At 28.5% G+C, this 72,089-nt stretch overlaps 5 protein-coding genes across 8 annotated transcripts; 2 read left to right on the top strand and 3 right to left on the bottom strand.

The window, feature by feature from the left end:
* Positions 1-2,068: 2,068 nt before the first annotated feature.
* On the bottom strand, positions 2,069-37,162 carry LOC112679331 (PDZ domain-containing protein 2-like). 3 transcript variants are annotated; one of them, XM_025549095.1, is made up of 7 exons: positions 36,827-37,162; positions 17,192-17,354; positions 12,114-12,544; positions 9,778-10,202; positions 7,348-7,949; positions 5,626-5,758; positions 2,069-2,948 (listed from the first exon to the last, which is right to left on the bottom strand). In XM_025549095.1, exons 1-7 carry the CDS (start codon positions 36,878-36,880, stop codon positions 2,888-2,890), a joined length of 1,869 nt encoding a protein of 622 aa, XP_025404880.1. In that variant the 5' UTR covers positions 36,881-37,162; the 3' UTR covers positions 2,069-2,887. The 3 variants fall into 3 exon arrangements, with proteins under 3 accessions (XP_025404880.1, XP_025404881.1, XP_025404882.1); XM_025549096.1 differs by having other exon boundaries at positions 36,857-37,161; XM_025549097.1 differs by lacking the exon at positions 36,827-37,162 and adding an exon at positions 26,285-26,515.
* Positions 37,163-40,025: 2,863 nt separating this feature from the next.
* LOC112679329 (aminoacyl tRNA synthase complex-interacting multifunctional protein 1) lies at positions 40,026-42,834 on the bottom strand. The gene is made up of 5 exons (XM_025549093.1): positions 42,634-42,834; positions 42,172-42,309; positions 40,984-41,125; positions 40,630-40,778; positions 40,026-40,497 (listed from the first exon to the last, which is right to left on the bottom strand). Exons 1-5 carry the CDS (start codon positions 42,694-42,696, stop codon positions 40,138-40,140), a joined length of 852 nt encoding a protein of 283 aa, XP_025404878.1. The 5' UTR covers positions 42,697-42,834; the 3' UTR covers positions 40,026-40,137.
* A 283-nt stretch (positions 42,835-43,117) lies between these two features.
* LOC112679372 (lysine--tRNA ligase) lies at positions 43,118-47,869 on the top strand. Of its 2 annotated transcripts, none has more exons than XM_025549149.1 (9): positions 43,118-43,317; positions 44,040-44,181; positions 44,271-44,436; positions 45,309-45,835; positions 45,913-46,075; positions 46,135-46,400; positions 46,483-46,695; positions 47,310-47,453; positions 47,721-47,869. In XM_025549149.1, the coding sequence occupies exons 1-9, from the start codon at positions 43,286-43,288 to the stop codon at positions 47,805-47,807; spliced, it is 1,740 nt and encodes a 579-aa protein (XP_025404934.1). In that variant the 5' UTR covers positions 43,118-43,285; the 3' UTR covers positions 47,808-47,869. The 2 variants fall into 2 exon arrangements, with proteins under 2 accessions (XP_025404934.1, XP_025404933.1); XM_025549148.1 differs by lacking the exon at positions 43,118-43,317 and adding an exon at positions 43,358-43,595.
* An 837-nt stretch (positions 47,870-48,706) lies between these two features.
* On the top strand, positions 48,707-57,642 carry LOC112679382 (intraflagellar transport protein 80 homolog). Its single transcript, XM_025549169.1, has 15 exons — positions 48,707-48,990; positions 49,609-49,775; positions 49,853-49,963; positions 50,728-50,906; positions 51,701-51,790; positions 52,364-52,501; positions 52,736-52,860; positions 52,919-53,167; positions 53,355-53,518; positions 53,594-53,782; positions 53,909-54,056; positions 54,404-54,698; positions 56,086-56,225; positions 56,802-56,922; positions 56,987-57,642. Exons 1-15 carry the CDS (start codon positions 48,899-48,901, stop codon positions 57,041-57,043), a joined length of 2,265 nt encoding a protein of 754 aa, XP_025404954.1. The 5' UTR covers positions 48,707-48,898; the 3' UTR covers positions 57,044-57,642.
* Positions 57,643-66,232: 8,590 nt separating this feature from the next.
* LOC112679394 (gastric triacylglycerol lipase-like) lies at positions 66,233-69,881 on the bottom strand. The gene is made up of 6 exons (XM_025549185.1): positions 69,758-69,881; positions 69,227-69,356; positions 67,525-67,768; positions 66,649-66,798; positions 66,387-66,468; positions 66,233-66,306 (listed from the first exon to the last, which is right to left on the bottom strand). The coding sequence occupies exons 1-6, from the start codon at positions 69,879-69,881 to the stop codon at positions 66,233-66,235; spliced, it is 804 nt and encodes a 267-aa protein (XP_025404970.1).
* Positions 69,882-72,089: the final 2,208 nt, after the last annotated feature.

Raw genomic sequence — 72,089 nt, forward strand, 5'->3', positions numbered from 1 at the left:
TATTTAGAATTTTTTTTGGGAACCGACCTTGACAGTACACCACGTCAACAACAATAACAGCAAAGAAAAAGCTGTTTTTTTTTTTTAAAAAAAAATTTGCATTCCTAAAAACCCAGCAAATATATCGTTATGTGGCCGTCCGTTTTCCTAACCGATGCGCTTCTGCCGTCGATTTCCAATACAACTCTCAGCGACCGCGTTGTAGAACGATAAACGCAATACAACGTGGAAGTGATGCAGTGAAAACGTATTGTTCGTTTGCGGACAAAGATCAACAAACAAACGTTGACGTTTTTTCGCCACTGTTGTTTGTGACCTCGTAAAAAACAACGTTTACGTTGTCAGGGGGGCTCCAGGGGGGGTCCTTGGGGTCGCGGTCCCCTCCCAAGCCTGTACCGTATTTATAAAAAAAAATGTATATTGTTAGTAAAAAATGCATATTATAATATTTACTATCATACGACACACACAAGTATGTAAATGGTGCCATAAAGGTATGACGGTTGAAAGGAGTTTCTCCATACTTCGGTGACTAAAAACCTGGCTTCGTTCAATGATGACTGAAGATAGACTATCAGCATTATGTCTAATTAATGTATATCATAAAGTAGATATTCTAGATCAAATAAATTATATTATTGATATTTTTGCCAATTTTAAAAATAGACGACTTGAATTTGTGTTGTAAAAATTGTTGTTTTCTTTTGGTTATAAGATTTTTTTAAAATTATAGCTTGCCTCCTGAAATCCCTCCCAACCAAGGCTCTGGAGCCGCCCCTGAACGTTGTGCTCGTATCGTATGCACATTGAACGTCAACTAAAATCGATCGTTGTATACCATATGTACGTTAAAGTGCACCTCAATTTAATGTCATGATTAAAGGATACGAAAAAAGGTCGCATCCAGACGCGGATCCATCTATAATGTTGGAGGGGGGGTAATTTTTTCAAAATGGCAGTAATATAATATACGATAAAAAATAAAATAGAAATAGAAGTTAATCATTTAGGTATTAAAAATTAGAACTTCATTAGTTAATGTTATGGTTCGGGACTAAATGTACACAAATTTTAGGAAATATTTATACAAATACGCATTTAAAACAACCGAATTATGCGCAAAAATATGTAACTGAATATTTGTTTGATGACAATTAAAAAATTTGATTTATTCATTGAAATTTAAACATTTTTTTAATTAATATTTTTACTAATTACACTACATACATTATATTACGGTGCATGTTCGATTTAATTTTCTTCATCTTCTCTTACAATGAAAACTAACTGAATATATATTTTCCTTTCACATTCTCTAAACAATTTACGATAACCGATAGTATACGCAGGAACAATTAGGTACTTCCCATTTTGCCCTGTCACAAATCGTTCTATGATTACGTATACTGATTGATGCGAAAAAAAAATAATGTTAACCTTTAAAATAAATGTACTCAACATCAAACAAAAACTGCGTAAATATGCTATAAATAACAATTTAAAAAAAATTCGTCAAATTTAACGTGTGCGAGAATCAGATCGTTGTGGTCGTGCGTAAACGTCACCACCGCACGTATGTGAACCAGGGACGTCGCGAGGGGGTGGGCAATAAGGGCAGTTGCCCAAGGCTCCATGCCTTAAATTATAATTAAGGCCCCGCGGTTCTGATTTAATTGAACTTAAAATATTTTATCAATATAAAATATAAGACCCAACATTTATTTTGCCCATGGCCTTGGAAACTCTAACACCGTCACTGGTGTGAACAATACTAAGTAAGCAATAGTAGTAATAGTAGCAATAGTAGTAATGGTTCGTAATTACTCGTGAGCAAACCGAACGCGACTCGAGCGTATAAAAATATATTACGGTATCTAAGCGCACAAGCTGCTCTTTATTTTTTTCTGCTAAGGACGGACGACAAGACTTCGTTACGGAGATCGAAATCGTCATCAGACATTGTTTGGTGATTTCGTTTACGGTTCAAGTACACGAACCGAGGTAGCAGTTACGGATGGAATGGATGGTGGAAGGGTGCACGGTCAATGTAATCAATGTAAACAATGCGTTTCGACGGTTTAACGGAATACTATTCGTTTCGGCGGGACGACGTGGGCAGCTCGATACAGGTGAAATGCATATTAATTGTTGTCGCTAATGCGTATTGTTGGCCGTCCGGCGGTTTCGAAACCGTGTAATGTAATCGGTGAAACAGCCTTCTGATGCAGTTCATGCAACAAATTAATATTGTTGACATCAACGGAACACGATCAATATCAATACATTTCAATGCCTTGTTACCATTAACACACGAATATTTTATTCAACAATATACGGAACAAAAACAATGAATAATCGTAAATAAAGTACCGCGTTACGGTGATTTTCAAAAGATTTACAATAATAACATATGAGATGTTTAACATCACAAAAACAATATTATATCATCGTTACGCACTATTATTGTAGAACAAATAATTTTTACTCGATAAACAATTGTTGACAATTTACAGACACGTGATCATTTAACAATTGTGTAATAAGTATGTGTAGAGGAACTGAACAATAACCGAATTAATAACGCAATATCCATTAATTGGTATCGGTACATTTTTTTTTCTCCTAAGCATTAGGCATACATTATTATTATGGCTAGGTATAGGTACATATATATATATATAATAGGTATTCGATTATCACGAAACATGAGAAAATAGACTTATTTACATATGGCGTGGTTTAGGTGTATAAACGTATTTCGTTGCAACATCATTCGGTTTCGGTAATCCGTAAGAACATCACAATTTTTCTAAATGACGCCATAAGGACTAGACTGTGTAACAACGCGATTGGAACCTTAAAAACTAAACCAAAACATCTCTGACGATCATTCCGAACCCGCGTTGTCATCGTTCAACAGATTCGTACACGACTTGGCTTTGGTGGTTCTGAAAAACAACATTAAGCATCATGCGATTAAAATCAAATTAAAATTGACTTACGACGACTTGTTATTATATTATAACCTATACTTCGCATACTCGTAGGTATGAAGATTTATATTTATTTATTCCTAACGTTCGTAGCTGTATTTCTGTTTACGTACACCGAACCTATATATGGTCACAATATGATCAACTGAAAAAATACTTAATACCTGGGAGGTCCTGGGGAGTAGACTATATAATCCTCTTTTACAAACATACTGATGACTGATCCGTTCGAGAATAGAATACGAGGAATTGGTATAAGACACGGCAAAGGTGTTTTGAACATTGTCGGCATTGGACGTACATAAGACTACAAGAGATCAACCTCGCCCCGGGAGCACTTCAAACCAGCTTTAGACTATATAGTATTCTGAATATAATAGAGTAGCATATGGCATACCCCAACCTTTGGAAAACAAAAGAACAAAAAGTGTAACATGCGGGATTCTTAGAAGTAGAACTCAAAATCACAAATTAAACCACCCGAACGACAATAATTGTACACTCATAGGAACCCATAAATAATTTATGGGTACTTATGAGTGTACTCGAAAAGTTGATAAGACCATGAAATTATAAATCATACATTGAGTAACGGAAGTTTAAGATTTCATAAAAGTTCATTTTAACACTTACACTTTAAAGAACAATGACGGAAATACAGAATTTGTTGCTTATCACTAAAGGGTGGATTTTTAGGTTTATTCATATACATATTTTTTTTTCATGCAGTGCAGTGAGAATAAAAAATGCGAACGGTTCAACTATTATAGAGTTCGTAGAAATACATTTAATTTGCCTATTAAAAAGTATTTATAATTTTGGAAAATATTCATCCCATTTTTCATAATTTGGTATTATTGTATAATTATTCATAAAAATATATTTTATTAATTTCTCGAGTTGTACTTTTTTCATTGCAGGAAATTTTTTTATTTATATCAAAAAAATCATTAAGGTCATTAAATTTCTTGTTTATTATCAAATGTGTGTATATATATATATATATATATAGGTACTATATAGGTAATATTGGTCATGGTTCTCTCGGACCTTGTTTATAACATAGATAGTAAAGGCATTTTGGCGGGCGATAATATTTATTAATAATTGCACTTATTCAGTCAGAAAATAAAAAAAAACAAATTTCTAAATATTTAACTCCTAGCTTAGTTACTAATATGAAGAAGTGCATCGGTTGACGTGGAAAGGTCATTGAGTTTGATAAAAATATTTTAACAGATAGAAGAATAAATTTAACTCTTGAAAATATGGAGCAATATATTATTATAAACTTTTTTCACAAAGTGTCATACTCGTATCTTAAATTACAAGTATAAAATCTATTATATTTAAATTTTATTATATATTTTAATCAATATTTTTTTATAATTTACCAAATAATTGTGCACAACCCTGTCTATAACAGTTATTTATAGTTATTCATATATTTTACTATATATATTTATATATATGTATTTTATGTAAAATTTAATTTAGGCATACCTAAATATTCAATAAATATTTGTTATTTTAACGTGTGTACAAATCTAAAATTATTTAAAATAAAAATAAATCATATTTTTAGTACATTTTACATATACTAAAAATATTAAGAGAATATTTTAAGGTTTTTTTTATAGTATATTATATTATTATATTAGTATCATTTTTCTAAGAACTTAAAAATTTATTCACTACTTATCACTTATCAATGACATCGAACACAGAAACTGTTTATTGTTCACTTAAATATTTCTACACCACTCTAAATTAATCCCTACGATAAGAATGTCCATTATATTTTAATCAGTCTTTTAACCATATATAAGTCTTACGAGCAAAACAATAGTAATAAATTATCAACATCAATATATTCATTTTCCATGGGAAAATAACATTAGAACAAAACAAATCTTTGTGGTTTCAACTAGATATATAATCACCTCTTAAGTGGCTAAGTGACGACGCCATGCCAGTCGCTGTTTTCCGAACCACCTATAAATGACTTATCAAGGATTACTCAGTCACGCGGCTGTTAAACGAAGTTAGTTGCTCATAAAAATGGCAAAGAAATGAGATCAATCCGAGGAAAACAAATTATAGAAAATGAAACCGAACGAGTAACCTCTACTCACAGGCTAAACGACATGGTATTTACTATTTTCAATAGGATCTACTTTGGTCATATAGGTAAGCCATTATATTATTCATCCATTCACCAAGCTCCAAAATGTCAATGTCAAATGAACATCACGAGTCCATTAAATATATCGCTGTCAAATAATCGAACGAGATATAAATACGTCGAATAAATGAAACGAACAACGAGGGGAGAATTTCTCTACCTATCAAATCGACAAAAATAGAAAGTAAAAATTAAAAAAAAAAAAAATTTTTAAAGGACATTTTAGCTAATTCTTTAAAATACATAGAGTAACATCTTAACGCATGTACAACTTTAATAACAATGATCTCATAAAGTGTCTTAAATCCGTGTTGATTAAAAGCGTTGCAGTTCACAAAGTTTGATATTTTTTGTTGATATTTTTTATAATGTGAACTCATTGTATAATGTATTAATAATTTTTCTTTTTATCACAGTAAATATTTATAAATGAAAATATTTGTTTACCTATTTGACGACTTAGATCTCCGGCAGATGTGAAGTACAATAGAACCACTTTTAAACGATTTAAACAAGGATATGGCTTCTGAGTGAGTTAAATCGTGACAAACGTTGCCGTTTACTGCTAATATCTCGTCTCCTGTAATTGAAAATATTATAAATTAAGAACATTATAGAAAAAAGTTTTACTTACAGGTTTACAACTATCATTTAGTATTTGTTTTTTTAACCGTTCGTACATGTTTTTTGAACACAAGTTATGAATAACATTGGAGCGATAAAACTTCCTATCCATTAATGCGTTCACTTTTGACAGTGACTGATTCGATTGTTAAGTAGATATATACAATAACAATGGATAGATATTTAGAGACAAGTGTCTGCAGCTTTACAATAGCTCTGTAATCTAACAGTTCCAAAAATATGTTCGGTAATACACTTTTAATGATGGATTTTTTTTTTTTTATTAATACAAACACTAAAAGAAAGTATACATAATAGATGCCAATTCATTAAAGTATAGATCGAAATTGTTGAATAAAATAAAAATGGGATAAAATAAGAATTTTGAATTGATTTTAATGACGATATGAATCGGAGGAAATTCAAAAAATATACTTATATATTTCGAATAAACAAAAAATTACCACGAATTAAATTGAATAAATAAGACATATATGTATTATAAATACATTATTTTATATAACAATATTTAAGTTATTATTTATTATTTAGTTACTCGTTATTTTAATCAAATAAGATATTACACGCTTGGCCGTGTAGAAATAAGTTATAATAATATTTGAAAGAAAACTGTAGCAGGTATATAATCTTGTAATTAAACACTTTTTTGTCGAAATGTATTATTAAAGACAAAAAAAAGAAAAAAAAAGGAGATGGTAAATACTGGAAGTATAAATGACAATGTGAAGTCATTCTTCTAAAAGTAATGATACATTAAGATCCTACCATGACTAAATTGCTTGACATACATTTTGAAAAATTAATTTTCTGAAAAGGCAATCGAGAGTTAAGAGTTAGAAAACTAAAGAAAAACGAACATTCCACAACAAATGTAGTAAGTAAATATGTTTTTTATTTTTAAACTTTCCTAGTGTTAAATTAATAATAATTATAATAATATTAATAAAATAAACTATATGAGAGGTTTGAATTTATTTTAAATGGATTCGGTATTTAAAACGTCTTATAATTACTTATATATAAAAATTACTTATTATTATTATATTTCTTAGTATTTAAAATTATTTAACCGTTTCCCTGTCCGAGGGATGAACAGTAATTAGTAATTGTATGAAAACGAAAATGATAATGTTTGAAATGCAAATGCGACGAGTAGTGTAGTTACAGAGGGTTGTATTGACACTTTAAATATTTGACTTTGACGAAATTGTAAACAAAAAATAAAGGTTTTCTTTCGTCTCATGGAGTTCGAAAATTTATGAAACAGCTAATTCCAGTAACTTGTGATTAAATATTGTAATAGCGTATTATGTATAGAAAGAAGGTACTTAAAGTGTTAAAGTCAATAAACATGTTTTTAAAGAAGTTTTTGAGAACGCTTGTGTTCGTATTATTGTAAAAATAATCCTTTAAAAGCACGTGGGTAAGAGAGAAAAAAAATTTATCGGTTCCTAGTGGATTTTGAGTACGAGCTATTAAGATGAGCACCATGACTCTGTACTGATCAGGGACCGTATAGTTTACCTGGTTTCAGTCGGCCGTCTTCCGCTGCTTGCCCGTACTCCAGTACGCTCTTGATGAAAATGCCCATCGCTCCCTTCGGTGAATCCTTGCCGCCGACGATCGTGAATCCCAGACCCTTCTTGCCGGGGCCCTTTTCCAGCACGAACGTATGGAACGTGCAGAACGTCGACCGGGGCCGTCTCGGTAACGTGCAAAACGTCGTGCAATCCGTGTCTTCACCCGCGAACCTCGTCCCGTCGCAGCTGCCCTTCAGATACACCGTGGACACGTTGCTACTCTTGACAACGTCCGGTGGCTTTTGCGAGGGCTGCGGCGGCGGAGGCGGCGTGATGTACACCACCGTCTGCCCGTTCTTGTTGTACTTCTGCACGGGCGGAGACACGGCGGCGACGGTGGTACCAGAGTTGTGGTCGTGGTCCACCGACGTTTCCGGCATCTTCCAAGGCTTACCGTCGGCTCCGCGGTTCCGTTTGGTCACCGCCAGCAGCTTCACCGCGGTGCGTCCGTCGTTCAGCAACCGGTTGGCTTCGGTAGCATCCAGACCTGCCAGCCGACGGCCGTTCACATTCACGATCTCGTCGCCCACCTCCAGATCGCTGGTTCTAAACAAAAACGACCAAACGGTTACAGCGTTGCATTGAGTCATCCGAATCGCGATGTTGAAAAATGCAGCGAAAATCGGTTCCGAATACTATAGATCCCCCCCCCCCCCCCGATCGGACATTATACGTGAATTCTCTTCACACGAGTATATATGTACACAACAATATATGATAATATCCCAAGTCGTCAATTAACGATAACATGTTATATTACTCGCTACATATCTTATTATTCTAAAATATTCAACACGAAAAACTATTTAAAAACGCGTAATTACACACACATTATGTGTATGATCTTCGTATTTAATAATAACTAAACGAACTCGTTTCACGTTAGCATTTAGATACTGAGAATAGCGAGAAATGCATGGGTTACGGTTGTTTTCTTAGAACTTTCAACGTTTTTCACCGGTCCCGTGAATAATAACTTTTTAATAGGACGTTTGGCCAGCGACGCCTTGTTGGTTTTAAAATGTCTCAATAATTTACCAGATGCATAAATTTTATATGCTGAAAACAAAAAAACAGTAAAGGGAAATAATGCTAAATGTATTCCATTCTAATAAGCTGTTAAATAAAATCAATACCTAGAAATTATTACATTTTGTGTTTTATCACTGATGAGTTTCAGGTATAATAAATGAGACATTCAATACATATATGTTATATTATAATATGTATGTATGAAAATTCCTTTGCTAAGTTTTTCAGAACCCGACTTATTATTATTATTATTATTACGATTATATTATATTTGAATGTGTACAAATCGATAAGATTGACTCAACTACTGGTAGTAGTTAAGTAAACTAACTAAGCGGTACTACTTGTTTTTCAAATATTAGAAATGCATTGAAAGCATATGAATAATGTATCAAATTAAATCAGAACTTCTTTATTGCACTCAAAATTAAAATATTGTTGAAAAATCGTATAAAAATAATGAATATATATTTCATTTTTTACGAATTTATGTATTCTTGTGAAGAGGCAAAAAAAAACATATAGATTTTATAAGTTTATTATTTTTTAAGTAATTATATAATAAATATCATATTACAAATAATAAATAAACAGTCATCTTTCAAATCTGAAAAATATATTTTATTTATTTTTTAATTATTTCTATAAGTATGATTATGAATTATTTGTAAACCTAATTCCTCATGTCAAATATTAGATAAATAAAAGAAAAAAAATCTCTAAACAATGAATATATATATATATTATTGAATCCATTAAATAAATATTTTTTGTGTTTTTAATTTGTCAACCAGCTTAGATTTTTTTCTATTAAAACAAAAATAAATTGAAAGAAAATGTACTCATAAAGTGTTCGTGGTTATTTTGACTTATTTATAAAGAGAAAGTGCGTAGTACAGATGTACATGAAATAAAAAAGTACATTTTAATCAAGCTATAGATTGATAGGTATAGTTTTTAAAACTAATAGAAAATATATCGGTGGCATATTCCAGAAAGACTGACCCACTCTAAATATTTTTTTCACCTCGTGAATGTATGGTTTGGCACGGATTTGAAAGAAGAAAAAAGTTGTAATTATTAGCACTAGATTTTCGTTCCCAATTTGTTTTTTTTTTTAAATAACAAATATCATTATGTTAAATCGATCTTATAATAAACATGTAAATCGACATAGATTTGTAACCACAGACTGAATTTCTGATAAGAATTATTTATGCTGAAATTGTTTTCGAATTTTCAAGTACCATTCGAAATCTTAAAACTCATTTATGATATAGGTTTGTGTATTAACTTTTAAAAATTTATTTATACATAAGGCACATTGATATTGTATATTTACCGGTCGGCCACTCCTCCTGATACGATATTAACGACCACATAACCAAAACGGTTTCCAGACCGTATCTCTTTAATCCGAACACCTAGAACCTGTTCCGGATAATCCCTATTCAACTGCACCATTTTGTATTCCTCTTTATTTTCACTGGCACTCGGTTGTAATATGGTCGGTGATTGATTAGAAGGTGGTAGACTAAATGCGTAATGTCGTTTAATGCCATATTGAGAAGCGCTACGAAAACAGTAATCTTGAGTAACAGTTTCTGAAGTTCCATTAAGTGTTTCAACTGGAGGATCATTTAACAGTATGCCACTATCATCGTCTTCGGGCGAGCAGGTTGTTTTTTCTAACGGCGTTTCAGCGATTCTCTTTCGAAATTCGTCTAAACCCGGTAATGCACCATGAGAAAAACTTCTTAACTTAACCTGCATAAATTGGTAAAATACAAAAAAATTAAAACAACAATTTAATTTTATTTATTATAATTAAAATAAAATGTATTTATTTATTTTACTACAAATATTTCATTTTGATATTACATACATATTAATCGAAATAGTTTTTTATAAATCCATTTGAAATAGTATTGAATTCGACAGACATATCTTATAATTTTTTTATTTCAAATTAAAAAAATATTAAAATGCTGATTCAAATCCAATATCAATCATAAGCTATATTAATTTAAATGATATCATCGTGTTTATAATAAATAATATCTAACAAGTAACGTCAATGACGTCCCACTACTATTATATTCGATTGACGGTTGTATAAAAACTGTTAAAACCACAAGAAAAAAATAGATATTTAATGAATAATACTTACAACCACGTTAGCAATTTTATTTCATTATATTAATAACGAATAGTAATACATATTACTGTGTATAAAAATAATATGAATAACTTTTTAAGCACTATACGATTCAATACATAACTTATGTTTATCAATGTATTTCTAATGTTAAAGGAATGATTTCTATAAAAAATAAGATGTTAAAGAACTTTTTAACAGTTTTCTCGATTAAATTAATTTGTGAAGTCAGTCTTTCTAACATAAGTACAATTTTGAAAATAATAGATGGACTTGCGCCACCTCTTTTAAGAAATTTTTATTTTATGGACTTTTGGTTATTGGAAGAATGCGGCACCTATTATTTATTTACAGAATAAATAATCAAAAAAATGAGTCAAACTCGTACCATAGTAGTACATACCCGGTCTGGGCTCGATTATTATAAAAAAGTCCAAAGAATAACGATTAAAATGATAAATTAAATACTTAAATATGTTAAATTAAGTACTAGTACAATTTATAATACTCGTAATAGCTAAGCAGTGGCGTGCCTATAGAGCTCTGTATTATACACATATATATATATACTTTTTAAAGTCTCTTTTAAACATAAAAATTATTTGCGCGAATAAAATGAGCGTTTTAATCGGTATATCTACACCGTATAAGCGATATATCTACACAATATACAAGGCCGCCGCAGACATTTTTCTCCGGGGGGAGGGGCAGCGAAAAAATTAATACACTTACCATAAATTCTGTTTTTTGTTACTTCGTAAAATTTATTTACTATAATATAGTAAGTATATACATATATATATAATATTATGTTGTTGTTACAAATAAGCCTGTATAATACAAAATAAAAAAAATAATTAATAATAAATAATTATGGCTCATTGATCATTATCGTCAAATAAAAATTGAACACGCCATGGTTCCATGCAAAAAAGCTTAATTTTATCTTCAACAATGTCAGATTTTTGAATTTTTAAAAAAATAACAACAATATTATCATAAAAGTATAAAACCACATAATAGATTAAATTTAATCTATTCTGTGATAAAACAGTCATCACCATGGCTTTAGATAGAATTAAAATTAGATAGAATTCTATCTTAAACCGTGGTCATCACTTTGACTTTATCAATTAAAACCACAATAATTGTATATGGACCATAGAGTTGATATGATATGAATCTACAACCATGATTAAAACAAATAAACCAAATACCGAATACCTAATGATATTGAAAACTGACGAACAATTTTGTGTCAACTTATCAGTTATCAGTCCTCCTTATCGCCCTCCAAGACTGATAAATAAAATGCAAATAAATGCAAAAAAATTAGGTATTATCTAAATTAGCGGGGGGGGGCGTACCCCCCTACGGGCGGCCTTGACAATATATTGATATATCATATTTGCACTGTTCGCTGTTATAGGTACTTATGCAGTATCGACATGTTGCTATCGACTATTATAATAAAATATGATAAAAATGATAGAAAAATGAATATTTTGAGTAAAACTTACCTTGTTCGTTTTCTTTTCGTTCGTGTTTGACTCTCCAGTTTCCGTAGGCTTATCATTTTTAACGGACGGATTTTTATACAATTTCGCCAAAAATCTGTGTGTAGATGATTTCAGGTATTTATCGGAAATAGCTCTCAGTCGGCCAGATATCGTTGAAATATCTTCATCGTCACTGTCATCAACGTCATCACTAACGTTGTTGCACTGAACGCCTGCGGCATACGTTCTTCTATCCTCGTGATTATGTCTAACCGTCGAGTTGGGTTTGAAATGCGTAAGACCGGTATGCTTGACTTGGTCTAAGAGTGGGTTTCGTTTTTCTTTAGCTTGTTTGTTGCGCGCGCTTTGCATCACAATCGTACGGTCCCGGATATTGTAACAGTTTACATCTCGACTATACTCCGACCTTTCCAATCTCAGTGGAGAGGCGTCTGCAAAAACATACACAAACATATTTGCAATTATTGTAAAATCGAATGAGCAAAAAAAAAAAAAAACCAACTTCAGTAGTGGATTAAATTAGTCTACAATAATTTAATTATAATCGATATAATAATACCGGTACACCAATTTTTTCTCTACGTTTTCCCATCTAATATTATTTACTCGTATTTATTATACAGAGCTAAATATTTTATGTCGTATACACTTTCAAAAAAATTCAAATTAATTTATTTTAGAAACTTATACGTTCCTGTTTATTACGAAAAATATATTTATTCGTATCTTTAAAATTATAATATTTAATAAGCAACTTCTTTTTTTTCAATACGTTTTTCTTTTCTAGATCGAACATGACCTGCAATAATACACTTGATATTTTTATGTGATATTAAAATAAGTCACTCGAACATGATCGCAGATGAAGATTTTTCGGTAATTGAGAAGTCAATTTACAATTTACTAAACACGCCGTGAATTTAGTAAGGAAATAATGTATGATCCCACGATGTATCCGTCTTTCCAGATAGTACCAACTTTATTTACAGATAAGGTTATTAAGGTTTCAGAAAATTTAAAAGCATTTAAAGTATAATAACTAATATCAAACAACGCAAAATTATTTCGTTATTTGTAAATTAGTTCATTAGTATTATCTGGCAAGTTATACTAAAAACTAGTGGAGTGAAATACATATATTCTGATATATGAGAGTACAAAGTCAAATAATCGATCTCCAAACATTTTTGGATCGAAATTAATTAACAATTCAAAAGTGAAGAGCATGGCACAAGGCTGTTGATAATCTATGGATATATAGAGAAATTTCCGAAATAGGTTTTGAGAAAAAAATATTAAAAAATAATCTGTGCATAGTATTTATAATATCTTATAATCATATACGAGAATATTATTAGCGCATAGAAAGTTGTTTAACAAACTCCGTTTTAAAGATCGTAGTTAATGATGAAAAACGCATAAAAATCATACTTAAATAAATCTAATTAATTAATATCATAAAATTATAAATTTCGACAAATGTGTACATTAAAATTGATTTGGATTTTATTAAATATGTATTGTTAAATATCGTTTTACAAATATTTAATTTTATAATAAAATAAATATAAAAAAAATTTAAAATATAGCGGATATATAATGATTAATTTAAGTAGTGAATTACATCATACATGTAAAAAAAAAATGATCCATTTTTTTAAATAATTGTGTAAGAAAATAATTCACCTGACCTAGGATAAACGTATGCAGAATTCTTCTGATGCTGGTCATTTGAGGTCAAAATAGTGAAAAAAACCGGGTGTCGATCGAAACCAGCATTCCAATCGGATGCCGAATACTACATTCCCTTAATGGGTGTGACGTCATATAAAATGTGGTATGCATAATAAAAACTAATTTTGACATTTTTATAATATTTAAAATTTTAAATCAGAATTCATTAATTAAAATAAAACACAATAGTATAGCATTGTATTAGTATTTTGTTATTCAAGTCAACAACAAAGATACTGAAATATATACAAATTTAAAAAAAAAAACATATTAATATTATTGAAAAAATATTATTTTCATCATACAATAAATTTATTATTAATAGTTTTTAGTGGTTATGAATAATAAATTAATAACTATCAAAGAATAGTTTAATTCAATAACCTACAATATCCATATCAAAATATTGAATTATGAAACATAATAATAATTTCAGTAAAGACATTTTTAAAAGCTAAATTTGTATTTTAAAATATATTAAAACATTTTTATTACATTAATGGAGAGTTAGTATAAAAATATACTCCTGCATGACCGTTAAACTATGTATTTATTATTTTTCCAAATTCCATATATTAATAAAAATTGTTTTTGCTTTTTTTAATATTTATCAATTCCAAGATATAAAAATTTTAATTCATTAATTTTTAAAAAAATTTTATATTCCTAATCGATTTGAGTTTATAATATAGATAAAATACAAAGAAACACATTCGCCATTATTATTGAGATTATAATTATATTATTATTATCAGTAACTAAAATAAAAGAAATTGGTTTTTTTTTTATTAAAAATTATTCAATATATTATTGTTCTTTTTAAAACCAAATTAAGTTATCAATTTTTTTACAGATGTTTTTTTATAAATATAAAAATATTCATTTTAACATAATACATTTTTCGGTTTCAAATAAAAAATAAAACAAATAGTATGATTTTATTATAATAATAGATGTATTATATGTTTTACTTTAATAGAAATTTTTTTTATAATTTACATCTACATACGAGTAATATTATATTTATAGAAATATTTATATAATGAAAATAAACTTTTATTCATGTTGGGTTAAAATTATTTATAGGTAAATATAATTATTATTTTTAAAATGAGTAAATATTAAAATATAAATACTGCTGAAACAATGTATTATTATTTATTATCATAGAAAATTAAATTATTATGAATGTATGGTACAAAGTTCCGTTAACAATGTACGTTTACCCACGTTTTGTATTATTGTTTTGCTATTGTTATCACTAAAGTTCAGTTACGATTCTTGATTTGATCATATTAAGCACTTTATACTTTAGTCGATGATATCCTACTCTTAAAATTATATGCAAATTTAAAAAATTAATATTTTTACATTAAATAGTGTCACAAACTTTTTAATTTTAGTTATATGATACTAAACAATTTTATTAAATTAATTATATTTAATTTTCAGGTCACAGAAACTATTCTTTTATTTAAAAGATTATAAGTTGAAATATTTCTATTTATACTTTAAATAAATAATTGATTGACATACCTCTAGAAATATTACTGACTCAATAAAATGAAAACAAACTTAATTTTAAATGTCTACGAAATAAAAATACGACTTTTAAATTATCAAAATACTTACAAAATATTTTTGATTGATTATTAAAATACTTTAATTTGCATTTTGTAACATTTATGGGTACTAATTTGATAAAAAAAAAAAAATAGGTAAATACTAACTACAAAACAGCAGAATACTTCACCATGAAGTTAATATTAACATTTAACATTAAGTTAATATGAAGTTAACATTCTTTGAGCTGCTTATAATTTATTTAATTATATTAAGAGTTAAAAAAAAATTAAAACTGAAATTTAAAAACTAAATGAGAAATATTAAACTTATAAATATAACACATACGATTATTTATGAACATAGTTACAAATATAAACATGTATTGAGAGTGACTTGTTATATTTGTTTTAAATTAAAAATATTGAGGTATATGTAAAATTTAAAATAAATTATGTTTCTCTTCATTATGATAAAATATAAACTTAAATAATAATACACATTTATTTTTAGTTAAAATGAACACAATGAAAACATTCAATAATAAACCATTTTTTAAATGAGAAAGTAAAATTTCAGACTAATTAGCATTATTAGATAAGTATGATTTACCATAGTCAGGTCGATCAACCTAATACAACTATTTCAGAAGTTAGATTTCGGTTTATTAAAATTTGTAAAATAATATATTTTCTACGTGATATATATGTATATAGATCATCTACGCTGTTGTTGAAATATCTAAGTTCTGACGTAGGTGCTACTCCGCTCGTGTATAGGTGTTGCAATTTTTGACCTGATTCTCACGAATGTTTAGGGTTATACGAATACTCATAATAAATAATAAAATAATTTATACCAAATAACCATTAAAGTTCATTTATTGCTCAAAATTTAAGGTAATTCTTTATAATTATGGTATGTATAAATGTTCTAAAACTTGAATTCATTTTCGTGCACTGAAATATTTATATTTTTACAAATTTAAAGATGAACATCCCAATGTGATGATCTATATGAATACACTATAGCGTCATTTCACTACCCTCTATAAGTTATTTTTAAAAACTTTAAATTTTAAAATAATTAAATATAAATAAAAAAATCTAAAATTATAAGTTAAAATGTTTTAAAAATGAATCAATGAAAAAATAACTATATTGCATAAAACGTTCAGAATCTAAAAAATGTTGATTTAAATAAATCAATATAAAATCTATTTTGTCATACTTTATATACGAGTATGAGTTGCATTTGTTATTGGTAGACGTTTTATAACATTTATACAAATTAAGAATGATGAAATTTAGAAAGACTATTTTTACGTAAACATGAATATGAAATATATGTTTCCAATCGTTACATAATATAATTATTATAGTTTTTATTTTCTCGCAATTTTGCTGGCCTAAATATTGATTTCTTGTAAATATAAAGATTTATCAATTTATTAATTTTTTTTTTCTTATCAGTAATTTGTTTTACAAATTAGTAAATAAACTTGAATAATAATTTGGTCACTTTTTTCTGTCTTCAAAGAAGAAGGTCGCGTATTCTAATTAAATATCATCGATAAAGTGACATTTTTATTTTTGAAATTATCCAATATATTTGATATGTCCTCGCATTCGTAGTTAATGCAATAAATCATAATATACTTTTACTCATATATTCATCTAAGTTGATTACGTTATACATATCGTTTAGCTTGATACTCATTACGACACAACTTTAATATTAATCAAAATAAATAGAACGTAATTTGTGTAAAATGTATATACCTAATCTAGACCTCCTTGGACCTGGTGGTATCTGGTAGTATCTCTCAGCTGAGTAATCAGGATCACCTGAATCATAGTTTCTAATTGGCGAAAGACTAAGCAATCGAGGTGCAGCATCTTCGCTGTTTTTATGAAACCACTTCATGCTCGATCTTATCACCAACTGAAAAAATAATTTTAATATTAATACAAATTGTTAAAAATGTAACAACTCTAGTGGTTTAAAAATAAATATATTACTATACTTATAAAAATTAACAATCCGAAAACAGAGTAACCATTAAATTAAAATATAATCTAATAGAACTGTGCAGCCGTAATACTATCTATACATCTTTATTTTATAATTTTGTTTTTTATTTTACATTTATATATCTACATTATCAGTTTAGGATTAGTATTACATTCAATAGGTGCATAAAATGTCCATGGAACAATGTAATGTTTGAACAAATGTTAATTTATTTGTTTTTTTTTCACGGGCGATCCAATTGTGTACATATAATATAGTTGGTAATGATGCTTGATTATTATTTTATCATGAATTTGAAAAAAATCCAAATTTCATACTCTTTGGTTAAATTAATATTCATAATAATAAAGAAAATATTTACAATAAAACACTAAAAAATAATGAAGTTTTATCAAACACTACATTATGCAAATAATTTTTTAAATTTGCATAAAACTAAAAACGTAATCACAAATTTTAACTTGATTTATCATTATTTTATTTTATTATTCTGTATTAAATATGGAATTCTATTACAATGAAAATATTTTTTTGTAAACCAAAAGTTTTTCTCATTGTAAGTAAAACTATTGTGTTTATTAGTTAGTTATTTGATTGACCTAAATTTTTTATCAATAGTAAAGATATATTTATCCTAGACATATTTATTTAATGCATTTTAAATGAATCTGAAAAAGATTTTTTTTTAAATTATATATTTTATTTCTCGGATGCAAAATTATAACTCATTGTTAAAATCCAATATAATTTATTATTTAATTGATATGCAGTTTTCCGTTAATGAATCCGTTAATTAATTAATTATTATGATAATTAATTTAATAATATTTCAAAAGTTTATTTTAGAACCAACGTATAAATTGGAAAATATTAAATTAATTTGTTTAGACCAAAGCTTGGTTAAGATTAATTAGACAAGAGTTCACGGTCCTTCACAGGGGCTGTTTATAGTATTTTAGCTATAATTAATATGACACTTATACGCTAAAATTAAAATCTTATTAAAGTATCTAGAAAATTCTATGAAGATCAATGAAGTCTCGGGTAATTAATTAATATCCTTTTTTATTGTTATTTTATAAACAAATTATAACATTAACTAGTTTAAATGTTAATTTACTGATGAATAACAAAAATCAATTGTTGCAAAAACACAGATTACATTAAATACATAAATTTTTTTTGTATAAAATAATAATGCTGCAAATAATATTGTTACGGTAATTTATCAATTACTCAATACTTGAAATATGAAAATAAAATGCGCGTGAGTAAGTTTAAAAACCTATACTTCAATAATTTATATGGTTAACTAATGTAATATTAACATTATGTGAATATTCGTCATTCTCTAATAGTATCAATAAGAATTAAGGTTATGGAAACCAAAAAAAAGTGACGAAAAGTATTTTAAAAATGATGTATTTTATGGCTAAGCCAATATAATATATGTTTGAGAAATCAGCCGCACAGAAAATATAAATAATTTTGACTTTTGACCCAGAGAAACGTTTAATTACGAGAAATCGCTTTTCACATTTCCGCAGTTCATTTCACGGTCGATTTGACTTTTGGATTGACGCTCATTATTGTGCCATAAAGATCGCTTTCAATTAGTCTAAAAAGTAGAAATTATTTTAAGAGAAAAAAAATCGATTCATTTAATTCGTTCGTATTTTTAGTTAAATACTTTTTTTTTTTTTTTTAAATATAAGACCGTTAACTAAAAATACGTTTTTTGTTGTATTTTATTTTGTATGCAACTGAACAATCTAACTATAAAGCAACCACTAACGGTTGCATATGAAAAAAAAACACCATAAGGGGAGCAGACAGGTGTATCTATGGTTTACAACTGTACAGGCTTGTACCTAGTGTGATATCAACCAGAACAATTCTATTGCACAACAATAACGGACTTGTAGATATGGAAATGTGTATGTATTTTTTTTAGACAAAATATTTCATTAGATATATTCTAGTTTCTTAACAGCTTATTGTTATTTATTAAACACAACTTTACCAGAATTCTTTTTTATAAAAAACATTTTTTATTACTGACTAATATTTTTCATTAGTAAAATATATATTATATTTTATTTATCAAATAAAAATATTGATACAGACTAAAAATATTATAGTAGAAACACTTAATTTTTATAAAATTAAATTAATATTATTTATATTTTTAAATAAATATTTTATACGTGATTCACAAAATTAACCTAATGAACCAAGTCTGCTTAAGGATTATATATTTTATAAAGTAATATATATAATTACTTAAACACCCTATATTAATTATTTTCATTTAATGTTCACCATTAGCCAAAAAAAAAAAAGTCTTCCGCTTTTCAATTAATATCTGTAGTTTTGTACCTCCCTGAACTATACAACCGTTACCATAGATACTAATAATATTGTTTTGCGTGACTACTTATCGTATCATTGTTTGTGAGATGTTTTTATTTTATTCATACACCATATTTTCTATAATAATTAAAAATAAAATGGTTTCATAATCAATAAATGTTTTATACGATTAAACAAGGTGTATATTTAACTCACGAAATATCTAAATAACAACTTATATAAAAAATAATACACTTGCAATTTTCTAATATTTTATCTCATTTATTTTTAGTAATAATACACGTTTCATACATGTGAATCTTCTACATAAACTGTAAATATTTTACACTCGTATAGCTGAGTTAGTTACCAATTCAATTATTGATTATCTATAAGTTAAAATACAATATAATTTAATGGTAATAGTATTGGTTCTAGGTGATTTTTATTAATTGACTTTATAAAAATAAAAAATATATTAATAATTATATTGTAAGTATTGTTTTTTAAATTTTTTTTATTGAAATTATATTACTTAAGATCATAATAATATATCTATCAAATCACTTTGAAAAATAAAGAATATAAAAAGCCTGTGGTTAAACCTACAAAATTATAAACATTACAATAGATAAAAAATGAAGAGGTGTAATGTGAAAGCAATATAATAAATGTAGTAAAAGTTTAATTGAAAGCATTTAACAAAAGAACTATATTTTCGGTAGGTAGTATAACATTGTCAGTGAATTACCTCGTAAATGAATCTGTTAAAAAAAGAGTAGTCATTGATGTATGATTATTTAAAATTTTAAAACAATCGAAATCAGAAATTCAACCAGGTGAAGTTCAAAGATAAAACTTTTTTTTATAATATTTTGAAATTGAAATATAGTACAAAATGAAATTTTTTGTGCTTATTCTTAAATTAACATTTTTTAAAAATTATATTAAATATAAATTACGAAAAAAACATATAGAAATATATTTACAGCAGACAATTTATAATATTGAAGAAAGATGATGAAATATGAGTCATGCGCTTGACTACTTAAATTGGACGATAATGTATTCGCGTATAGATTATTTTGAAATTAAATAATATTGAGTCAGAATTATAAAACGAATACCTTAAAGGTATACACACCTTAATAAAACTGCGGTACTAAAGAAACCATTGCATTTTAATAAAATTATTCAATTTGTAGAAGTATAAAGCTAAAACAAAATAAACTTATTCATTTTGGTTATTTAATCAATACATTTTAACACGAAAATATGATTAATCTAATATAATTTGTAGGGTCTTGAATATTAATGGTATGTCCTTCAATACAGATATTTGCATTTAATAATAATTTAATATTATATTCGTTTAATAAAACTTAGAATTTTATATTACTGCACTAATATTAGACATTGACAATGTTAGTATTGTGTTAAAATTAAAAACCTTTAAAACAGCTAAATAGATAATTGTTTTAAAATTTAAAGATGACCAAATGAAACAAAGGATATTAAATTATATGTAAACTATGAGAATGTAAAAAAAATATATAAATAATGAATTTATACTTGGAAGCCATTAAGAGAATCACGACTACGAGATAAGATAAGTTAAGATATAGATCCAGATAACATATTTTTCTAAAACCTTTATATTTTACATTTTTTATGAATAATTTCATATTTAAATTTAATATTTAGTTTGGAATTAAGTATCATCGAGATCTAATTCATATACGTAATAAATTAATTTAATAATATAATTTAACTAAGATTATATTTACTATAATTATTTTATCTTCTTGAAATTGCAAAATGAACTTAGGATAGTAGATATTAATTAGTTTTAATACATTAAAATAATTTAATACGATTAGTCTCGTATTTTAAAGTGAATTTTAAAATGTATTTATACATCAACATAAGAATGTATTATAACGTGAGTCTTGTAAATCGATTTTCGTCTTCTCATGTCATGAGAGAAAACCGTTATGATGTTCACTGTTACACCATACATGGGTGCTATTTGAGTAGATACGAAAATAATGCACGTTATTTTATATGTACCGAGTACAACATTCACGATATTCGTGTTTATTCTTGTTTGCCAAATTATAAAGCAATAGTTTATGCTTCATTTATAAATTCTACATATAACCATGTATAATATAATAATATATACAACTACACATATATAATGATGTAATCATAATAGAAAGTATATATTATTTTAAATTCTCAATATTCTCATTCGATAAGGTATGAACGGTATACGATAACATTTTCGTAAAAACTAAAAAAAAATATTACTTAAAATGTAATAATCGTGCGTTTAAATGTATACACCATATTACTTAAGATTATTATGTAAAATGATGTGATATTATATAACATAATTGAAATCAATAATTAATTAATACTTAAAAGAAAACACATTTTAATCGAATAATTGGTACCTAAAGGAATTTTCAGAATTTGATTTTTTGTGTTGAAAAATTATTTATCAAAAACATTTGCATAGGTTTTAAAATTTTAAATATAAATAAAAAAATAATCACTTACTAAAAAAAACATATCTTACTATACATATACATACATATATATATATATATATTTTAAAATTTACAATCTCACTTTGGTAGATGAACAGTTTACTAAAAATTATATTTCGCTGTTTTTTTTATATTAAATTCCTTGAAGAATAATCAAAAGATAAACGTTTGGTATATTTTTGGTTCTTAATAAAATTAAAGTATAATTAGAGATAAACCAGATAAATTAACCAATATTTTACAATATTAATATTTTTGTTTATCATTTAAATTATACTTACTTATTTTATCCTATATTCTAATTTCAAGGTAATCAATAATAGTATTGTGCAACATGTAGTCATAGAATCTTCATTAATCAACTCGTACAATTAAATAAACAACATTGTGAACGTATTTGTATTTACGAATAATAGCTATACAAGCATATTTAAGGGCCTAATGAATATGATATATCACTAACCTAATTCCTAGATCTCATGTTATTAAAAAAATAACTTAAGTTGAATTTTTCATAATATTGATATCAATAAGTAGCAATAAACTAATTATGTTAATTTTTGATACATATAAGTAATATAATAATTCAGAGACGTCTTTAGGGAAAATGAAGAAATCACCTCCCCCCCTTCATGGAATTTTTTCTTCAAAATATTATAATTTATTATTTATAACATATTAGGAAAATACATCTTTAAAGTTCCTCCCCCCCCCAATTTGTAAAAAGGTCAAAGTCTGCTACTGTAATAATTATGTTCAATGTTACAAATCACTTTTTCAGCATCATTAAAATCATTAAAAATACTCGAAGTGGCAGATGTAGAACATAGCATATCAATCAGTATGAATAAGAAATTGTATTAAATATTGTGTATATTTAATTGATTATTAATATATTATATTATAATATATAGGAATTAGTAGGTGTATTAAAATATTTAACAAAATTATTTACAACCCTGGAGCAGAGCGTTAAAATGGTACTAGGGGCTATAATACAATAATATTATATAATACTGTTGCCGGCGAACCACATCAGTGCATTTTATAAGGAATTTTTACTGGGCGACAAAAAATGTTTTTTTCAAAACAGTCAATGTAATACCATAGTACGATTACAGTATTAAACGTTTGTTTCGCATTATTTTGCCCAATCTTTCAAAATATTGTCGACAGAGTATAATCACTGGGCGACATTTGTGTCGCCTAGTTAACTAGTTAAAAAATGCACTGAACCACACAAATGGATATACTAAACTACTTAATTTGCCTTAAAAAAATAAAAAATAAAAATTATTAATAATATTGAATTGATATTTAACACAATGTATATGTTTTATGTAAAATACATATATAAAGAGAACGATTAGATTTGTCATCTCTGGGTAATATTTACATTTGAATACACGAATAAAATGTCATTTTTGTATTTATTTTTAAAGATTAATTTTAAAAATAATATAAAAATGAAAAGTACAGGTATCATGCATATATGTTCTATTGCTATTTATATTTAATACTGTTTCGTGTAGAGTATAAAGTATTTTAATATGAATTGAACTTTAACTGATTCTTGTATACGAATGTGATTTTTATTCAATTATAGTACTTACTACATGCATTTTGAATGAAATAAAATTTTATTTTTATTTTCAGCTCAAAATTTTAAACCAGATTCAAATACAGCAGAAGCCGCTTATTAGGAACACGGATTATTGATACAATCGTGTTATTGAAACAAAATGTCTAGGGAAGGATCGGCCATATATTAAAATATTGTAAATATTTATTAAAACAAAACATCGGTTATTTGAAACAATTAGGACCAGGTTCGTTGACAAATTACAGTTATTTAGCGATAACTAATGTATTGTAATAACAATATACTTTAACTTATATTGTTACTATCAAAAGCAGTCGAATTTTTGGAATAAGTGTACGAAGATTAGATCAATGTGGACTCAAATCTCCGTGTTGCAGAAGTTCCAACACAAGAAGAGATCTGTAATGCGGTTTTGAATCCTTTAATAATTTAACAAGCTGACACTGACGATGAAGAAGAAAACAGCAAGGCATCAACATGAAGTAAAAAAATTGTTGAAGCTCTAAGTATCCCCAAGAAAGCAATCCTGCAACGTGCGAATTTAAAAGACTTTGGAAAACTTTATTCTTACGAAATCATGATCATTAAATTACTCGACGCAAAACAACAGACAGCAATAAACACATATTTTACTTAGCATATACATTTTTATTTTCACAACAAATACTTTTTTTTTTTAATTACACATTTTTATAATTATAAATAAAACCAATTGCATATTAGAAACAATCAGTTAATTGACACATTACACGTTGGTCCATAAGTGTTCCTATTAAGCGGCTTCTACTGTATTTATCTTATTTATACTTCCCATAAAAATGAAGTATATATTTAATATTTTTTTATGATACTACTACCGTGTTTTTTAATTGTTTATTTAAATTAAATTATTTAGTATTCCAGATAACATATAATGTAAGCACACTTTATTGAATATCAGCAATATCATTATAACATCATATAGTTATGAATAAGTTAATTTAAGTTATTATTTATTTATTATACATTATAATTATTATTATTTTATGCATTTTAACGTTTTGTGTAATAATTTCATGATTAAAATCTCACATAAAAATAGAGCTGACAAAGTTATCAGTTTTATAAGGTATTGAACACATGGTTCGTTATACATATAAGGAAATATTGATAACACATCTAAAGTGGGAAAGAAGACATAAAATATAATAAATTTATACAATTTTAGCAAGTTTTAATACGAAGGTCAAAGATTTCGTATTATTATAAAATGTATGATACTAAAAATAAAAAAATACAACGTTTCCTTTTACACTTTATGCTGATTTTATATAAACTGAATTATCCTGGATTTAAAATATTTGACTGAGTACTATTATTCAAACAAAAAGTCTTTTTCCCCCCAAAAATAGTAAAATGTAATAATTTGTTCAATAATATATGATAGACATGCAAAACAGCAATACCTATGATAAATAAAAGAAAAACAAATTATTGTATTTGACCTAGGAAATAATTTGAAAAAAAAAACAATATGATATCATCACTAGACAGGTGAAGTAATTCAGGGCCATAGATTGTGTAGGGTTATTAAAAAACAATTACTGTTGTTGTTATTTAAAAAAAATAAAAAAAGAAGCATGTCTTCCGGGAATTTCCTATGCGGATAAAACCTTTATAGTTTTAATGTATAAAATTTAAATAATACGTGTGAAATACGTGTGATGAAGATCCCTTACTGTAAATAATATTTTGTGAATCGCATCAACAAATATTTTTAAAACAATTTTTTAGTTTTACATTAATTAATCTTTAATTATTGTTTTTATAATGGTAAGCCATTTTTAAATTACAAAGGCTATACAAACATACAATATTTGGAGTATCATGTACCTATAATAAGTTAGTACTTATCATCATTTCTATTGCACTTACACGATGGGGATACTATAAAAATTTATAATTCAAACAGATAGTATATAGTAAAATATTTTATATTCTTGTAATATTTTACCAACACAAAGGAACTAAATTACAATATACAATAACTAATAAATAAAGCAACACAATTTTTAGGTATTGACTAATTAAATAAATTATTATTTTTCTGGTAGGTTAAAAATGAATAATTTGAGAATGTCTACTTATACAATGTATTTTTAACACATGCGTTAAATACATAGATAGAGATTAAATACTAGGAACTCAAATTCAACACGGTTAATTATAAAAATTTTAAACGTATATCTAAGATCACTTTTTTCATCCTGTTTGTTAACTACGTAATTTAAATTATAATCCATCGAGTCCAACCGTTATTAGAAATATTTAAATATATTATGTTTACGTACCTGATTAAAATTTCTCAAAAACAAAAAGTGTTTTCTAATATAGTTTTTCAGTAAACACACACCCCTTGTTTTTATCAACACAGATCATAATCATAATAACCGAAAACAAAGCAATTGAAAATCAGAAAGCTGATTTTATAATTAAAAATATTAATTCGATTATCTGATAAAATTATTACGCACAATCAAACCACACAAACTACACTCCATGCCATCACCGAGCAGACTGATTTGAACTCGTGGTGCCTCAGCGTTGTCCCACAATTCACTAGGCAATGTGTGTATGAGGAGGGGGGGCTCATAGAGTTAATCTGACAGTCAATGACACGATATTGTAATCGGATAACAATTACCTATATTGGATCTTTACGTATCCTAACCGTAATATCATATTATTATTGTATAAATGTATGTGTGTGTGTGTGTGTGCTTAAAATATATCATTATTTTTAATTTAATAAAAACTACCCATAAAATGTAATGTATTTACACGGTGTGAAAACTAATAATATGAAAATAAGTATAGTGGTCGTCAGTGCCATTTAATTAATTATTTTTTATTAAAATACATAAAATGCACACAATAAAATAGTTTCTAGAAAATATAGTAATGTAGTTGTATTATTATAAATTGGTTATTAAAATGTACTTAGAGATACGACAAGTCATCCAATAAAAAGCAATTGAAATGCATATATTTATATCTGAGTATTGTTAAAAAATTAAACTTCTTATTTCAATAATTAATATTTAATAATTTACGTCGTGGTTTAAAAGTACTGTATTGTTAAAAAGAATTACTTTGTGAATGTTACTAAATTTTCATTGCACTTCCTCAGCTATTATATGTTTAATGCGCATTATATGGTCAATAAAAACGTGAAAAATGCAATTCATTAATTTATATAATCAAAATTATCTGAAAAATGTTAAATTTAATCCTAAATATTTATTAATATCGATATTAAAACAATTATTATACATATTGGTAACTGATAACTTATTTAAGTTTATTAATGTGATAACTCGTATAGTGAATAAACTATATAAACGAACATTAACAACAAAAGGAATTAATTAGTTTAATGTAGCTATAGAAGTAATTAAATACCTTTCATGAAGACCTTGGACTAAACTTGCATCAACTAAGTGTTAATATTTGCAATGTTAACGATATGTGTCTTAATGATGTTTTTTGTTAATGATAATTTTATAATGATCTATATGCGTACCACAAGGTTTTTCGGTCAACTGTCGTCGAAAATATAAATATTTTGATTTATAGAAGCATAACACCATATTAAATTCAAAACTTGTCACTATTTAAAAGAACATAAATATGAACTTAATTTATCAACCTGTGGTACAATTTTTGTATGTGATTTATTGGTTTTGTGCAATATGCTAAAAATAAATAAAACAAATCTTTAAATATTTTGTACTTCCATTATAAATACATAAATTATTCAATAAACAAATGTATTTCAGTACTATAAATATTCTTCGATAAAAATTAACAAATCTTAATATTGTTTATAATTTAAACTGTAAACATTACTAAAACACAAACAAGTCGCAAATATTTAACACGAATTAAAAAAAAAAATGAAGTTTATGACTCATGTTTGATTATAGTTACAAAGTTAAAAACGAATAATTCTGCTAAAACCTAATAACATTTTAACTCGATTAAATTTACCAAAATAAGAGGGTAATATTGAGTACGACAGTTTAGTATATTTAGTATTTTAACTTTTTCTTCTGTTAGATCATTTAATTTGTAGGTAAATCACAGAATAATAAGAGTGTCTAATAGTGCATAAGCTTTAATAGCTACTTGTATAATATACCTATATAATCTATAGGCTATATATGAAAAATATTATTTATATATATATATTTACGTTTATATAATTAATTGAATACGAGTATTATATTATTGATACTTTAAATGTGCATATTAAAGTTTCATAAGACATATACAGCAATAATGCTATTTTAAAATTATCATTGATAACTTCCGTGTATTATTTTATTTTAACAACAAATTTTGTATTTCCCTATTATACTTAAGAATTATAATGATATCATACAACTATACTCTATGTCTGTAGTTTTACTAGTACTGAATAATACATTTCGATAAACATACATTTTAGATAATTTCACAACCCAAGTGTAAACGTAAGATAAATCTGTCATATAATTAATGAGGTTCGGAAAAAGTACATACCATACGATTTTCATTCGATTAACACTATCAATTTCATAGTACTTTGTTGAAACCTACACCTATACATTATAAGTAAAGCCAAAGTAAACTTTCTCTTATGCATCATATGTGCACGTACATCTAGTATAATAAATTAATTATTTTCTAGCATATTTTCTAAAAATGACAAAAATCCGCTACTAACTGTGTCGCCTCACATTTTATGTATATATAATCGCATATACATATAATTTAATATATTATGAACGTATGAATGAAAGAACTAATGGGTCATTTTATTTGGGTACCATATATGCGTATTACTTAAAAAAATAAGATTTTAATACAGTGGAAGCATTGCTATACTGGTATTTGTTAGAATATAGTGTTTTCATTAAATAGTATTTCTGTTAAGTATAAACCTAAATGGTTACCTTTACTATCCACTGTATATGTAGTCTTCTGGAATAGTAAGGTTCGGCATCTACATAATCATAGAATTGGGTTTCATGCTCATTGTTTTGTTTACCTATACGTGCGTCTGTATAATACATTACACATTTTAATGTTATACATCTTGTAGAGTTGTGAGTATTGTTTTACAGAGCATTTTATTTCCGTAATAATTTTACATAAAACCAGGAATATAATTAAGTTAAATTCCAAATCAATTATATGTTTAATTTAGTTAATAACAACTATACGATTATATTTAATTAGGGCTTGTTAGATTATTTTAGTATTTTTAAAGCTTATATTGTTTTTGAATAATACTTTAAATTTATAAAATAAAAAAGTATTTTCTACGCACTTCATAGACAGAATACGAAAAATAAATTAATGTTTGACCATCAATTATTTGATAGAGATAAAATCTTGAAAATAAAAAAAAAATTATCAAAAATTAAATAACATAAAACCACATACTTATTTCTTTATTGAGTCATCTCAAGGACAGTACTTACATTTATTTCAAATAACAATTAATTGAGATACTAATAAATAAACAACGAATGATTATTAAACTAAGATCATTATAAATGTAATAGTTAGAATTGTATTAATCGTCATAAAACGAGATATTTTCAACAATATGTGTGATTTTTCGTAACTTTATTTTATTAATCGGCACTAAAACAATGTAATTATTTCTGTGGTCTTAACTTACAAAAATATTTTACACAAAAACTTATGATTTCACATAATTAACTAAAAAATTCCCAAAATCAATGATTTACTACATTAATACTATCTAACACATGGACAAACTTGGGATTGAGTATTTTTCCTTAAATACCTACTTGGTTGTTTGTATTAGGGGTCAACAATTAAAAAGATGTCATAAATAAATTTCCTTTCGAATAAATACAGCAGTAAATTAAAAACAAATATTTTCCTTTCACACTTTCTTCAAAAAGAGCCTGTAGCAATCGATGCACGCTGTATTTTTTTGTCGACTCAGTCTATACATAATTTTCACAATACTTCAGTATTATTGAGTCTCTTGAGAAATCATAAAAATATTTTGATGAATATTCTACATACTACCATTATTCCTGTATTTTCCCGAAAGAATGATACTGATGTATTTTAATTATCAAAAATAATAATAAAATTCGTTATAGACGACAACAGTATATTTACTAACTAATTTTTTTTAAATAATTGTTATTACCTATAACCGCTTGAATACCTACACGAGTGTTATATTCAATTTCATAAGGTATTATAGGATTTTATTAAGAAATGTACTGGTTTACATAACATATTTAAAAATATCAGCAGTTCTAAGTCGTAAATAAAAATATCAACTAATTATATCAATATAGATGGCAGGGAAATTTTTTTTTAATCTAATAATCATTTATACGCTTAACCAAATGTAATAATTTGTCCCCATTATAAAAATTTAAATTATACCTTAAGAACATTGGACCCTGACTGTCTTGACTCCGAGTATTTTTTGAGGTATTTTTAAAAACAATTTCAAGTGTTATTTTAATTATATATTAAAACACTAAAATATTAATTGGCATTTTAATTTTTAACGTGCAAAAATGTATTATAAATTAAATTAAAATGTCTGAATTTCTGTGGAATGATATTTTTCAGCTGAAAGTCAAATATTTCTACTAAAAATGTAATTAGGAATTTATTTTTTCTAATTCTAATTTAATTTTTAACTATCATGGCGTAGACGATAATTCGGTCATCGCAAGACAGGGTTCCTTTCGTAACTATATTTGTGTTACGTGTTATTACAGTGCATTTTTGAATACATAGCTATGTCTGTTTTATAAAATATTGCATATGATTATGAAGTGTTACATATATATACTGCAATAATAAAATAAGAACAAAAATTTAACTGATACTAATGATACAATGGTCCTACAGTTAGTTTTCCTTTCGATAAATTAAAAAATTAGCAGTATAAATAAATAAACAATATTGGTTCAAAAACAAAATAAATATTGTATCAATCACAAATAAAATACTTCTAAATAAATATTAGGAATATATAGAAAATACTAAAGAAAACATGGTTTTCCTATAAAATGTAATTTATCAATATTATATCACCCTTTAATCTCAGAATTGATTCGGATTATATATTATAAGTTTCACAAAATGAAAATATAGCAATAAAGAAAATTAGAAACTATTTTATATATATGTTACTCAAAAACTAACAATTTCCTGGGAAATGTTTACACAGAGAGATTCGAGATTTCTTCATTAAGTATTACTACTATTGATATCGTTTTCACGTTTAAAGAATCTACTCGAAATTATTGCGTCCCTGTTCCCTTGCACACATTACCTATATATGACTGAATACAAACGAAAAACACAATGGAGACGGCGTCACAATGAAGGTATAAACGCTAAAGCGCCCTGTGGCAAGAAAAAATTTCTTCTCATATTGTCTTTTGTTCAAAAGAGGGAGGCGCGTCACTCTGCCATATATTAAAAAATATTTGAAGTCCAGTTACCCCCTCTGCCTCCTAGGTAACACTACACTTAGTGAATTGTATTGCGTTGTGTACACTGCCGGAGCCAAGCGCTATTTTAACCTATATTTTCGCCAGAGAATATCCATCAGCAAAAAACAATATATGTCGTTAATTTTACGTTGAATAGTGTACACATTTGGCGAAACGTATTGTGCGTTGCGAATTAAAAGAACAAATCAACCCGGGGCAAACGAAATAACGCTTTTTTTTTTTACAACTTCTTCTACTATTATACTATCTACTATTACCAGTTATTAGTATTACTTACTATACGTCTATACTGAAACAACTAGTTCCTATTTCTCTACTACGACTGTTGACTATATATTTTCTGATTACAGTACGAGAGAGAAAGAGGAAGAGTGTGTGTGTGTGTGTGTGTGTGTGGGAGAGTATGACGAAAGAGAAACAGAGAAAACGAATACATTCATCAGACACGTTTAGAATAGATACCCAAATCGTACATATATTATACATACCTGTCAAACTTGTCACGGACAAACGAGAAAATCTGAGAATAATCTTTTGAGTGTGAGCGATCTGCTGCTGCAGTCGTCGCGGTGGCGGCGAGTTTTTATAACAATTAAGTCTCCCGCTAATATACCGCGGTTACGGGCGACTCCGATGAATGCTATTATGTTATCGTCTTTGCGACTTTATGCGCGCGTAAATGTCAAGAGTGTGCAACAAAGAATGTCATCCGAGCGTACACTAGCGCGTTACGAGTACGTAGTCCTTCGGTGTTTCGATACGGTTTTTCAAATACCTCTATCGATCGTGCAGTAGTAATAATTTAAATATAATATTTTAACAGCAAGTTCATCTATATATGATGTAGTGGGTATCGTCGTAATATCGTTTGTTACGTTTTCCGTAACTGTAAAAAATTTGGACATTTTCTGCGGCCAACGTTACGATAAAAATATAAGTAAAATCCGTTTGACTAACGCGGCATGTAGTTTGTTATTTATATCCATCACAATAGTACATCGTATGGTGTAGAATGTGGGTTCTACTGAAAAACCCATATTGAATAGGCTTAGAAAACATGAGATGGCCCTGACAAAAAGCAATTCGTATGCACCGTGTGTTCGTCCGCCTACGAAGACTGTTTAGATGTGTATACCTATCCGCCTTTATTATATACTTATTTTCACTACAAAATAGTTGGAGAAATACGAATAAAAATATTCTTAAAATATACCTACCTGGAATTATAATTCCAAAAGAAAAGGTATTTTTTTTTATATAAAGCATTTCTAAACTGTTGACACGCTCGATTTCTTTTCACATATCAATTGAATGTATAAATAAAAAAATACATTCATCTTCTAATACCTATCACTCGAGAGCGGAGATAATATGAATGAAATAGGTATATTTGAATTTCGAATTGTGAGATGCGAATGTATGTGCATTACACAGCAAATACAACTGATCCAGCAAACACTGTGCTGTAATTAACTGTAAAATATACCGCAGTGATGACGACATAACCATGAAATTCTAATAATTATAAATTATTCTATATCCTTTATATTTTAATATATATGGAAAGATAATACGTGTATTTTATTTAGAATTCATCTTTAATCGTTTTTTTTTTAATATGTATGTATTTATACATATAGAGCTGTCAATCTGGGTTTCCTAAACGTAAGATATTGCGACACTTTCTAAAACCTATGGGAAGACAATGTATATAGTTAATATATCAATGCATCTAACAATGAAAACAAATTATTGTCATTGTTGCCTAATACATAAATCCCGTCACGTTTACAACATCGGCATAAATTTAAAATTATACTTTTTAAGTTCATAGAATAACTAAATACTAGAAGTATCCACCCACCAACCTACCTACACAACGCACTTGACTTGTGTTCTCACATTAGTTCACCGGTGTAAAAAAAAATATTATTTATATGACTAATGTAGTAGTAAAATTCATTATGAAATATACACTCTATTACTAATAATATACTAATAAACTATATATTACTATATTACAATATTCTTAAATCAATGGTAGTATCACCATACCAACCAACGCACCCACATCTTATAGAAACCAAATACCTAATTATGTATTATACTCAATATAAACACCAAAATAAAATATTATCCCAAATATCCCCAATAAAGTAACACATCTCCAGCTATCTGCGAAAACTAAATTTATAATTTATAATCATTTATTGCTAATAAAATCACAACATGTACCCTATTCCTAAAAAAAAAAAATGTATAATTTACGTAAACAATGTAGGTCATATTTATGTAGGTACATTGTACGTGTTTTTTCTCTTACTTTTTGAAACAAGTTAATCGCTCAATTACAAGAACAAAAGAACTGTTTTCTGTAAACTACTTAAATTTTTTTTTTCTAATTTCCAGTTTGGCATTATAATCATGCACTAAATTTCAACATTAAATTAGTGTATATTTTTCAAACAATATTAGCATATTTTATAAAAACGCCTTTTTAAAAATACTACATGGTTAGAATAATACTAAACAGGTAGGTTTATCGTGTACATCACGATTATTATGATGACTGGATAATAATGTTTGAAAATATTTACCTAGTTACAAATACTTCAGATATCACTATTTGATACACCATTTAAATTAATAAACACAGAAATATTTTCAGTGAAACTTGAGAATTAATTTTTAGTATTGGAAGTATGCAATAACTCATAATTGTTGTACACATAACCAAGAAGTATTATACAATTGTGTAGTAAATATGACATCAAGATACATATGATTTTTCAAAAAGAAAAACTGATTGAAATTAAATTTTCTTATTAAAATTATAATTGACGAAGTATAATTGTTTTTATGTAAAAGTTAACAAATTACATAAACAATCAAATAAGGTTTGATAAATTAACACAGGAAAAAACATAATCCTACAAAAACCAGTTCTTATACTAAAGATGCACTTTATTAAAATATATTTACGATAGGATACATTATACGCTACACTGTTGTTTTTTTTATTCCATAAAAATAATATTGAAATTATTTAATGGTTGGAGGTTATTTTATTAATAATTTATTTACTGTAGATTTGCTAAATTTATATTTAAATATATCATATTTAATATTAATACCGCGGTGACTTATTTAAGTTTTAGTAAAATAAGATATTCGTTTCAAACTAGGTTTTATATTAGTGTAATGATATGAAGTACATTTTTACTATACATCGTGGGCTTTGAAAGTTCAAATAAAAGGCACAGAATAACATTTTTATTTAATTTTTTCCCGTCCTTTTACATAACACAAATAATTTTAATGTGGGATATTTGTATAAGTATCCGTCAGTCAAAGAAAAAGCTATAGCCTATAGTGAGGCCTTAGGGTATATGTATACTTCAAACAAAAAAAAAATGATGATTATGAAATTATATTCAGTGATTATAAATTTATAATCATTGGTACATCACAGAAAGTACTATAAACTACATTTATTTTTGCTTTTCTATACACTCAGATTACAATAATTTGTATACAAATCGAGCATGTATTATTATATTTTAAATTTAACGTCTTCATTAAAAAAATGTAATATTAATTTATATTAATGTATACCGTATTTATGAATTTTTAATACACATATGATACAATAATCGTTAATCTACTAAATATACGATTTATAAGTTTATAATAATAGAATATCAAACAAATCAAAAATATTAAAAGTGTGTTATACAAGTAATTTATGATTTAATAATTTGTATTAACCAATTTGTTCAGTATGTAAATTAAATATAAAATAATGAATTGAATACCTATTCAACTAAAATAAGTGAAAGGAAAATGCATCAAATCAGTTTATGGAAGAATAACTAGTTACCCAATTACTTTTATTTTTGTATTAATTATTGATTTTTGATTTTATTAATTTTGTACCAGCTTAAGTCCTTATTGACAATTATTTCCTGTCAATGAGTAGTGTACAATCGCATTATAATGATAAATCTTATCACTACGATACCAATTATATTTTTATTTTCTGACTGTAACTTTATTGCAGATAATATACTAAAATATTAGTTAACACCTGTATAGGACGAATGTAAACAGCATATTATAACACTGAATCAGAACGCAAGACAAATAGATATTGTTTAATAATATCAAATCGGATAAAAGATAAGCATATGTTTGCTTGAGTTAATTAAACCTGATATTTTTAATTTCAAAACTTTTCATGTATTAATTGTATTGTTTGTCTTAAAAGTATACAAAGAAAATAAATACCTAATAATTCTAAATTTTAAAAAAACTTTAAAACGTAAAAAAAAAAATTAAATGGAATAAGAAAACTGAAGTATGCTAATTGAATGATTATTATTTTCAATAGCTCTTACCGATTACACATAGTATCAGGTACAATTAATCAATCAATTTTTATATGCAAAACTAAGAGATGGTATAAATAACGGTTTGATAACTCGGGATCGATATGTAAATGTTGAGGGTAGAATACGAAAGTCGGGTAATATACACATTAACCGAGTAATATGAACACTAGGTACCTATTGGATAAAGTGAAAATATTTGTAAAAGGTTTATTCTATACGTTAACAAGTTAATCAATTCATTATCTACCTTGGAGTGGATAAAATGTTTTGATAAAATATCAATTGTACATTATGATAAAACGTGTGCACTGATATTGTATAGTAATTTTAAACTTCAGTACGGTGCTATCGATTTTCAAGTTCATTTTTACGGCTCATTAAAGTTTGATTATTTGGTTATTTGCTGAACTGTTTTCTAAAAAAAGAGAATTTTTTTGAGAGTTTTAATAAATTAATCAATAAAAAGAATGATAATTCGGTGCACTCAACGGAATCAAAATATTATGGAATATTTTCCGAAATAAGAAACGTTAGAAAAACAAAAAAAATCACAATGAACCATTAACAGATATGTGTTAGACGTGTCGGCTACAAAAAAAATCTTTGCGTGAAATAGCAAAATATACTTCCGGCGGTCAAGGATTTAAAAAATGTTCGTGTAAAAGTACAATGGAGTAAATAAACAAGTGCCCGGACCGAATGCTATGATGCACAATAATAATTCCACGCGGTCGGTAATGCGAACCGAGTTCGGGCCGCGTAGGTCTTCGGGTATACACGTGAAAGCGAAATCATCTACCTACTCAACATCGCGACACGCGCTGTTCAATAAGTTTTGTCCATCTCATGACGGACGTTCGACGGCCAAATTACAACGGATTTATGGGGGTTTTCTTTTTTTTTTTTCTATACATACAAATTATTATAAAACGATATTATGCCGTAGAAAAGTTACACCAACCTCTTTGTCCGGCGTCTTGAACATGTTTGTCGTTACGAACGATCGAACAGCGGACGGGCGCGAGATGAGAAAAAAAACGACACCGACTTGCTGCACATCAAACGCACGTCGCCGATAAGACCGTCACAAATGCGCGTTTTACTCGACGAACGGGAAACGTATATAACGTATGTTTAGACTATCGTATGTTGAGCGTCGACCGGTAAACTTCGCATGATCGACTTCCTGCATGTGTCCGCAGGTACAAAAAGCGCATTGCGGCCCAGGTGATGCTTTCGGTTCACCTATGCTCGCGATACTGTCGCACGTTGACGCGATGTCCTACATTTTCTTGTTATTGCCGTGTTATCGTACACACACATACAAATCATAACGTATACCTACTACTTTCCGTCGTTCGTTTCGTACCTTTACACACAGCCATCTATAAATGTATAGATATATACGCGTGTACCGCCTTCAGCTATTGTATTGCATGTGCCGACCGATATAAATAGTATTATTACTATCGTCGTCGTCGTTATTATTATCGCTATTGTAAGCACGCTAACCGGTCGAGTCTTCTGATGTACAATGTACGTCACGTATAACTTACCTATATACGTTTTGTCAAAGAAAAGGGAAAATAATACGCGGTACGTGTCTCATCCAGGTCCTCGGTGTCTACATAGAGCGTGTATAATAATTATACTTTTAATCGTTTTCCTTTTTTTTTTTTTTTTACTCCAATGTTTCTCGGGATTCTCTTGTACGTAATTGCACACACACACACACAAATACGAACGCTTGTACAGACATGACCGTTCGAGGGAAACGGGACGATGAGTTCTGCTCGTCATGTTTTTGCAGTATAGTGCGGATAACAGTTATCTGCTCGCTTCGAGTGATTTCGGAAGCAGAGGAATACTCTCTTTAGGCCAACTGTTTCCGAAATGCGTACATAATCGGTCTAGAGCAAAGTTTTAACATTTGCATTACGTTTCACAATAAATATTGGATACGATTAAATGTATTATTATTGAGTTTTGCACGCACATAATTTAATCTCCTTCATTTCCTCTCCATAATATTATGATTGTATGATCAATTTGAAATAGTTTACTCCATCTGTCGTACTATAATCAAGAACTCGTGTCATAATCACATAGATGTATTCAGTTATTGATGAATTATTTTCTTAAATTCTGATAGTTGGGAAAAATCTAATTCATTTTAATTTTGTGCTAAATTTTTAAATACTGATTTTTTTTTAAAAACATATTTAACAATACCATAAGCTCATAGGCGCAACTAAGGGGGGCTTGGGTGGGCTAAGCTCACCCAGTTTTGTCCGTAGCCTATTCAGTTTCACTACAAAATAAAACATCAACTCTTGGTTTTTCTAAAAATGTAATTTTTGGTGTAATTAAGACATTTGAAACTCTAAGATCTGAAGATGAATTTAAGAAAATATGGGAATAAATAAAAATATTAAGCTGAAGAAAATGACATGTGGTTACTAACTCCATTAACTGGTATATATATTTTGTGATTTTGATAATTTGTTTTATGTTTTTTAACTTAAATAATACATACAAAATATAGGATCAAAGCATCGCAGAAGAGAGTCAACTAGCCTTCATGACTATGTATTAACAGCTACCACGGCGGCAGAAAATGATTTACATTCGTCATTAGCAAATTATGTAGAAAATTATTGGAAAACTTTAACATATTTTTTTACTATGGACAGTGTTATTTTCAATCTTAAATATAAGTTTTCTGATTAAAGCTTGGCTATGGCCAGTTCGGTTGTAGTTCATTTTGTAAATTACAACCGATTCAATTAAGTTTATTGTTCATTATAAGGTAATTTGGTAATACCATGTAAATAAATACATTTTAATTGTATAAGAGATTAATGATAACTAATTAATTAATTATAATAATTATAATTATAGAAATTACTTCATATTTCAAACAGTAGCTTAGAAGCAGAAATTAGAATGGCATTTAACCTTTAAATAGTAAAAAAAAAAGATTTCAATATAAATGATGTTAAAGAAGTCGAAAAACAAATATTTCCAAACTTTTCTTAACTTATACAAGTGGCTTTATCTATTCTTATAAGTTCAGATACCTGTGAAAGGTCGTTCTTTTCAATGAGACAAATAAAACATTGGCTTAGATCTTCCATGGCCCATGATCGATTTACAAATTTATCTATTTTAAATATAAAGAGAGATGTAACCAACAAATTAGACGAAAATTAAATTGTAAATAAATTTGTTGAAAAAAATAAAAAAATATTGTTAATTTAATTAGGCTTTATAATAAAAATTTAATAGCTATGATCTGTATATTTAATTGATTATATATGTATATCCTAATTATTCGTGTTTATTTAGGTAGCTAGTCTGTAAGTAATAAGTGACTAGGTAAGTGACAACATTGTACTTCGAAATAAACTTAACAACTATGGGTAAGGTCGTAAGGACTTCTAATTTATATAAATATAAATGTTATTGATAATCAATATTGAGGGTGTGGGGACGAAGCCCCCACGGGTCGCTGGTATCATTAAAATTCAGCCCACCCAGAAATTGAACTCTAATTGCGCCTATGCATAAGCTTACTATACAGTTCATAGCACGTACATAGGAAAATGTTTAATTATTTCATATTTTATTTAAATTTGATGTAAACCGCCATAACTGTTGATCAGGAATTCAGGATGGTTAGACATAAAAAATGTACATTCCCTTGGTACTGTGAGTGCTAAACGTGATATATTTTATATGAATTTTGCAATATTATGCATTTATACTAGTTCCAAATCCCCTTGTTCCTCTATAAACTTGTTTTATCTTAAATATTGATCTAATTTGTTTTCTACTTAATTGTTTTCATCAAAAAAAATATTGAGAAAATGGAAATGTAGGATTATATAAAATATAATAATAAATAGTTATATTAAAAACTAAGTAACAAATTTAAGTTTTTTATCTAAAAATATTTTATATTTTTATAACTGCTTGTTAAATGAATACTTAAAATAAAATAACTTTTATATAAGTTTTGATAAAAGTTCGAATCGAACTAAAATAAATCTCAACTAAATAACAAAATAAATTGAAATGCAAATTTTTATATATTTTTACTCCAAATTTAATAAATAAAATCATAAGACTTTTAGTTATGTCAGTATAATATGAACAGCTCAATTGATTATTACAAATTGATTTATTTTTCATATTAATGATAGAATTAAGAATTATGAAGATAAATAATATTTGAGTAAATTACTTAATTTGAACATTTTTTAAAGATGCTGCAACAACAACTCCTTTATCAGATACTGTCCAAGGAATTCCTTTGTAAGTAGCTTGAGATTTTTCATCAGTTTTTAAGTCCACTGCAATTTCCTCAAATACTTTTAATACCTTATCTGGAGATCTGGAATATCCATTTACAGTTACGATATCTCCTGGAACCGAACCTGAAGGTGGTTCCAATATTTCAACATTTTCTGGTGAGCTAGCACACATCACCATTGCTTCAGATAAAATACTTCTAATTTTAGATGGTTTTAAATTGCACAACACCACAACCATACGATCAGACATTGATTCTAATGGTACAAACTTCACTAGTCCACTTACCTAGAAATAAAATTATATTACAAATCGTATAAAATTAAATAAATACAATTAAAAATCAATCATCACATCTAATTAATTAAATTTGAGAAATTTGAAAATTATTTGAAATTTTTTTTAATTAAATATACATACCACATTCCTTGGTTTATCTTCTCCGACATCAATAGTTTCTACATATAGAGCATCAGCATTTGGATGTTTAGAAGCACTCAAAATTTTACCAACACGTAAATCTAATCGACCAAAATCAACTGGGGTGGTAATTGTACTTTTTGCTGGTGCTAAAAGTAAATTTTACTTATCAAAATATTAATTAATAATTCTTAAATTATTTAATGTAGTTTCATTTATTTGATAATAGTTTACTTTTGATAATTTTATGGTAAGCTATCACTAAAGATTAAATGCATACATATTTAAAAGTATATGCTAATAAGTAGACAAAAAAAAACAAACATAATTACTCAAAATTGTAACTACACTTACCAGGATTATTTTTTTTTTGTTTCTTTTCAGTTTTAGAAAATTCTTTTTTTACTTCAGTATTTTCTTTTGAAACTGTTTTTTCAATTGAAATGTGATCTTTACCAACATCAACAACAGAACTTTTTACACCACTTTCAATGTCCTATAAACATACTAAAATTAATATAATTTAAATATTTAAATTCATTTTAATTTATAAATATATATATTTTATTTATGAAGTTTATTGAAAATTTACAATCTATACTAAGTGTACAATAAGTAAATTTGAGGAAGGAATAACAATGATGGGGTAGTGAAAAGGGAAACTCGTAGTAGAGCTACCTTTACATGAATCTTAAATTTGTATAGTCATTTTATATTAGGTCTCTGGACCAATTGCGATTTAGATGTTGGATAGGATTGCTTGGAAGATATTTTGAGTGTAGATAAGATATAAGTTGGTTTGGGTGGCCTTGCATTTTGGAGTAGAGTCTTTGGTAGTAAGTGGCTGCTATCTGGTTAATGGATGGGATTTTGAGGTCTTCATAGAGTGGTGTTTGTAACAAACCAAGTGGCTTTGATGAACTTGCAGAGGTATATGGATTGAATTATTCTAAGATTTGAAAGTTTAGCAAAACCCCAAAGGGCAATTTCGTATGACCATATTGGTTGGAGAAGACTTGTACAAGACTTGTACTTGACTTGTGTAGAAGTAGGGAGCAACGTCACTTCCTTATGGGACACCAGTATGTATCTCGTGAGAATCAGATAAATTAGAATATATTTTAAAACTGAAGAACTTTTTTTCGATATAGAACTTAAGTAGGAGATAGAATAGCATGGGAAAATTTTTTTTGAATTTGAATAGTAGGCTGGCGTCAAATGTTAATTTATATTTAGAAAAATGATATCATCATTTGAAATTCAGCTTATTTTAAAAACTAGAATAATGGTTAATACTATATGAACTGTAAACAAAGTTATCAATGGTAAAAGAATTAGAATTGAAATTATTCCTTTTATTGCTAGTTAGCATATCTATTAGGTAGATAACAGAGTGATATTAGCTAGTTTTTTCATTTATTTATCAAACAAAAGTTCAATAAAATATGTTTAATCCCAATTATACTATAAAAATATAATATGTTATATTAGTTTCAACAAGTTATAAACATTAAAATTATAACTGTTAGCTTTTTTCCTTACGGTTCCAATTTGAATTTTTCCTTTTTGTAATTTTGTCAATTCAACTTCAATTTGTGCTTTTAATGATTCTTGTTCTTTTTTAAGGCGTTCAATTTCTTGATTATAATTATTGGCAAGATCATTTTTATGTCTTTTAATCTATGAGGAAAAATACCAATTAAAATTAAAAATAAATAAATACATATTTCATTGGTTTCATATAGAACAATTAAATATATTTAAATTTTGAAAAATAATCATCATTAATAATTCTTACAAAATTAATACCATGCATAAGTTACAAATACAGTGAAACAATAACAATTTTAGCAACCATAGAACTAAAAATATAAGAATTAAATTTATAGAAAACTGTGTTTTAAAACATTCGAGAGAATGTTTGCTCAAAAATAAAATTAAATTATTAATGTTGTATGAGTTCAATATAAACAAAAAAAATAATTTAAACAATATATTTTTTACCGTTTCAGTTAATCGTGTATGGATAACTTTTATAGTGTTTAATTGTTTTTTAGCAACGTCCATTATTAAATTACAGAAAAATTATTTAAGTCTTTTATTAATGAAAACTACGAAACAAATAAACCGCTTGGAAAATTATCAATGCGATCTCACAAAATATTCTTCAAATTTATGATTTAAAATTATTACAAAAAATGTGAATAATTTAATATCACAATGTTAAGAGATAGCTGTTATCGTTATCAACAATATACCGAAAATTAAAAATAATCGATTCGATATTTCTATGTTACAATTAATACTCTGAACTATAAAATTAAAAATGCGTAATAAAATAACACATGTGATTTTTGATTGCATCAGAATAATAGTTAAAAATTAAAACAATGTTCTTATTTGAATGTTTTTGAACAGAGTTAATTTATGATTGGTATTTTACGCTACTATCGATAACATAATATTTATTTTTAGTTCTTGCCCTGTAAAACACCTCATAACTGTCATAACCTAACTTCTCGAATTGCAGAATTGTGTATTATTATTTACTTACCATAATACTACTTTTGTTGTACAGTATTTTTGTCCATAAGACTTTCGAGTTAAATAGCTCGAGTTCTTAAAGTATTATTGAATTTCATAATTTTTTTTAATAATGGAAAGTTCTGAGGCGCCACTATCAAAAAAGTACGTATCAAGTTCACGATTGTAATATTATTGTTATACTTGGAAATGTTTACTAAGTGTTGAAAAATACGTGGCGTATAAGATTTAAATAAAATTATTTATAATTTCGTCAATTAAAAGTCTACATTAATTAAGTAGAACTAGACATACATGAGATCGATCTTTAATAGAAACCAATTTTACTAATGTTTTAATAAAATGAGTCTTTTTATGAGTCAATGGGGAAAAAAGTCTATAATCCATACAAGATTGATATATACTTCTTATCGGTCACAAAGGTACAGTAACATTTCATTCGAAAACTGGTATCGGGGTGAATGTTACCAAATATTTTATATTATAAATATCGAACCAGTATTACATTATATTCTGTACAATTTCATAATATGTATTTATATAAAAATTCTATTATAAACTATACTTAAGACTGAACAATTCATTTATAGTTTTTATCAGTTAGTTAAAAGTTAGAATTGGTTTTTCCTCGCTTCAAATTCCAAGTGTAACTTACTCAATTTAAAAAACGTTTATTCATCAAAAATTAAAAGTAAATTTAGTGAAATATTATTTAGGTAACATAAATAGCTATTATTAATTAAATTACTTATTTAGATGATAAATGATTTTTTTTAAACAATTTGATATAAATGTAAACGTTCACTCTGTATCCAGGTTAAATTTGTATTGGCAATTCTTGTAATACTATACATTTAATTTTTTAGTGAGCTCAAACGGCGATTAAAAGCTGAACAAAAAGCTAAAGAAAAATTAGAAAAAGAAGCTACTGCTCAGAAAAAACAGCCCACAGTTAAAAAAGAAGCTGTTGTGTCTGATGCTACTAAATCTGCTGATATCAGTCCTAATGTATGAAAATATATATATATATATATATATATATATATATATATGTAATAGTTGTTTGTGGTTTTTATTCACACAAAACTTATTTATAGGAATTCTTCCGTTTACGTTTACAAACAATTGCCCAAATGAAAAAAGACAGCGAAGAACCTTATCCACATAAATTCAATGTAACTATATCTTTAGAAGAGTTCATTGAAAATTTCAGTTCATTGAGTGAAACCCAAATTTTACACGATGAACAATATAGTGTCGCAGGTATGCTTAATTCTTCATTTTTTATAAAAGATTTCTACTATACAATTTATGTATAAATAATAATTGATATTATTTATATTTTTTTTTCATAATTTAAATATATTTCTATGTGTATAGGTTAATTTTATTATTATTGATAATTTATTTGAATATCTAACTGGATTAAATAACAGATAAAATAATAGCCTTAGTCTAAACAATAAAATAAAATGGTGAATAATTGTTTTTGTGTATCATATTAAATATTTTGTTAACTAATTATTATCTGGATTTCCCAAAAATTGGCTGAGAACCATTTCTCTTTTTTTAGTTAATTTGATTTAAATATCTTTATGTCAAATCAATTATAGCTGAACAATTAAGAACAAGTTAAAGTTTAATCTCTAATATGGATATTGATAATACATATTAAAATAAAAAATAGATAAATGCAAATAAATCATAATTAACAATTGTTGATAAACCTAAAATAAATAAAGATTATTATAGAGTGGTAATTTTGTTGAATGATATATAAAAAAAGAGAAATAAGGGACTTTTTAAAAAAATGAGTATTTAAAAGGAAATTATTAAATTTTAATATTTGAAGATTATTATTTTTGTGTTCAGTTAAATTTAAATTTTATGATGAAGATTATCATTTTTTAAATCAATGATGAATTGAAGTTTATTCCTTGAACCAAAATTCTGTGCACATAATTGTAATTTATCTCAGTTATTTTACTTAATATATATTAAATAGATGGTATAAATTAAAAAAACAATTTGTTTTCATAATGTTTTTTGAAGTGTTTGAAACAGTAAATAATTACTATAGGGGGTTTTAATAAATTTTAATATTCCTTAATTAAATCTTTTGTTTTTGATTTTAGGTAGAGTTCATGCTATCCGTGAATCTGGTCCTAAATTAATTTTTTACGATCTACGTGGTGAAGGAGTTAAAATTCAAGTTATGGCAAATGCTAAACAATATACATCTGAAGAAAGCTTTATAGCAGATACATCAAAAATACGACGGGGTGATATAATAGGTGTCACAGGTAGTCCAGGAAAAACCAAAAAAGGAGAGCTATCTATTTTTCCCAAAAACATAAAACTTTTGACTCCATGTTTGCACATGTTACCTCATATGCATTATGGACTAAAAGATAAAGAAACCCGGTATAGACAACGTTATTTAGACTTGATCATCAATGAAAATGTACGAAACAAATTTATTGTAAGAGCTAAGATAATCTCCTATGTTCGTCGGTTCTTGGATAATTTAGGATTTCTTGAAATTGAAACGCCCATGATGAATATGATTGCTGGTGGAGCAACAGCAAAACCATTCATTACACATCATAATGATTTAAATATGGATTTGTTTATGAGAGTAGCTCCTGAACTTTATCATAAAGTAATTATTATTATTTTTAAATTTTGTTTTTTTATTTATTTAATATTTAAAATATTTAAATCTAAACCAAATTACAGATGCTTGTGGTTGGAGGTATTGACCGTGTATATGAAATTGGTAGACAATTTCGTAATGAAGCCATAGATATGACCCACAATCCTGAATTTACAACATGTGAATTTTATATGGCATATGCAGATTACAATGATCTTATGAAAATTACAGAAGAACTTTTATCTGGTAAATTTTTCTGATATTTAAAAATAATTTAACTATTGAATTGTTGAATATTTTTTTAGGTCTTGTAAAAAGTATTTTTGGTACTTATAAAGTAAAATATCACCCTGATGGCGTTGAAGCCAATACTGAACCAGTAGAAATAGATTTTACTCCGCCGTTTAAAAGGATGTACATGTTCCCGGCTTTAGAAGAAGCTCTGTCAGTAAAGCTTCCTAGTCCTACTGAACTAGCTACAAGTGAAGCTAATAAATTACTCAGCGATCTTTGCTTAAAACATGAAATTGAGTGTCCACCTCCTAGAACTTCAGCTCGATTATTAGACAAAGTAAAAATAAAAATATTTACTTTTAAATATGAAAATATTACATTGTATTAACTTCGAATTATAAAATGTTTGTATTTTTAAGCTCGTAGGTGAATTTCTTGAAGAAAAATGTATCAATCCTACATTTATATGTGACCATCCACAAGTAATGTCACCATTAGCTAAATGGCATCGATCAGTAGCTGGATTAACTGAACGATTTGAGTTATTTGTTATGAAAAAAGAAGTGTGTAATGCTTACACAGAATTGAATGATCCCATGATTCAGAGGGAAAGATTTGAGCAACAAGCAAAGGTAAGCAAAGGTGTTAATAGTATAAACTATTATTTTGTTTTTTTAATTATATTAAGTATTATGTATTAATATTTATTAATATTATTGTAAAAAATATGTATGCATATATGATCAATTATAATAGTTATAATTCATATAAATCTAAATGATTACATGATATAATTCAGGGTGATCCAACCCATGGTCCTCAAAGCCTTTTTTTTTTGGCTCGTAGACCACCTATAATTAAAAAAAAAGTCATAAAAATATAACAAAATTGTTATATGATTATATACTTATTATGTTTTTTACTATAAAACTTAGGTATATGTGCAATGAGTAACATTCAAAAATATGATTGAATTCAGCTCACGTACATGTGTAGGTATCGTGTTTTAATAGTATCCACAGCGAATCCGATTTCTTGTAGTAGAAGATCATGGAAATGGAGTATTAGGCAACAATTATTGATTTCAGGTTTTATTAGATAATAATATCATTTTTTTTTCTTTTGCGGCCCTTATTGTTTTTATTTATGTGTAAATTGGTCTGGCTACTACAAAATGTTGGACCACTCTAATATAACTAATATTTATATATATAATTAATATTATTTTATTTTATGTAATTTAAAGGATAAAGCAGCTGGTGATGATGAAGCACAATTGATAGATGAAAACTTCTGTACAGCATTAGAATATGGTTTACCTCCTACTGCTGGTTGGGGTCTTGGCATTGATCGTTTAACAATGTTCTTAACAGACTCCAATAATATTAAGGTAAGTTCAATATTTGTGTTCAGATCATTTATTATTTGAAAAATTATTTTCATATTCATATTTAATTTGATTGGGTGTAAATATAACTATATATTAAATTAAAGTTATTATTGTCAAACTATTGATAGTAATTTGTCTCGATTTACTTGGGGTGCGTCATAGACGATTTATATCATTAAATCCTTGAAGATATATTTCAAAAATGAAAATTATTTATATTTTCATGAACTTAAGTAAAATTATTAAACATTCTTTTATTGTTTGTAGGAAGTATTATTTTTCCCAGCAATGAAGCCTGATGATCCGAATAAGAATAGAGAAGAGAAAACAGAGGATGAAAAAACTACTGTATGAGAATTATTTAATGTAACTAATAAGTTATTATTTAAATAAACTGTAAATTATTTATAGAGTAATTTTATGTTATTTATTTTTATCTATAATTGTACACTTTATCCTGTCATAATATATGTTTAATTAAATGGGTGGATATTTAAAAAAAATTAAGGTTTTCCTAGTAAGTTAATTCTTATTTTTTGCTATATTTAGCGTATATAATAATTTTAGTTACTCCAACAAAACAACACTGAATCTTGACTACAAACTAAAACATAAACGCTTCAAAAAAAAATTCTGAATTGTCAAGTACCTAAAACAGAACATTTCATATATTCTGATAATAATATTGTAAAGTTATTTAAATTACTTCAAAATTGGTAAACTACAATCTAGTATGAAAAGAAAAGGAATAAATATAATCATTCTTATATAAGTATCAATTTTTTTTTCGTCATGTGTTCTTGTCACACTATTCTTATTAAGATTGTAATAAACCATATGTTAACATTTTTTTTCCCTTATACAAGCATTATTAATCGTTTACTTTTGTGAGGTGTTGAAATTATACTTGGTTTTAAGTAAATATTGTTGTTAAAGTAAAATATTAATTTACTTATATCTATCACATAATATGGTCTAATCATTAGATTAAATTCTAATGTCTACACAGTTTACATACTACGAACACCAATAGTCACCTATTGTTTGGGTTACGGTTGATGATTGTAGCTATAGGTACACGGATTATGTCTCTTAGTGCATCGCTATGGAAACAGGTATACAAACAATAATCTACTATCAGTCACAACTACAGGTAAAAAGATGATTATCAAAACATTTTTGGTTAGTGTTTTGTGCACATAATATAATATAAAATATTCAAAATATATTTTTCATTACTAGATGACCCACGTTACTGCTATTTTAATTATCTTTTGTAAATTAATCTCTGTTCCAAATACATTTTTGTTAAATTAATAAACAACCAATTACGTTTACATAAATTGAATATGGTTCTTATGAAACGTTTGTAGTTAAATTAGTGATTAATCGTTTTATTATAAGAATAGTATACAATTTAATTGTGTTCATTTTTCGATTTAAAAATGCGTTTTAAATCGACAATACTAAAAGAACTCGTGGACCAATGTGTTGTTTGTATTGGTTGGACAGGATACGATGAAATCGTCATTGGAAGGTATGAGGGAACTCAAATTGTTTTCAATCACTTTACGTAACATGTTATGATTTTAATTTTAAATGGATGTTTTAAACCACTGCAAGTTACTTTGGGTGTGTATACCTCCGGTTTTATAAATTGTTTATCATAAAGATTCCTTCATTTCTTACACGTGTTGCATTTATTATTTTGTTTGTTGTATAACTTAAAACCGTTAAAGTAATTAAGTTAAAAATACATTAAGTTCTATTATTTGATCTATTTTAGTTTTACCTGTAAACTTGAAAGTATTCAACTTAAAGACTATATTTATTTATTCATATTGAGCCATAATACAAAGTAGGTATACATTTTAATGTTTATAATTTGTTTCAATTTACATGTTATAAGAAAATAAATCTCTTCAAGGATGTATGAAGAGTATTTTTTATAAATTGCATATTTTCGTGGTCTGAATTTTCCCTATTGTTACCTAGTCAATTTGTTTATGTCTAAAACGAAAAGAAACAAAAAGTATTATAAAATATATTTTATCATAATTCATAACTAAAATTATTTTAATTATTTACTATTTATTATTGCTCGGACGCATTTAGGTAATCCTTTATAATTGAAATTATATTTATTCTTACCCAGAAGTGATTTTACGCTCTCAAAATGGAGCCAAGCCACAAAGGAAATTATTAAATTATGCGATTTACCAGATCAATCATATCCTGTGGACTTGCATATGTTACCTAACGCGCAGAGAGCTACAAACAAGATCGCAGGAACCGAACAAATTCTAATTACTTCGTCGAACGGTACGGTTATATTAATATTCACAATGAAATCGCAACGATTGTACTCCGGCAAATAATTTTAGTTTTTTCTGTCACAGGCAAGTTACATTTAATGAGCAAGACTACGAAAGTTGATAAAACCATTGATGCCCATGAAGGAAATGTAACGGTCGGAAAATGGAGTCCAGATGGTTCAACTTTACTGACAGGTCAAATAATATAAAACAGTTGAACGTTGAGCGTGTTATTGTAGAAATAATAGGATGGTACTTTTTTTTCGAGGCACAGATCACATTTTAGTTTAAAAACACTAAAAAAATCGTGAATTACACGCAGCAGCATACAAATAGTTGCGGGGGAAGGGAGAGTCAAGATAATTTCCCCTACCTTAGAGATGTATTTTTTCCGATAAAAATATCACGTACTAAAAAGAAAGTTAAATTATTTTATATTATTTTTAATAATTAAGTGATTTAGGTATACGTTTTATAAAAAAAACCAATTTTGCATAACATATCCCAGTAGCCCCTAAGCTCTCCGAAATATCCATTTCCGTACGATGTCACTCGGCTGACGTATTTAATGGTACCTACCCGAAATCGTGATCACACCATTTATACGTACATGTCGAAACGGTCGTTGAATTGTCATTTACGTGCAACTTTTTACGCGGGTTCACGTAATTACAGCACTAAGTGCTCCACTACGAGTTGTTAGAAATATCACGGCGCGGCCGGCCGCGTCATACCCATGGGCGCAACTATAATCCAAATATTGGGGGTGCTGAAATTGCTGAAAATAAAATTAAACGGTATTTAATTGTAATTACTATAGATTATATAGATCTGAAAAAAAAAAACAGAAGTTCTGCATTTGAACTGAGGGATGCTAAAAGCCCTATTGCACCTCCCTAGTTGCGTCTATGGTCGTGCCGTGTCGCTGCGGTGATTAATTGTATCGTTTACGGTTGCAGCCGGAGAAGACGGTTGCATGAAGATATGGTCCCGTATCGGAATGCTGAGGACGAAACTGGTCGTGAACGGCGAGCCGATAATGTCCGCCGACTGGAACTCGGATTCGTCCAAGATCGTGTACACTCAACACGACGCGCTGTGCATTAAATCGTTGAAAGCCAACGTGAAACCGATCAGAGTAGGTTACCGTTACGTTCGCCCAAGTGGCGGAACTACCGACCGTTGGGCTCGTGGATACGATTTATTTCGAGGCCCTATTATTGTACCGTAATCAAATTCTCCTGACAACGGGTCCCTTGTTCTGTGTAAAATAAAAATAAAAATAAATACCTGTTGTGAATCAATAATTTGTTGAATTATCATCACATGATAACAATAGTGCAATCATGTTATATTTACGATGAAAATTGTTTTTTTTTCTCGAGCAAACGTCTTCACCGGCAACAATAAATTCAATTTTTTTTTATCATGCTCGTTTTCTATCGAATTCGTCGCCGGACACGGTGCTCCTTGAATAATTTCTAATGAATTTTAATGTTGAGAATGTCTTTTTAGCACCTGGTACAGTAACCGGGTAGTGCAAGGAACAAGTAAAATACCCATTAACAAGTCATGGAAATAATATTGAACTCGTATAATGTGTTTTTCGCATTCATTAAAAGTAGTCCGAATACCGTCACAGAGTATGTTCTGTGGTACTATCGTGTTGACGTCGGATAATCCGTTTAGACGTTTATCAATCACTGATCAGTATACTTTGTATTATTTCAATGATTTCGCCTATTTGAACTGATGTATATATATATTTTAAAACAACAAAGAATTTTACTGCGAGGCCTCTTTATCGATGAGGTAAATCCCGAGAAAAATCCCGCCATCGATCATACGTAGTTCCGCCTCTGCGTTCATCCACGACTCGATCGTACGTTTGTAATATCTCACGTTGCATAACATTATAACGTTGTTCGGCAGATACGGGCCCACGGTGATCTTATACACAAGGTGTCGTGGTGCAAAGCAAACGAACTCATTGTATCGGGAGGCGAAGACTGTTACTACAAGGCAAGTGTTATTGATCAAAACAAACTTCGCTTGTGCAGCGTCGGCCGAGTAACGTATCACACGACTCGCGCTCATCATTATGCCTGTCGATGATCATTATCCCGCGCATGGTTTTCATTTACCAATCGTCTAACGTCGTTTAAATTGATTTTCTCGCTCCCCGAGTTTATAATATCATATTTTACCGATTTCATTCATCAGTTCCTATCTGGTGTATCGTAACATTTACAAACGTTTCAACGTTCAAACGTATTGATAACTATGCGAATCAAAAACAATCGCTGCAACTGACTGCCCAGTAAAACTGCCGATTAATGTTGTGATCTGCGAGTATGTGAAATAGGTGGTTCGAGACATGTCACGACGTGGTATTGGAATTTCGAGTAAAATAAATGTTTTATGCTTACGTCTGGATGGTGAAGTAAAAATTATATATTTTATACGCACTGTTTCATAACAAATATAGAGATTTGTATTGATGCGGACCATTAATGGGCTTAAGTATTGTTCATCAAACTAATAACAACGAAATTCTAAACCTTTAATGATTTCTAATTAATATGTTTTTTAAAGATTTGGGACGAGTATGGGAATTCTGTATTTACAAGCGAAAAATGTACTCATCCGGTCACATCTTTAAGTTGGAAGTCGGACGGAAATTTGCTAGCAGTGAGCTTTTACAGCACAATTATACTTTGTAATCAATACGGGGTGAGTAGCGACGACTATATATATGATTTATAATACTTTTATGTAACTGATTTAAATAAAGTAGATCGAGTAAGCGAGGTAAGTTTTATATTGACTTACTTGTGTATTTCGATTATAATTTTATAAACATTTCAAATATTTAGGACGACTTAATACAGAATATGATAACACTTTATTACCATTGTAAATAAGAATAACGGATAATTTTTTCATTTTTGTTTGTGTTTTTGATAGACAGTTTTGTCAATAGATTACGTTGACTGCGGTAGTATTTGTAACCTTTGTTGGTCACCGGACGGTACCCAAGTAGCCGCTGCTTGCGCCAACGGAAGATTGATGGTTTCCACTCTCATAGAAAGGCAAAACCGTTACGATGTATTTTGTTTTCGATATATTTATTTGCATTAATATTTACAGAAGCGTTTCTCAACATGATTTCCATGGTACAATTATATCACGAAAGACAATGGTCGTGAAAGACCTACTTAACGAAACTAAAGAAAATCTTGATTTTCCCGAACGTATTGTTCACGCGGCCATGAAGCATAATCATTTAATAGTTACCACGCGAACGCAGTGTTTTGTTTATCAAATTTCCAATCTGAATACGCCGCAAATTATCAATTTAAAAGACGTACACGTGTTCATGATCGTTCTGACGAAAAAGTACGAAATATTTAATACACTAAGGTAGTTACACGACCGCTTTAATATTTTAATGATCGGGTAATATTTTAATATCAGTTTTGGAAATTTCGAAACGGATAAACACCGTGGTGCTATTATGATGTGCACAGTTTCTTCCGACGATTCGCATACTACTTTCCGTAATCGTATTCGTATAACGTTTTAGGTTCTTCGCTATATTCTCAACGAGCAATGTGAACATCTATACGTTCGATTGTAAATTAGTCTCGTCTCCTAAATGGCCGAGCATGCAATGCGACGCGATCCAAAAGAGCCACGTATCCATGTCCGATCATATGTTAGCCGTAAGGGACCAACTGAACGATAAATGTGATTAACACGCATAGTATTATAGTATTACGGTATTTATACCATTGTATCTTGACGAAATCGATCAACTTTTAGCGATCCACGTTTTCGAAATAGTACCGTTGAACGCGTTGCCCGGGATAAAACACGGGTTCCCCGTTACCGATGTTCAGCTGATGACTACCAAAAGCCCGGACAAACGGTATTTGGCGTTGATCGATTCGAGCATGAACATATTCATCGTTCACGTGGGACACAAGGATGGTGTTGGAACGTACAAACTCGGTAAATCATCGCAGAACACGGTTGTACGACCATTGTTGTCTTGGCGAAGCCCAGCGATCTCTAAATATATTTCAACTCTAAACTATCGCAATTCGAATAATTCCAATAACATCATCTGTTACACAGGTTCAATGTTTCATAGCATGTGCTGGAACGATCAAACGGAATCCTTAGCCGCGCTCCAGTACACCAATTTGATAGTGTGGTACGACCCTTTGCTGCTGTTGAACGATCAGATCCTCGTGCGGAAGTCATTGGAAAAAAGTGATTTGAGGTACGCACCATAGTCGATCTGCGCATACTATTATTACAGCTAACTACACGTTCAGTGTTCGTGACGTTTTAATAATGATACGGTAGAAATTAACATTTTCTCGACTCCTTCTTCTCCCGACCTCCGAGAGTGGATCTCCTTCCCCTTAATGTCGTCAACTGTCAATTCCATCCACGCTTCCGTGTTAAATTATTGTATTCTCATTGTGTATCTACTCGAAAGTAATTTATATCAATGTATATACCCGATGTTCAGGTAAATATTTCGTATGTTATAGCTTAGCCGTACGATGTTGCAAAGCAAAGCAAAAATAGATTAATAAATATTTGTTGTTTTGATGTAAACAGTTTTTACGGGAATAAGTTAAACATCGAGTCTTACAACGAAAATTTGGTGGGCTTGACCAACACGGACGGCGTCAAGATTTACGTACAAGTGTCTCCGTACCTGGAAGCAATGAAAAACTATATCGGTGCAGGCAAATGGATGGAATGCCGGAACGTGTGCAGGAGTGTGAAGAACGAAGCTATGTGGGCCCTTCTGGCTGGTGCCGCAGTGTCGGCCAAACAGTTGGACACCGCGGAAGAGTGTTTCCTCGCCATCGGACAGATCGAACGAGCCATGTTTATTCAACACATTAAGGTATTGCACCATTCGGCATAGGAGACTATGTTGCATAATCCTTTCCTCACAGTAGTGTATTTAAAACTTTCCCAAGTATGTGTGTGCGAGAGAAAAAGGACGAGGAAGAATTTGTGCGTATAATCAATCACGCGGAGAAAAATATTTATCCATATAATATATCAAATGTAATTACCATTTATTGAACAGCGTCAAAATTACCAATTAATTCGAAGGAATGTACTATTTATTATACTGTGTACAGGCGGATTAAGAATAGATTTTTCGAAAATTGTATTTTAAGGGTAGAAACAGTTTTACATTCCGGGCAGGTTGAATATATCTGTTCACTTTTTTATTGCCAAAAAAAAAAAAAGGATTTATTTAATGTAATATGTTAATTTTAATAATTACTGATAGGGATCAGAAAAATAAATATTAATAGAAAATACGATAATTGAACTCTTTTTTTAAATCGTTATATTAATTACTCTTATCTAGTACCTATAGGAAATTAACTCCTAGAAGAGAGCGAATAATTCAGCTAGTATTTTACATAAAATAAATCATATCAAATATACTTTTTTAAACTTACTTTTATATCTTTTAACTTAAAGTGAAATACACAGAAAAATAAAAAACAAATACATAACCATACACAGTGGTGGACTGAAGGGGTCAAGTTTGATGCAGCTACGTCAAATTTTTATTGGGAGTGGTACCACCCGGCACTCCGTGCTATTGGCGATGACGTGGAATTACATGTTAACTTTTTATAAATAAATAATGTATACTAGACTTTTACAGCATATTCTACTAATTTGGTATTGACGATACGTATTGTAAATTGTAATATATTAATTATTATTACCTAAACAGTATCTAAATCTAAACAGGACCTAATTTATAATTGTAGAAAGTACGATATTATTTGTATCATAATACGAGTAAATTTGAAAACCGAGAGGTGGAGGACAGCCCCATGGATTTGTGAGGTTTGACATTAGGTTCAAGGCCGTACCTGTGGGAGTTCAACCCTCCCCCACCCGAAATTGTTAAGCATTTTATACAAACTTAGAAATATTTAACATCAGTTTTTTTTAAATATATTATTTCAATTTTTTAAAGTATCCCCCCCACTCCCCGAAAATTTGTTCTGGGTACAGCCTTGTTAAGGGGGTGGGTGTATATATTTAAATATGAGATTGCGTCATTTAAAATTTAAGTTCAGTCCACCACTGACCATACAACTATTTGTAATTTATGAGAGGTGGTTCTAACCTAATCTACTCGTATATAGAGATAAAATATTACTTTCATTGTGCTCTTTAAATACGCTACTGCGGGGGTCGTAAATTATTATTAATAAAGTTGGATCTAAATAAAAAGTATTATTTTGTTCTGTTAGACCATGTCCGATAGAACTGTCCAAGAGTCATTGCTCGCTATGCTCTCCGGGAAGATATCGGACGCTGAATCGATTCTGCTCAGGAATGGGTACACGTTGAAAGCTATCATGTTTAATATTCAAATACATAATTGGACAAGGTATGTAAAAGCCAATATATTCGTTTACTTTTTGCCTACCCCATTAAAATGCCTCCAATGGGTTAGGTTACTTCAATTTGTGATTCCTGTGCTGTATATAATTTTATAAATTAGGCTTATTTAAATATTGTAAAATATTGACTAAATTGAACATTTTTGTTCAATAAAAAAAGATTACCCTTAACATTATGACGTTATGTACGTCTTAAATTATATTATTTCTCGCTCTGGACTGATAAGAAATTGTTAAGATTATAATAAATATCGCATTAAATCGAAATTATAAAAATACTTCGGTTAAAAAAATTGTCATACAACATCGAATACGACATCCATAATGTTCTCAATTTTAACAATGTTTTTAATAATAATGATAAATATTATTATCCGAAGGCTTATTCATTTTTCAGTTCCTAATAAATTTTGCAGTAGAATTTCAATAAATTGTTTTGATCAAACTACAATTGTTTGTATTTTTTACTGGACATTAACACGTATTTAAGTTACTGCTCAACTCACTAGTAAAATTTAATCATATTTTATAGTCAATTATACTTGTACGTCTGTTTGTTTCAGAGTTTTGGAATTAGCGGTAAAACATAAAAAATACTTAAATTTAGTTATTTATGAAAGAAGAAAATATTTAGAATTTTATAAAAAACAAGAAACAAATGAAAAGTTTTTAAAATACTCAAATGTATGATGTTTTTAATCGATAATTTAGTTCAATCGGATTAATGCTTCATGTAATCAAATTTCAGGTGGAAATCGATAATGAAGAAATCCTGAAAGAAATCGAAAATGAAGAACATATGTGAAATAGTTTATAATATATTGCTCATATTACAGTATATATATTATACATGTTATAATTTTACTTTAATCACGTATTTATTATCTATAACATACAATAGACACCTGGATACAAAGATACAAATGTAAATTACATTATGTAATATCATTCCAACTCAGAATTTTATGATAAAAGTTAGAGTATTTTTTTGGATTAGATTTGTTCGAGTTTGTGCTCGATTTTCAGCGTTTTTGTAGAAAAATCAAATATCATATTTAAAAAAATAAAGGTACTTGAATACCTATTTGTTTTTTTCAATTGGTATTTAGATTCTTCCGGAAGAACAAATATTTTATGTTATTCAAACAGGTTATATTAAATAATTTATGTATACCTGTTCGTAAAATAAAAAGTCTTGACTGACTTATTCATAATGCACAGCCTATAATATGATAGTTAACGACTTGCAATTTTCAACGTGTTTTTATTATAGTCTACGCAAGCAGTAAGAAATAATTTTAAATAATTTTTGAAATAGACAAAAACCAAAATTTAAGCAGTTGAATTTTTAAGTTTTTCGTTTTCTCTACTTGTAATCTTGCGACTCTATATCATGTGACGTGTGGCCTTATATACCTTTATGACGTGTACACATCTATGTCGAAATGGTGCTTTTTTTTATTATAATCAGATAATTCAATTTTTCATAATGTGATGAAAATGTAATTATTACATTCATAAAAAATGCATTCATATAAAATAATATAATAGTATATAAAAAGTATAAAAAAAATTTACTTTTGATAGTGAATGTTAAGAAATAATATTAATTAATTAACAGTCATAATTTTTATGTATATTTAAATTTCTTCGACAGCAACTTTGACCATCGGTAAAAATGTATAAAAGCCAAGCTAAATGTAGGGTGAGAAAATTTTAAAATGATTTATGTTTATTGCGTAATTAGGTTTAAAAATATTTTTAAATATTGATTGAAGACATGAACGGCTCGTTGACACCTTAAATAATTACGTCTATCATGGAGGATCGGTGCCTACCTTTTTGGACCAATTTCGTATTATTAATCGTTTAATTTTTTCGTATGTGGCTCTGCATTAAAACTACTTCGCTCATATGTCTTAAAACATGAATGGTGAGAGCTTCCCATATTTTGCAGTTTATGCCTGTGAAATGTCAATTCATTCAGTCTACCCTGGTGTTTGCGAATTCGTTGTAGGAAGTAGAATTTATCAATTTTAAATTAAAGTTTATTACAACCAAAATCTTTATGTACAATTTAGTACATAAACATTTCCCGTAAAAAGACTGTGTCTAACTTGAAATATTAACAATGGTAATTTTTATATATATATTTATCTGTTTCAAGCCATAGTGCATTAGAAATGTCTAGTGCAGTACCATCGGTAAAAAATAGCGCCGCGCTAGGTGGTCAAATCAAGTAAGAAAAGATCAAATAAAACAAGCTGTAAAAAATACTGCGTCTAATTGAGAATATGAATAGCATATATTTATATATTATAATATTATTGTACATATATTAGTTATATTTATTTTTTATTAAGTATTGTTATCTTTTGATAAATTCAACACACCTGTAAATAAGCTCGAAGAAAAAAATTGAACATATATATACTATATAGAGATTTTTACTTTTTATTTTTTAAGAGTCTTATTAGAGAGTCTGTTAGATAACGCTTTATTTTAAACTTTATTTTAGGTGATTTATACTTAAAAAGACATTGTTTCCACAATGAGTTATACTCCAAAGAAATTGAATAATCACCATTTTTTTTCGGTAGACGCCGGGTACCTCCGCTGGTATGTTATACAAAATGTTTTTTTTTTTTTGTTAATATAAAACGAAAATATAAAGATATAATAGTATTGAACTATCGAAATTCGTCGCTAATGGGCCAACTGAAAATCTAAAGCTTCTTTGAACAATTACGGTTGGAACCGGACAAGACATTTGCAGAAATCCAATTGCACCAATTGTAGTTTCGGTTTAGCGAGAACTTTCGGGTTCTCTCAGATCCCAAAGTGTCCAGGGACAGTTACCTCTGGTCACCGGGGTCATCCGTAACATCGGAAAGTCCATGGCGAGCAAGGCTTGTTTTCGAACTTGTGGAGCGGCAACGGTGTTCGAAGCGTAGTGGTGAAAATCAGACCGAACGATAGAAACTTCATTAGAAACTGAAATCTTGATCCTGCGACACATATAAGGGAAACTTGTTTACAAATAAAAAGTAAAGAATTCGAACCGGAAGGAGAAAACAAATGGGTTGATTCCAAGATGTCTTGGCGTACCAATTTTATATGAGCAATTTAATATATATGTCCCGACGGTAGTGTTTTCGGGTTTGCGGTTAAAATGAGTTAATAAGGTGTTGGGCCCCCCGTTTACTTTTAAAACAGCTTCAGTCTTTCGCGGAATAAATTCGTAGAGGAACTGAATAGTTTCCTACGGAATTTTGTCCTATTCTTTTATCAAAATATCCACAAATTATTTCAGTGATGTTAGAGGTACAGTACAAACAACATATAACAATATGTACCTAACTATATAGTATGTTGTTCATATTATTTTTTCCACCTTCTGTATATCATGTATTTTAAAACTCAAATTTTTTTTATATAGGTATAATCAAACACATTATTGTACTTTATAAACAAATTTATCACATTAGAACCTCGATTATACGGGGTAATGGTGGGGAAGCGTAACACGGATAAATGAAAAAAACAGTTAATCGAGAGATTTTATTAAACAAATTATGAAAAAAATTATATTGTTGTATGCATAGTCGCGGTCGTTATCGCAACGACTACGACTGCTCTATCGACGTCTGCGAGGGGGTGACCGACAACCGGTCTGGCCGCCCCCGACCGTGTGAACCGTCGGCCTGGCGAACAGAAGAGACGCAATTGAGCTTTTGGTCCGCACCGTCGTCATCTTAACGTATTGTAGTATACATCGTAATTGTATATTATTTATTTGTTAAATAAAGACATTGATTTTTTTATTAATCAAAAATCTTGTATTCCCACACTTTCAAAACCGTCAACACCTACAGCATATTAAGTGTTTACAATTTTATTTTCTTAAAAACTATTTTCGAAAAGGCTATAATAAATGCTAAAAACACACTATAAATAACTATATAAATATAACTAATTAAAATGGAACAAATTCGACAGAATTGAAAATTTCCCATATGTATTAGTTATAATGTGATTAGATAAATATGATGGTCGAAGACCCTCTAGAAAGTCTCTAATAATCTTAAATAACTCTTATCCTAACCTGAGACATATATGGCCATATTTTTATCGTCGAAAAGGTAGTTTACTATTTTTAGTAATTTATATTATATATGTAATATAAAAATACGTTCGTCTGACTTAATAAAACTTTTTAGACGAAAAATTTCAAACGACTATAAGTTTGGAAGAGTGAGCACGGTTAATCGTGAAAACGGATAATCGAGGTTCAACTGTACTTTTAACCAGGTCTTATTTTAAAGGGCAGTAAGAGCCAAATTAGATAGTAGGAAAAGTCAAATAGGTAGTTGACTTTATGAATATGAGCACCTTACAAAAATATAATTTTTCTTATAAAATGATTGAATTTCTACTGAGTATTTGAAATTTGTGTTATTTATAAACCCAACCTACTACCTATTAAGTAATAATTATGTAAGTTTACAATCTTTATTACTTCGATGATTGATTAATCTATGAAATATAAATTTAAATAGTGGTATACGTATAATGGAAAATATCCGTATTTTTTTTAAATATTTTACCACGTGATGGTCAAAATTCTAAAATATCAATACAAAATTTATTTGGGGAGGGGGTAAGTATTGTAATACAAATAAATTTTATAAAACAAACTTTTCAGTGTGTTTGGGCAGTAGGTAAAAATTTTTAGAATAAGATCTGCTTTTAACATTAATTATGTATTACTAAATAGTTCAATTGTAGGCCTACTACTTTGTTATTACATTAAACTATTAAACACACGATGTATATTTCATAAAATATTTTTAGGGTAATGTGAAATTATTTAATTTTATTTTTAACTTTAAATAAATTCACATTATTCTCAAATTATGTTCACAGTACTCTGGTTGGGAATTTATATAATAATTAATTGCAGATTATCTTGCTTCCAGTTTAATCATTAAAATTATCTTAAAATATTTGTCGAATATAAATTTTTTTTTAATTTAAGAATGGATATACCTAAATGTAATAGTTTTCTAGCTACAAAATAAATCATATTGCATTACCCGCGATTACTAAAATTAGGGTCATGGAATATAATTTTTAAAATGCCAAACATATGATTTGATATGACATTAAAATAATAAATAATGATAAGTTTTTCTAACAGAATTGTGATTAAAATTAATTTTATGATTTTTATCAGAATATATATTTTCCAATAAGTAATCATCACTTCATCAGTCATTTTTTTTCTCAAAACACTTGAACTTAAAAATACGTGTTTACACCGATGTACGGTGTACTCATTTGAATAAATTTGTATTTTAAATACATGTTCCGTTTACATGAATAACGGACGTAATTACGGTTTATCTTTCTTGTCTTTTTTTTTTTTTTTTTTTTTTTGTTCAAAACGATGAAAACACATCGATGCCATCGGTGAATCCAAACGGAGTGAAATTTTATATTTACAAGGGTAAAAATTTTATTTTTATTTCCCTTCCTTCGGTTTCGACCGTATGTAGGTCGATGAAACATATAGTATCGCACACGTAACGACGCTTATGACATCGTAATATACTCGTAACCAGGTTATAACAGTAGTGTAGTGTATGAGCAGTAATAGTACTTGACGATTCGAATAATGGCATGTTGTTGAATAACAATATCGTCGTCTTTAGCCGCCTTGTCAATGCTTTTGATTTCGATAATGTCTGCGAAGCATTTGGCACCTGGCTGCCTTTAAAGTGTTGCAGGAAAACGTTTTATAATAATCGCGCATAAACTCTCCCGCGAACGACTTACGAATGGTTATTGATCGCATTGCGTCCTTGGAGCTCGGGGCTTTTGTCACCACCCTGCGAATCTTTAAGCCACGAACGTCCAATGATGCGTTGAAAAAATGTAAAGTCTTTCGGCGGGGCAAAGAAAGCTTAGATTGTTTTTATCGTAGAACCATGTTATCGGTACGGAAAAAAATAGATCAATACGGTGACGTAGACATTTTGGTCCATCGAATCTCTTTCGACGGGGTTGCGTTCCCTTTCTCGGGAAACTGTTGAATTCGTTCGTCAAATCTGACCACTGTTCCGCGGTCATCGATTCAAGTGTGCTTGGAACATCTTCAACGTTCTTATGGATTTCGTGTGACGTCGTCACCAACAGTCATATGAGTGCTTGAGCAGACGTTGATACGACGGAAACGGTGAACGCAGCGCAACTATCGACTTCCAAAACGAAAACAAAAAGATGTAAAAAAAAAAAAATACTTGTAGCGTTTTACGATTTTGTCTCGTCCAACGAAAACAGGGGTGCAGGTTGGGCACGCACCGTTTGGCGGCCTACATGTCGTTTAGCTCGATGAGGACCAGTTTACCTCTTATCATCAATGTGCAATAGATTGAAAATCTTGTCACAATCGCCTCCCGGTCCGCGAACGAGTAGTTTCCTGCCAGGCACAGCGCAGACGACGACAGACGGTGATCCCAATATGCTTCGGGACGGTGGCGTAGTAAGGGTATGGCGAACTGTGCCTACGCAGGGGCGCGAACTGCAAAGGGGCACAAAATTGTATCAAAAGTCGTATTTTTATCCTACAATAAAATCGACATTTTTCTATTATACTTTTTGAAATACGTAGATGTTGTCTATTAATGCACACTACGTGTGAATTTAATGATGAAATTATGAAAATAGGGCATTTAAATGAAAAATTTCATATGAAGAAATTATCGATGAATTAGCTAGCTATAAAGCGAGATAAGCAAATTTTTAAATTTAAAATTAACACTGTAATAATAACTTATAAGTATAAATTGTATCCTTAAAAAAAATATCATGACATCTAATTTTAATTGGTTAAAAAGCGTTTTTTTTCAAGTTTGCCAAGGGTGTTAGCGAGTCTTCCTACGCCACTGTGTTTCGGGATCGCCGTCACCTGACTCGTTGCCTTTCTGGCGATCCACGGCGCACTCTCTGCTCGAACGGTTTCCGGCCAATCATGTCGACTTGTACTTGACCTGTACCCGTGACGGATGACACGAGTGTTCCTGGGTACGGCCGGTTTTCGCCAAATGTGTACCTTTTTCTCTTCCGCCTATTCAATTTTTCAACAAATGAAATAAGTTAATCCAGTATTTCTTTTTTTTTCTTTTTTAACTTTAATCGTTAACAATACTAGAAAGCGCTTGGCTGCATCGTAACATTGACGGTACATCGACTGATACAAAAAACAAGATTAGCAACCAATTCACTATTTGGCGGAAAAGAGAAAGGTATACTTTTAACGGGTAACTCCCGTGTTACTATAAGATTACGACCGATTATTTCATAGCGTTCGCTCGCGGCGTATTGAATAGGCAAATCAAGTGCATTCTCGACTTGTGACAAATCATATTTGTATCGCTTATGGCAAGGGTCTTTAACCCGTGGGCCACCCTGTCATTTTATGCGGCCCGCGTTCACATTTTAAATTTAGCATGTACATTTTCTAGTTCAATAAAATTATAACAGTTAAGCTATCGCTATCGGAAATATGTGATAAGATAAATTGAATTACCTATCAAGATATAATAATAATAAGATATAATAATTATTATTATTGTCTGTTGGTTCGTAATCGATTGTGGAACGAGCACAATATTCTCGTTTATGTGTAAAACTTTCGATTTCATATTTTTTCTTCATAATATTTATACAATATGTCGGTGAGTAAAAAACGTAGTCTCGGATGAAAGTCGTGTTTTTCAAGAAAAATGGTCCAATAACTATTTTTTTGAATTATTAAATTTACTAATTTGTAATTTTAAATGTACCAACCTAATTTTAAAAATCGTAAGAATAAAACTAAACTTTTATACATAATACATGTCTATACTACGAATGCAAGATTTAAAAAAAATAATATGTGGCCCGCTGCATAAAAAGGTTGAAGACCACTGGCTTATGGGAACACCTCAATTCGAATAGCGTAACACATATCTGATGTATTTTATGTAATTTAATTAATTTTAAATACAATCATCCTGTAATTATAAAACTATGGAACACAGTACGCTTTTACGTAATAATATTATATATATATATATATATAATTTGTATAATATTTGTTTTGTCTAATAAAATTATTACATTCATTATTGAAAAATATATATATTTTTATAGTCATGAAAAAAGTTAGGAATGAGAATAACGATACCGATTACCTTAAATTTAAGGATATAAAGTATATGATTAACCTAGTGTTTCACTGTCATCACAATAAATCGTATTTTACTATTTTACAATCGACAGTTGCAATATATGACTATGGTTTTTTTCAAATATTAGAAGTGATGTACGAGTATGTTAACTGTTCGGATAAAAGAATTTCGAGTGATTTAAAATACGATCAATAAAATATTTTTAACTGTTAATAATAACAATAATAGTAAATTAATCGTATTGACAATGTTATAGTTATGTATTAAATATACGTATATTATATACATAATTAAACACGGTTCTCGTTAACACAACGGTACGCGTTTTATATTTTGTATGTCTTGTCAATTTTTTTCCAACAAGTGTTTAACAATTAAAAGATTATAAGGTCTAGCATTTGGACTAATAGCAAATCCCATGTGACTAAATTTCTTCGCCATAGTGACGTTCTTGACATTTGGAAGTCGATCTATTAACCATTTTACGTCCTGAAATTATAAAAACAAACGTATTACTTTCAGTTAATGTACAATTACACATTATTAGCAATAATTTTCTTGATTTAAATTAAGTGTTTTACACGTAAAATATCTAAATTTAATACCACAGTTGATAAAAAGTAAATATTCCTTAGATGATAGTCAAAATATCGATTTCGCGAGACCCAAAATTAAGATTTAAACATTCAACTAAATAATCATATTATGAACTGGATATAGTAAAAATTAATTATGATTCATATGTGTCTGATATTCTTTGGAATAAATTATCACGCAATAAGTTCTGATGGTAGGATCTATATTTATAATACCGTTTCAAACATAGACGAACCTGTTCAGTGGAGCCCATTATATATTTGAATAAATAAATAAATAATAATAATGAAATGTTTTTTTTTTTTTTTGGTACGTATTTTAATTAATGCATACTATCAGGTTTCGTACACTAATTGTTTACCTTCCCAATGTCAATAGTCGTAAAATATGCTTACGTTAATAATTGCTGTTTATTGCGTTTATGATTATTGTTTCAAACCAACGTCGTAAAAAAAAAAATTAAAAAAATGCTATAAAACATATTATAGTAATTACTTTGGGCGGAGCTATAATATCACGCTTTGATTGATATATGTACGTGGCCGCTGTTATTTTAGACAAATCATAATCCGGAGGCGTAGTGGAGTTGTAATGTTTCATATTACCGACTTTTCCGTAATCATATTTTCGGAAATAATCTGGAAAACATTTCGGTGGAACTCGATGATTAAAATGTTACACGATTTACTGTCGAACGGGGCAGCAGGCGAATCATTACCGTCCACATAGTTTATCAAACATCATATTTTTATTGCAAAACTCATTGTGTTATTAACGTTATCATATGTCCATGTAGATGATCGAGAGCTGAACAAAGAACAAGACTTCATCAACGTTCGATGTTGGTCAATTTTCGAAAAACTACGGAAATCGTATTTGACGAGTAAAATGATGTTTTGAAATATATGTTTTTAAACATCCATTCATACGGTGCATTCTAATTCCGATGAAAATCGTTACGTACACTTAAATAATACTACTGTTCGACTTAAGTCTCGTTGTACGCATCGTGCGAGTGTTTTTAATGACATGTGTCTAAAATGTGATCGTTTGACGCGATTTAAAAATTTAGCCCAAGCACTGTTTACCTGAGCATTAACGATCACACGGCATTACATTATTTCTAATCCGCTCGTCGTAACATCACGATTCTCATAAATATTTTAAGCGTGAACATGATTTGGACGGTAAACACCCGCCTCCTTACGTTTTACAGCCAATAAACGATTATCGGTTGCTAAGCGAATAACACAACATTATGATAATGCAAATAATGACGTTCTTACGTTGGAGAGATTTGATTAGGAAATGTCTTACCTTCGCGTACGAGTTGGAAATAATGCGTCATTACTTTGACAGATGTCGGTTGAGGATATGTTCTCAAAATTTCTATGGTATTCTAAATAAATCACATATTTTAATATACATAATTTAGACGTAACGTGTGTAGGTGCGTGTTTGGATAAATTGAAAAAAATAGCGACCGATTAGTAATCGCATTTGAATAGACAATGTATAATTGTTGTGTAGACAAGAAAAACGATTAAACGATTGCAACGATAATCAATGAGTTACTTACGTAATCTATGGCCAATAGGTTGCCTTGGACCTGGGTCATTACGTACAAGCAAAACGGTTTCATGTATATATTTTCTTTGCACTGACGTCCGAACCATTGATCATCTGGATGTTTCATTTTCGGCACATAATGTCTATCTTTTAACGTCCTCTTCGAAACAAAATCATTTTAATGTGGTAAAAAATGTTTTCAATTTAATAATTATTTCAACAATAGCATTTGGAAAATTGCATTGATTTATGATATGAAATTAAAAAAAATCTAATCGAAAACCCGAACACGTACATTGTATTGAGAAACGGTTAAAGCACTAGAAATTGAAATTATCCTATCTGTGGTAACAATTGCGAGAGATAATATTTTCAATGCCCCACAAACGGATCGAGAAAATGATTGTTCAACGTTGACAACTAACTGTGTAAGAGTATACGAACTTCGTAGAGATAAATTTCGTGATACTTGCATTTAAAACGTAGATTTTAAGCACGTCAATAGAGATAAATGAATACAGTTGTTTCATTAATATCTTTTGTTACCACTAAAATATTTCATGTATACATTTTTGATTTACAAATTTGTATGGTCAATAAAGGCTAATTTTTTTGTCGAATTTATGAATTCGATTTTAACTGTAGCTTATAGGCTTTAAAATAACCGCCAACAGGAGTCATGCGAATAATTGTCCGCAAACAATTTAATTATATCATGTTGTATTCCGAGTTAAAGGGCAAAAATAATCCTTTTCATATAAATTATGATTAATGATGACTTATGAGATTCATTTGGTTTTTAACATTTATAATTATAAATTATAATTCATTATAAACGTTTTCCTTCCATTGGGGAAATCCTATTAATAATAAATTCGGTTCTTACGTGGAATATGAAGGGAAAAATTTTTAAAATAATAAGTCTTTTGTCGTAATACATCATCCTGGCCGTTGGCACTATCAACACCAACTTATCGATTTTTTCGTTGTATTCCGGTCTTTCTGCTAATGCAATTAGGCATATAGTAGCCCCGAAAGAATAGCCGCCCATATGTAGCGTAGTATGTCCAGTCTTCTTCAATATAAAGTCAATGGCTGCTGTTGTGTCGTATATTCCCAACTCGTCAAAACTTGAACATAATAATTCATTTTATTTTCAATGTCATCGTAGTAATGTGTATTGTATTCGATATTATTATTTAATTAAATTTATGGATTAATTATTATTATTTATCGTTATATTTATCGTTCTTTGGTACAGGTGAGCACACAATTCGTAAGTATTTAACTTATATTAATACGATAATAGCTATTTCAGTCGTTTTATGAGCATAATACAATGTTCGTGGCACGTATCGTAAAAAATATAACAAATTTCTCAATTCAACAATCGCTATACGAATACAACTGGAACGAACATAATGTATATTGTTTCTGATAATTATATTTATCTGTTTGCATATGACCAGGGTTCGTAAGTTCATGCCCTTAAAAAATGCCTAAATAAGCATGCATTTATGCACTTAAAATTGACAAAATATGCTTTTAAATATGTTTTAAAAAGTTAAAAAATATGCATTTATATGCGCTAAATATCTAAAATTATGCACTTAAAAATACTTACATAAAAAAATCATAAATAATTTTTGAAATAACATGAATTATCTATTCATTTTTATTATACCTATATTTTATTTTTTTATGTCATTATTAAAAAAAAAAAAAATAAAAATAGATTTAAATACTATTTAAAACTATTCTTGAGCCTTCATGAACTGCGTATAATATACATCTTTGTCAGTAATTCATTTTAAATTTGAAACTTTTGAAACAAATTTATTCATTAAATGTACGAGTTTCAAGAAAATAAAAAAGAAAGATAGTACAATTTCTTTTTTTAATTTTATATATATTTTCCATTTAGATTTTTGATAAATTCTAATTGAATGTGGTATAATATGCATAAATATGCCAAATATGCAAAAACCTGCAAAATAAGATTTCACATATTTAACAGTAGTACATTTAAATGGATTTCTATGTCATCTAGCATTAAATACAACTTTTCAAGATTGATATGCAAATGTATGAACTTACGAGCCCTACAAATGACCAGTATGACATTTTACAAACGAATACGCGTTAAGCAGTCCATAACTGCACCCTAAAAGAAACGATAGTTATGTAATTGTATTAACTGTATCAGGAGGAAAAGCATATTCGTGAACAGTCGGGTATTATGTTCACTTTGAATGATTTCTCGATGTTCATCCGATAGTCTTACAGACGAAGTCAAAGTCAAAAAAACTTATCGAATTTACAAATGATTTCGACGATAGGAACTGTCAGTACCAACACATTTATACCAAATATTCTAGATATTCTCGGTAGAATTGATAAGCGAACAATCGTGACCAGCGGTCAACGACGAACACAATATTGTTCCTGTTCACTATTTTCATTCGTTACATTTTTTAACTCACGAGTTCCGCACTGTACAACAACCGGCTATTTCTGTGTGTTTAACAGTCGATTAAGTGTTGGAATATTGTCCCGGTCAAAAAATTGATCCTTTGCAGTAATCTCACCTGAAATCCCATGAAACGTTCCTCAATGAAGGCACTACGCCGGTCTTTGGATTTTTTATGTACTTGGAAATACCGGCCAGCCGGAAATTGAGCAACCAAACGTCGAAACCAGCATCGGATAACGTGAAACCTTTATTCGATAGAAAACAGACATTATTATTCTGCGCGCGTAACATGTAAACGACAGTGTTTAATTAATATGCAAATTGCAGGGGTATCATTTGCGGAGAGACCAAGTGAGAGCCCCGTATGAATTTCAAAAGCACACCGATGGGTAGCAACGATTGTCGGCGAAGTTGGTTTTTCCGTCGGTTGTATTTATGACTAAACTTTAATAATGCATATACAGCGGAAAAAACCATCAAAGGCCGATAACAAAGCTTTTTTAATACATGCTAATCTCTTTCAAGTTTTCGGCCTTTAAGAGCTCAATCCATATGCGTTTGAACGAAAAATAAATATAACCGTCACGGGTGTTTTTAACATTCTTTAAGTGTAGCCGTTGATGAGTTCCATTTCAATTTCACTTACTAAGTGATATATTGCTAAGTGTATAATACATGGAAGTCCCATACAATCCATGTAACAGCAAGATTGGTTTGCCGATTGTTTTGTTTCCACTTTTACCGTACGGTATCCGTTCCAAACCTACCATGTAATGATCTTGGGTTTCAACTGCGTACGTTTCCAGTGGATATCCATTATTTTTAATTTGATCACCCTTAAAGTAAAAAAACACAACAACGTTCGATTTATTCAAAAAATAATTAAAAAACACATTTACAGATGATTTTTATATTTTATATAGTTATATATTTTTAGATAGTACGTTCACAGACACTGCCGCAATTACGAAATAGGAAGCTCGTGTGCGGTAATTATATTGAGCCGCTTCCTAGGATTTATTTTTGTTCAATTTAAGTATCAATTTTTGTAGGTTTTAAAATACATTTCGCATCAGTTAGTGTATGATGTATGTATATATATCAAACTAAATACCTATAACTGTTATATATTATACTTGATTACATATTTATGTAGTCAATTTATTTAAGTAGTTTAGGTAGGTATATTGTATGCCTACTCAAATACTCAATGGACTCATTGTTAAATAAATATTATAACAACCTTACCTGCATTTAAAAATTTTTTTTATTATTAAAAAATTGTGTGTTTGTAAAGTATAATTTATTTCAGGCTGGGACTATCCACCCCTCCAAATTTATGTATGTCTTAGGGTCTGTGTGCGTGGCACACTCTGCACACCCGGTTTTTGCGGCACTGTTCACAAAACTTACTTAACCGTTAACTATTATGAAACGTGCACAAGTTTATATTTACAATTATTTTAATTGTTGAAATCGTTTTAATTATAAATAAAAGAGTTTATAAATATACTTTACAAATATCTATTCTATCGTTTTGAACACATTTTTCGGTGTACACTGTACATATCAATCATGAATATTTTTCACAGTCACAGGACTACAATAGTAATAAGAAGTACATTATTTTTAAAACATGGTGAGAAAAAAAACGTTATGCTTATTTCAGCGGGTAGGAGAGATAAAACGTTAGTTTAATGAATACTTTTTTTTTATGAAAGTAATTACTGAAATAATGTTGTTGCAATTAAACTATTTCAAAACGTAGCATCTGATGCGTTTTTTTATATGAAATTTTGTTTTGTTGCCAAACAAAATTTTGCACTACACAATGTTTTGCAACAAAATATTGCACTCGGTGCGTTTCCAGCTTAATTCCTTTTCCCCATGTTTTGGTTATTATACAAGATTTTACGACTGTTCCTACTATACGAAAGACGTGCAAACATTACAAACATAAAATTATTTTATAATTTATTATAATAATAACTTACACATTTCGTGAATGAGGATATACAGCAAAAAAATACATTTTAAATGTCTTATAACAAATAGGTTAAAATAATTAAATTTTAAAATGTATATTTATTTGTAGTTAATATCTCGTAAAAAAGATTATCATTATTATTACATTACAATTAAAGCGTGTTTGTATAAATAGTAGAAACATATTTTTAACTAATATACATTTTCGAGACTTATTTTAATTATAATAATAATAATAAAAAAAAATATTTTACTCTATTTCAACCACATTTTAAACTTTTGTAACATATATGATATGAGCGGAATCGGTATTTTTTCAACTTGGTAATGTTAGGAGATATCTCCAAAACAATTATATTTTTTTACAACTTAATATTACACCAATAATTTATTAAATTTCCATAACTTTAAAAACTTTGATTCCTATATATGGTAATGAGTTAAAAATTATATGTAGAACCTAACACCTAAAACTTCCCTGTAATATTTTTAGCTTTATAAGCACAATCCGTTAAATTTATTATTAATTATAACATCTCATTTCGATTGAAAATTCCTGAGCTGATATAACATATTTTTATAAAGACAATTTGTAGCAAATCATATTTACATAATCTGCTAAGTGAGTGTTCTACGATATCCTAAGTACTAACATGAGATTCTCATTATTTTATTTAATTGTTTGTATTTGGCATCGACTCTTATAATGTTTTATTTATTTATATTAAAAATTATATTTTAGTTTTACGATCGGTTCATTTAAGACTAATCATAAAAAAAAAAAAAAATTATTCACACATTACTGATTATTGGCTATCAACAATAACGAGTTGCTATGACGATTTAAAATTTAGTTTTTAACTAACAATATTTCTTACAAGATATTTATCACACCAACAACGAAATTGTATGCAGATACATATGATTTTTTCTTATACCTTCCGAGGACTTTAAAAATTTCATTTAAACTTAAAGTTTAAAGTTTAAGCATT

This window comes from Sipha flava, unplaced genomic scaffold, assembly GCF_003268045.1.
Source record: "Sipha flava isolate LNK unplaced genomic scaffold, YSA_version1 134_pilon_pilon, whole genome shotgun sequence".
NCBI classification, from domain to species: Eukaryota; Metazoa; Arthropoda; class Insecta; order Hemiptera; family Aphididae; genus Sipha; species Sipha flava.

Excerpts from the sequence above, each read along its gene's own strand:
- LOC112679331 (XM_025549095.1), bottom strand. The coding sequence starts at position 36,880 with ATGTTCAAGACGCCGGACAAAGAGGTTGGTGTAACTTTTCTACGGCAT. Across the intron at positions 7,950-9,777 it reads TCAGGAGGAGTGGCCGACCG|AACCAGCGATCTGGAGGTGG; the intron begins GTAAATATACAA and ends GTTTTTGTTTAG. Across the intron at positions 5,759-7,347 it reads AGACGGCCGACTGAAACCAG|GAGACGAGATATTAGCAGTA; the intron begins GTAAACTATACG and ends TTTCAATTACAG.
- LOC112679329 (XM_025549093.1), bottom strand. The coding sequence starts at position 42,696 with ATGGACGTTGCTAAAAAACAATTAAACACTATAAAAGTTATCCATACA. Across the intron at positions 41,126-42,171 it reads GAAAAATTCAAATTGGAACC|GACATTGAAAGTGGTGTAAA; the intron begins GTAAGGAAAAAA and ends GTATGTTTATAG. Across the intron at positions 40,498-40,629 it reads AAGATAAACCAAGGAATGTG|GTAAGTGGACTAGTGAAGTT; the intron begins GTATGTATATTT and ends TTTTATTTCTAG.
- LOC112679372 (XM_025549148.1), top strand. The coding sequence starts at position 43,516 with ATGAGTCTTTTTATGAGTCAATGGGGAAAAAAGTCTATAATCCATACA. Across the intron at positions 43,596-44,039 it reads ACTTCTTATCGGTCACAAAG|TGAGCTCAAACGGCGATTAA; the intron begins GTACAGTAACAT and ends TTAATTTTTTAG. Across the intron at positions 46,076-46,134 it reads TACAGAAGAACTTTTATCTG|GTCTTGTAAAAAGTATTTTT; the intron begins GTAAATTTTTCT and ends ATATTTTTTTAG.
- LOC112679382 (XM_025549169.1), top strand. The coding sequence starts at position 48,899 with ATGCGTTTTAAATCGACAATACTAAAAGAACTCGTGGACCAATGTGTT. Across the intron at positions 52,861-52,918 it reads GTTTCCACTCTCATAGAAAG|AAGCGTTTCTCAACATGATT; the intron begins GCAAAACCGTTA and ends TAATATTTACAG. Across the intron at positions 56,923-56,986 it reads AGTTTTTAAAATACTCAAAT|GTGGAAATCGATAATGAAGA; the intron begins GTATGATGTTTT and ends ATCAAATTTCAG.
- LOC112679394 (XM_025549185.1), bottom strand. The coding sequence starts at position 69,881 with ATGGTAGGTTTGGAACGGATACCGTACGGTAAAAGTGGAAACAAAACA. Across the intron at positions 66,799-67,524 it reads TTTTTCCCTTCATATTCCAC|AGGACGTTAAAAGATAGACA; the intron begins GTAAGAACCGAA and ends TTTGTTTCGAAG. Across the intron at positions 66,469-66,648 it reads ACCTATTGGCCATAGATTAC|AATACCATAGAAATTTTGAG; the intron begins GTAAGTAACTCA and ends TGATTTATTTAG.